General features: G+C 35.0%; 2 protein-coding genes and 2 pseudogenes across 2 annotated transcripts; 2 read left to right on the top strand and 2 right to left on the bottom strand.

Annotated features, from left to right (window-relative positions):
* Positions 1–20,094: 20,094 nt before the first annotated feature.
* LOC131078169 (small ribosomal subunit protein uS2c-like) lies at positions 20,095–21,052 on the bottom strand (annotated as a pseudogene).
* Positions 21,053–30,140: 9,088 nt separating this feature from the next.
* LOC131078170 (NAD(P)H-quinone oxidoreductase subunit 5, chloroplastic-like) lies at positions 30,141–32,364 on the top strand (annotated as a pseudogene).
* Positions 32,365–34,010: 1,646 nt separating this feature from the next.
* Positions 34,011–34,334, top strand: LOC131078172 (ATP synthase subunit alpha, chloroplastic-like). The gene has a single exon (XM_058015841.2). It carries the CDS (start codon positions 34,011–34,013, stop codon positions 34,332–34,334), a length of 324 nt encoding a protein of 107 aa, XP_057871824.2.
* Positions 34,335–46,763: 12,429 nt separating this feature from the next.
* LOC131078173 (uncharacterized) lies at positions 46,764–47,796 on the bottom strand. Its single transcript, XM_058015842.2, has 2 exons — positions 47,359–47,796; positions 46,764–46,904 (listed from the first exon to the last, which is right to left on the bottom strand). Exons 1-2 carry the CDS (start codon positions 47,794–47,796, stop codon positions 46,764–46,766), a joined length of 579 nt encoding a protein of 192 aa, XP_057871825.2.
* Positions 47,797–72,089: the final 24,293 nt, after the last annotated feature.

The following is a 72,089-nucleotide window of genomic DNA, read 5'->3' as shown; positions in this document are numbered from 1 at the left end:
TTAAAGAAGCTCATCGTAATGGAGATTCCAATGTTACACAAAGGGAAATTGATTTAGCATATGGTTTAAGAGATCAACAGGTACGTATAATTTTATTAATCACCCGTATGTTTATCAACTCATGATGCAATAATTTTAATATGTTAGACATATTGCAGGTCAAACACCACAAGGCTATGTGCTGTAATGGTCATAAATTTCACATCAAACAGTTGGATGACACGAAGAAAACTTGTGATTCTGGGATAACTGCAGTCTTTGAGGTGACCAATATTTCATCTAGAAACGACATACATCCTCAAGTGTCTCAAAATCGATACTATGGCATTTTGGATGATATACTTGAGTGTGACTTTAATTCCTTCAAATTAGTTCTGTTTGTCGTCAAATGGTATAGGCTACGACTAAATATAAATGATCCTGATAGAACTGTTATCGAACATGATAATGGATTTACAATGGTTAATACAAGGTCATTTAAACGAGTTGGGGATGAGCCCTATGTTCTTCCAAGTCAATGTGAGCAGGTATTTTACTTCGAGGTTCCACATAAACCGGGTTGGTCATTTGTTGTTAGACATGATCCAAGAGGAAGGCCAATAATGTATAATGTGATGGAAGAAGAAGATACTGAAGAAGTAGAAGATGATATAGATGATCACGATCAATAGTTACTCGATGATGTTCCTGACAGAAATGTACACGAAGAAGAAGCCGATGATGATGATGGTGCTGCTACTAATGATGATGGTGATGGTGTTGGTGATGGTGATGATGATGATGATGATGAACACAATGACGACGACGACGACGACGACGACGACGACGACGATGACGACGACGACGATGACGACGATGACGACGACGACGATGACGACGACGACGACGATGACGACGACGACGACGACGACGACGACGACGACGACGACGACGACGATGATGATGATGATGATGATGATGATGATGATGATGATGATGATGATGATGATGATGATGATGATGATGATGATGATGATGATGATGATGAGTTGGATGAAGAAGAAGATCAATGACATGAATGAAATGTATGAGATGCGATTATTATATTATCTATTTAATACTGATATCTTGATAGAAATTGATTTGACTTATATGGTTACATAAATAATTCACATGTTTTGAATTCTAATGCCATTACTTAATTAATTCATGATGCACCTCTAGCTATGTGATAGATGGTGATTTAAAATACATATGTGATGGATTACATGCTTATGATGATACATGTGACATTTTTTGAACTTTGTGTTTATTTATGGAATGTGGACTACTTATTAGCTATGTGATGGATGGTGATTTATGATACGTATGTGATGGATTACATGTTTATGATGATACATATGTGATTCTTATGATGCTCAATTACATATATGATGATACATATGTGATGCTTATGATGCTTATGATACTGCAGTATTTATTGTTTATCAAATTACAAATGTAATGCTTATGATGCTCAATTATTGGTGCAGGAACCTGAACCCCTTTGACGAGGATCCTGCATAGTCTCATGGATCGACAGGTATAAGTCAATACACCTTATAGAAATAATATATTTTTTAAAAATTACAAGAAAAACAAACTTCCTCAGTTTTTCAAACCTCAACATTGGCAGAAAATCTAATATAGTTATCAACACTTGAGGCCCCAGTTGGACTTACTCAAATTTTAATCTCAACATCAACTTTATGGCCGACTTCTTCATCAATATTACCCTCATTTGCAAAATATCTCTCTCATTACCAACTAACTCTCTCATTTGATGGTGCACAGGTATCACCAAATAGGTATTTGTCAGATGTGTCTTCCTCGAGTGAGGGAAATGCAGGAATAGAAGAGGAAAGTGAGACATGTAGTAGATCTCAAATAGGGAGATCAACTAGAGGTCAAAAGATTAGAAGAAAATTCAATAAACGCATGGAATTTTTTCTTGCTCAAGGGGGGTCATGTTCTTATGATGATGAGACCAAAGGCAACATTGAGGTGCCCTTGAGGTACAAACATCTACTGAAACAATGTGTACCCAAGGAACTTCCTCCAATAAACACTGATTTTTGTGTTAATGAGAGGATATATCGCATAGCACCTTCGTCGTTACATGGTTTGGGCCTATTTTCCATGGACAACATAAAGGTCTATTACAACAAAGTTGCTGAATTGATGGAGTTTGTTGGACCTTGTTACAATTATAATGATTGGATGCAGATTGTTCGATATAAAAAAAGAATGCGTAGGTATGCATTGTCAGCCAATTATATACAACAAAAAGATAATGATCAAAGTAAACGAGTGGCTATATACATTGATGGAAGGCCAAAAGCAACAGGGAATATTGCAGGTTTTATAAATAGTACACGACCTGGGTCAACTAATAAGCAACCCAATTGCATATTTGAGGCACGTGAGGGAAATTGTGTGTTTGTATGTGCAATAAAATCAATAAGTGCAAGGGAAGAGCTGCTAATCGATTACAATTTGAATTGTATAGATACAAACAAAGTTACTATCATGGGGGTGGTACGTACTATATATATACCATTTAAGCCAACTTCCAATTAATGAATCCAATAAACCATTGTATTATTAAGTTTTTTTGCTAAGTCTATTGGTTTCATTTCGCTAACGTTTTTATATTTTTTCTTTTTCACAGGGCCACATGGATCCACCACATAGCACAGATAGGGGTGTGGGTCCCGACACTTCTACGGAGCACGTAAACCTCATTGTAATTGTACAAATTAGATAGAATCAAACTATTACATTATGATCTTTTCTTGAGTGTTTTGAAGTAATTTTGATAGTGTTAATTATATTCTTGTCACAGACGGATGTTTGGGATAAGGGAAAGGAACCTGCAGTACCTCAGCACCTCCATAGGGATGTGGGGCGCTCGATAGTGTTATGCGCTGATGACATCACACTTAGCGCAAACTCTATGCAATTTGTACAAAAGAATATTAGAAAAATTAGGCAAGAGATTGTTGATTTGGCAACCATAAGTCCTCAGACTAATGAGATAACAAAGAGGGTGCAACTATTGTTGACGACAATGGAAAACTTTCAAGTAAGCAGTAATGAAAGCTTTAATCATAACAAAAGTTCAATAATGGTTTATATTTTTATCTCTTTTATGTCATTAACTAAAATATGTATGTGTTGTTTTTACAGAAATTTATAGGGCCTCATCATCCTGGTAGCAATGATCAGGGTATTGCGAGTAGTTCAGGTGATGACCATGTTCTATATATTAAAACCACTCCTTTGGACTTGTGAACTTGCTTTTTTAATGTTTTACATATTTAATATATTACTCTTTGGGTGTTGACATGGGTCCGAGGTCGAGCCCAACAGTATTGCCGACTGCAATGTCGGCAACACGTAGCATGCAGACATCGTCTGTTGCACCGGCTCGTGTTGACCCGCCCACTAGTGGTAGATCCCTCTTTTTCTCTCTCTTTCGTTATGTGTTTATTACCCTTGAAGTGTTCTTTCTTCGAGGCATTTCATAGTGGATTCATTTACTATGGCAGGAGATGCACATGAGGATGCGCTAGAGGCGAGTACTGCTGATAACATACCATCATTTCCTGGATCTTCCCGTATTGCTAGTACGGGAACGTTGCAGGCCACATTGGTGGTGAGCGACAAAGAATTGATTCCCTTGAAGATACAAAAGGTTCCAGGTACTTTAAAAATATTATTATATATAGTCTAATTGTAATTTACTTACTGATCACTCATTTTGGACTAATGATCCGATGTTTTTTTTGCAGGAAATGATATTTTTTATAAAAATCTTAATGACATTTCATTGCAGATATTTGGGCCCACCATATGTAAAAGGTGGAACATCATACGTGAACTAACCCTTATCCACTATTTTGATTTCATATCATTGCTAGAATAGTTTTCCTTTTATCCATTTCTTGAACTATATCACAGGTAGCTTCAGTTTCTTTCTAAATCTAACAGGTTTGTTTTTGCTTTAAAGGTGGAATGACCAAGAAAAAAAGTTAAAAGATGAACTCACAAACCATATGGTAGGGTTGTTTGGAAATGACACATTCGACAAGACTAAGCTCCTGGAAAAAGCTGGCACATATCTAAAGTATGTGAGGGACCAATACAAGACACATTTAGAGAAGAACGTAAAGTATGAGCATCCCCCCATGATTCCAGAGAGGGAGTGGAAGGACCTGATTGGATGCAAAGGAGAGAATTGAAAGGAAAAAAAGAAATACACCACCAGACGCCAGAAGAAGGCATGCGATACTATTAAGAATGTGAATATGTACTAATTATTCATTATATTTATATAATCTAACATATTTCAAACTTTTCATAGATTGAGTGACACGTCAAAGGCAACCAAGGCAAGACAAGAAAAGCATGGGCAACACAAACTCGACTCTGGTGGTTATATGAAACTTGCTGCACGAATTGTAAGAATCAGTAAATTAAGTATCACATCAAAATATTTATAAATTGTAAACAATTTTTTTTTGATCAAACAATACAAGCAAAATTCACAATACTAAGCAAAAATGCAGGGCTCTGAATTCAATAGAGCGCCCACGGAAGATGACAAGAGAATTAGCTACCAGCAAGGCTATATAGCCGTGGCTAAACGGCTATGAGAATTGAGTGGGCAAACAAGAGATTCTGATGCATCTGTCACAATGGTAATAAAGCTAAATGAAAAGTATTTCAAATTGAATACTTAACCAATAATCTATTTGATGTTAAGTTTCAACATAAAGTGACTATATTTTTTTTAAATAAGCAAGCAATGATAACACTGCGCGTGACATTGGAATGCAACATGATAATCGTGGAACAAAACCTGTACATGAAGGTCCAGATGTGCATCCTACTAGTGGAGGTATTCATTTGCTATTCAATTTTTTTTATGTAATTATTAATACAATTAAACATCTTAAATTGAAAATTAGTGTAGTAATTAATGTAACCTTTATTGTTAATATTTTAGAGCATGTAGTTGGTGGTGACCAAGTGGAGCATGATCTGGGTAGACAACATTAGGAACGTGATGTTCCCCAATCAGGTAAAGAGGACCACTGTTATTCCTTTAAACAAATTTAATTACAATTGGTGTATTGATTAATGTAACGTTTCGTATTTCAACTCTAGAGGATCTAGAGGGTGCTCAGCATGTCGAGGTTGAGGCTAGACAAAATGATGTGTCCCCATCAGGTAAAGAGTGTAACAGTTGTGTTCTTTAAATTAATGAAATACTTGTAACAATAATAAAAAAATGTTTTGAATTTAACCCAATTCTTTGTTATTGCAGAGGACCCCCCTTTGGTTCAGCATCCTCGTCCTTTGTATAGGACTAGGCATACATCAAGAGCATGAGAAGAGGGCATAACATCCGTAGATGGGGGAAATGATGAAGAAACCGATGTTCCACTTAGTCTTTTCATAGCTTCAAAGAAAAAACAAAGAAAGAAATGATTGTAATCTACCTTATTTGATAATGACTGATTTTTATGTGTAATGAATGTTCATGAATGATATGTGTTGATGATTATTGATGAATGTTGCGTTTTAATGAAGGTTAATGAATTTTATGTGTTAATGAACGTTATGTGATAATGAATGAATGTTATATTTTAATAATGGATGAAAGAATGAATGAAAGAATGAATGAATGTTAGATGTTAACGGGGAATTTAGAGTGATGTTAGGAAGGGGGGGGAGGGGCCAAATGAGCTTCCACCTTCATGTGGTTGGCCCTATTAAGTAGAGAATATTGAACTATTCTCGAAACAAAGTGAAGCTAAATTATAAGATGTGAAATTTTTGAAAGGTGAGAGTCCACAAATAGATGTGAAATGTTTAAGTAGGCCTCCCAATGAAGTGGATCTCATAGACACGAAGAATCCTATATAGAGAATCATTGAGAGCCCTTGAAGAAGCAAATTTGAACTTCGATGAAGCAATACATGATGGAGGAATATCTTGCAAGAGGAAATCAAAGTCATTATGGTGTCATCTAGATCTGAAATGTGGTCTACTTTTCAATAAAGTAAAGATGCTTGATATGAATGTGTCCTAGTGGGGTGAATCTAGAAGAAATATAATCCTATTGCAAAGAATCATGGAAAGTTCTAGAAGAAGCAACTTTTAATTCTGAAGTAGCAACGTGTACAAGAGATGTTCTCATTTGTAGATGGAGTATCAAGAGGAGGATCACTAGTCCATGGACCATGTGATTGTTGTTAAATACCTATGCTTTTGTTCATAGTCACTTGGTGTAGGAATGAATTCAACGAGATAGGGTAGGAGATCCTACATAATGTAATTGTGGTTTCCCCATCAACCTTTACCATTGTGATTAAAGGGGTCTCAATCATAGAAGGGTGGATAAGGTAGCATGGATATGGAGGGCAGGTACAAGTTTATCCACTAAGCACACCACCTCATATGGATGGCGGACTGCCACATGGGGCCAAGAGGGATGGTATATCCACTCTTGGGCTTAGCATGTGGACAGCTTCGGGTGCCCTATCATGTTTCTCATCCAAGCCCTATTATGGTTTAACTCCAATTATGCATTATAGATATTGTGTAGTTCACATAAAATTGAAATAGTTATGAATATATGCTATCTAAACCTAGTTGAAATGGTTTCTCTATGAATTATACTTTCAATACTTGTCTAACATGATTGCAGGTTTTATCTAACATGATTGTAGGTTTCAAAAATTATTCTAATACTCTGATGGTATTGTTTCTTCATTGGGACTACTCACATGCATTCGAGGACTGCTAAACTATCATATTCACATAATATTGTCTCAATAATAAAAAGAGAACCCTAGGTCATCTTTACCATTATATGCTTTTGATCTTGCAACTCTGTGACTGCAAATAAGATTTTAGTGGGAATCTAGGACTTCTCCTATGTTTTGATTTTTGCTTTCTCCATTGGGGCTATATTGTTCTAGGGTCTTAAACTAAGACAATGATTGTCTCCTGTAGCTTCATCCCTAGTTGTCATTTGTATAATTTGATGCCAATAAGGACTGATATGCTGCTCCTTTCAGTGAAGTGTCATAGTTCTTTGGATTGCTCATACCATATTCTAAAATTTTATGAAAAACCTACAATGAATGACTCCTTGACTATCATCGTTGTTTGTATCTTACCATTGTGGATTTGAGTCTTGATTTGACTATATGGCTTCTCTCAATAGAAAAATGTTTAAGGCATTTGTAACTTCTAATCCATGACTTCTCATCAAGCTTTGGCACATTGAGATTGGAACAGGGATCCTATACACCATCACTAGAGATTATCAACAAGACAAGATTCACCTATTGATCCTTTGAATTGATAATTCTTGATTGCCTTTTTGACTCATCGTGCTTTGTAATGGTGATTATCTTATTTATGGCTTGATGGATATTGATCTCTCTCTCACAAGTGTTTCAACTAATCTTTGATGAATACAAACCCTTCTCTTTTGTTGAGTGCAAATATCATGAATGCATTTATTTTTCTTAACTATCCATAATGACATTTTAAAATATCTGAGACTACACTTAGGCCTGTTGTCTCTTGATTCTTCATTGGATTGTGGTTTCTTTGATAGTTCTTTGTAGCTTTATCTTTGAATGGTCACTATCTTATTTGTAGCTTTGTATTTCCTTTATGGTGGTAGACCTCATGCAATGTTTTCACCTTTAAAACCAACACTAAACCTTTCAACAACCATCTTCATAGACAGTTTGATATCAAATTGTGATACAACATTAATCATTTCACCACTGTTATCAATTATATTTTTGCATGCTTAGTGTCCATGCCTTCATTATGCTTGAGTTGATGACTACTGCAACTTTATTATTGTCAAATCTGCTTCATGATGTCTTGTATGCATATGACATAATGCTAACCTATTTATCAGTGCTATAGACTTTTCACTTTGTGTCATGGCATCCTTTTATCTCATCAAGATTTGGGGGTGAAGAAAATAATTATGACACTAAATACCTATGACCTTGCACTATGAACTGCCCTTGCACATCTTCTAGAACTTCATGGGCTATGGAAATACTGTGATTTTGACCTTTCACAGCCTTTTGATTCTTTTTTGGGCTGCTAGATGGTTGTCTCTGATCTGACTGTAGACCTTGGTGCTTCATATTTATTGTTCTCTCTTGAAAAGACTCAGATTAGGACCTCTATTCATGCTTTGACAGTGATACTTGACACTGTCATCTCCATATCATGGCCACTGCCATTCATCAAATCTCATATATTGCTGCTCTTAGTGTTATACCTATCAGTTATCCATGTTGAAGACTCTCACACACCTTCTAACACTATCTTAGACTTGGATTTTGCTATTTAATACAACATAAGACTATAATGAGGTTGCTATGTGTCATTGATTTGACAATTTCTAATGTCTGGTAGATGACTTTGATGCTCTCAAATTGTTCTTGAAGCTTATATGGCTTGGTTCTGATCCTTATAAGCTTTTAGACTGATTTAGGCACTATGATCTCACTGCAAATTTATCATTTATTGGTTGTTCTTTTGTTGATAGTGACATTTATCACTACTTTCATCTGAGGCAATCACTTCTTGACAGTCAAAAGGTTGCCCATCAATTAGTTTTCATTATCTTTAGCTTCTTGAGACTCTTATTTATTGATAGAGAAACACAATAAATTCTTCAATAATCAATCAAACCTACTCAAATAAAGAAGGAGCATCTTCTAAAGTTGACAATGATCCCATACTTTAAGAAGAGGATTTCCATTTCTTATCCATGTTGATTGTTACAAGTCCTATGAGCTATTCACGCGGCTATAATAGTGAATGTTACTACAAAAATTCTAAAATCCACCTTTCTATTTCAATGTAACCCTATAACTTGTAATTTTCTGTTGTGATTATCTTTGTGTTTTGAACCGTAAAAAAACTCTTATCATTGTCTTTTTAATTCAAAACCCTTGTTCATTACAAGCTCTAAGTAATCTATTCCTTGCTATACTTATGATTATCTATTAATGCTATTCAAGAATTGGGGAAAACCTAGACACTATTATCAATGTCTAAACCTTCTAACAGACTACTCTACTAGTCCTTACTGTCATTGTTATTTTGGTGGAGGTTGGACTATACTTCATTTGAAACAAACAAACCATCCATACAAATCATGCTTTCTCAAAAATGTGAAATCCTAGACTAGAGTAAAGAAGATAGCTAGCCCAGACATGAAATGCTTTGAATGTTCCAGACACATAGGTACTCTTTGTTAGAATTTCCCTTCTAATTTTGCAACATGTCATGGTTCTCCTTCTACGTGGCTGTCATACTGCACCTTCGACTAGAGCTTACCAAACTGAATACTAGGGTTTTCTCCCATCAAAAGTGGAGTCCTCTACCAATGAACTTGAGATCCTCATCTTTACCACAAGTTTATCTTGAATTTTGATTGACCTTAATTAGAATGGGCATTGAATAGTCTAAGAAAATTACCTCCAAAATGTTAAACTCAAACTTCAACTCATGAATTATAAGGCCACGCAAGTTTTTATTTCTCTTTTGATGAAAGTTTAGCTCCCCACTTTAAAGATTTTGACATTATTACCATAAAACAAATGTGACACCTTTGAATAAATTAAGGCTTTAAAAACCTTAATAAAAATTGGAATGAGCCTGAAGCTTAGAATATGAAAAAGAACTCTAACAAAGAAGCCTATAGAAAATGTGTTCCACAACAGAAAGGAAGATTCAAATTCAATTTTGACATTGCTCCAAAGGACAACCCAGGTATTGCAGGAAGTGGAGGACTCATTATGGATAGTGAATGTAAAGCCCTTCACATTATTAAGCTTTAGCCCTCCACTTTGGCATTAGGGGACTAGAGATAGAAGAACACTCACTCCTTGTGATCAAAGGAATGCAAAAGAAGGGAGTGACCAGTAGGAGGTTATATAATATTAGAACAGTATCAGTGCTAAGCATAGACATAACTTTTGCACATTGTTATGAATAGGAAAAGTTGGCAAACAAACCAACAGAACTCCTTGTCTCTAGAGGAACCCTTCAAAGCAATCAAATAATTTACTAACGTCATTACAAAACTATCCAAAAGCAAACACTGGATTTCACTTATAAGACGAATAATTTCAATAATTTGAGCGAACAACTGTCTATGAGTTCATCGCCTTCATTCTTCATCATTTTGATGTCTTTTGTACATTGGAAGGTAATTCTTGACCACCATACCTCAATCTTGACCTATGCTACCATAAAACTCTACAACCTAGTCATGTTTACAATTGAGATCTTGGTGACTTGATCACTTAATACAACTTAATCATGCAAGTCTCATCTAACTCCGACTCCAACACTTAAGCAAATCAACCCTAGCAACCAAGTACTTTGGGAAATATCTTGCAACTTGACAACATGGGTAATGATTGAGGAATGGAAGGTGAGACCTATAGAGGTGAGAGAGAGAGAGAGGGTGAGAGGAAGAGATAATGACCTGGAGAGGGTAGAGAAAGATAAGTAGAGAGGGATGGAGAAAGAGACCTAGAGAGGGGAGAGAGAAGAGAGATAGTAGAGAAGGATAGAGAAGAGAGATAGAAGAGAGATACCAATGTCAATCTTTTTCTATAAATTTTTTTTTTTCCGAAAAATCGGCCTACCGTCGGAATTCCGATATCAAAGGGTAAAAATTCCGACAGAGGAGTCGGATGCATAGAATCCTCATTGGATTTCTCCTGGAGGCCGTCGTAATTCTGACACAAAAGGGTTAAAATTACGATGGCCTCCAGGAAAGTTCCGACGAGGATGCTGTGCATCCGACGACACTCCTCTGTCGGAATTTTTACCCTTTGATGTCGGAATTCCGATGGTAGGCTGAGATCGCGATGTTATTCTTTCTGGGTATGAGCATCCATGGCGGCCGTCGAAAAGGTTGGAGCTGATGTCGGAATTGTGATGACCACAAGGATAGTCGGAACTTCTGACAAAAAGTTTTCGACGGCTTTTTTTGTCGGTAGTGCGATGAAATTACGTCCGAATGCTGACGATTTGCCGTCGAAATTTCGACCCGAATGTAATAGTGAGTTATATCCATAATCATCAACAACCTTCTCAATATCCTTATTGAAATGTCAACAATCTCCCTTGTCTGTTATAATGCCAACAATCTCCCCCTTTGGCATTGATGGCAAAACCAATTGATTTGACCTAATTGATTCGGATTGCTGTGAGATTCTGAAATGCTGAAATGCTCTCCTCCTGTCATCAGTCTTCTCCCCCATACATTATTCTTCTCCCCTTTTCTTCAGCCTTCTCCCCCTTTGACAACAATGCCAAAAAGTAAAGAATTAAAACATAATTTCTTCCTATATGAAGTGATTTGTTGCTGTTATGTGTCAACTTAGTCTCGGTTAGAGCATTTTGTCTTCAATTCCTGTTCCCTGTATTTGTTTCCTGTACACCTTTAGAAAACATCCTAAAGTGTGTAAATCGACATCAACTCTTAAAAGATATTCTGTAGAGTCATCGAATTGATGCTTTCACCGAACTCGGTCAGTGAATGGAAGATAGGGGTAGGACCCCTAACTTACTTCTGAGATACTCAAAAGTGTCCCTTGGTAGTGGCTTGGTGAAGATATCTGCTATTTGTTCCTTTGTGCTAACATACTCCAACACCACTTTCTTCTCTTGAGCTTCTTCTCTAAGATAATGATATTTGATAGAGATGTGCTTTGTCTTAGAGTGCATAACAAGATTCTTTGAAATGTTTATGGCACTAGTATTGTCACAAAATATAGTTACTGACTCGGTAACTTGCTCATTTATACCTTCCAACAGTTGTTTGATCCATGCTATGTTGGTACAATTCAATGCTGCAACAACATATTCAGCTTCTGCTATTGACTGTGAAACACATCCTTGTTTCTTGGTAAGCCAGCTCACTAGTCTTTCTCCTAAAAAGAAAGATCCTCCACTTGTGCTTTTTCTATCATCAATGTTGCCTGCCCAATCAGCATCAGTATAAACTTTTAAATCAAAAACATTTCCTTTCTGATATACTAAGCCATAATCTTCAATGCCTTTCAAGTATCTGAAAATTCTCTTGATTGCTGTCATGTGTGTTTCCTTGGGATATGTAGAAAATCTTGCAACTATACCTACTGCATGTGCTATATCTGGCCTGCTGTGAACAACATATTGTAGCTTTCCAATCATGGATCGGTAAAGTATCTCATCAACAGATGCAAATTCATCATTCTTTGATAATTTACAGTTGGTAGTCATAGGAGTACTTACTGGTTTTGAATCTTCCATTCCAAATTTCTTCAAGATTTCCTTTATGTACTTGGATTGAGTAATGAAAATCTCATCTTTCATTTGTAGTATTTGTAAACCTATAAAATACTTTATCTCACCGATGAATGACATCTCAAATTCTTTGCTCATTTCATTTCCAAAGTTCTTGCATAGAGAGTCATTTCACAAAAGATAATATCATCAACAAATATGGCTGAGATCAGTATTCCATTTTCATCATTCTTCATGTACATGTTACTGTTTTCACTTGTTCTTATAAAACCAATCTTGATTAAATAAGAGTGCAATCTTTCATACCATGCTCTAGGTGCTTGTTTCAAACCATATAAAGCTTTGTTCAATTTACATACCTGATCTTTATTCTTGTCTTCAATAAATCTTTTAGGTTGTTCAATAAAAACTTCTTCTTCTAATATACCATTCAGAAATGCAGATTTGACATCCATTTGATATACCTTGAAATTCTTGTAAGCAACATATGCCAACAATGTTCTTACTCCTTCAAGTCTTGCCACAGGTGCAAAAGTCTCACCATAATCAATTCCTTCTTCTTGGGCATAACCTTTGCAAGCTAGTCTTGCTTTATTTCGAATGACCTCACCTTTTTCATTCAGCTTGTTTATGAAAATCCACTTTGTACCGATTACATTTTTGTCCTTCGATCTTGGGACCAGTGTCCATGTGTCATTCTTCTTGATTTGATCAATCTCTTCTGTCATAGCATTTATCCAATTTTCACTGTTAAATGCCTCTTTCACTATCCTCGGTTCAAATTCAGATATTAGACATGTGTTTTGTCTCAGTTTGTTCCTTGTCATCACTGGATCATCCTTATCTCCTATAATCTGACTTGATGCATGATGTCTTCTAACATACTTGGCTAATACAGGCTCGGTAGGTTCTGTATGATCTTCTTCATCACTCAGTAACTGGATATTCTCTTCATTTTCTTCAACAGTTCTCTCGGTAAGACTTGTCGGTTGAACATAGACAAATTCATCATAATCTTCTGGTTCCTTGGAATTTCCTTCATCATTTCTTTCTGCAAATTCATCAATTTTCACATTTTCACTTTCTACTATTTTGTTAGATGATTTGATCAGACATTTAAATACTTTACTTCTAGAAGAATAACCAAGAAATGTTCCTTCTTCACTTTTCTAATCAAACTTGCCATTTCTATCATCTTTGTGAACATAGCATCTACTTCCAAAGATTTTGAAGTAATTTACATTAGGTTTCTTGTCATACCAGATCTCATATGGTGTCTTTAAAGTTCCTTTCTTCAGTTGTACTTGGTTCAGGGTGTAAACTGCTGTGCTTATTGATCCCTCTCCAAAATGTTTGTGACACTTTCTTTTCAATCATCAGGGTTCTAGAACAATCCACAATAGATCTGTTTCTTCTCTCAGCTATCCCATTTTGTTGTGGAGTTCTCAGTGCAGAGATTTGTCTTTTTATACCACGATCATTGTAGAATAAGTTGAACTCGTCAGATGTGAATTCTCCTCCTTTGTCTGATCTAAGACATTTCAGTTGTCTTCCTGTTTCATTTTCAACTCTTGCCTTGTACCATTTAAACATTTGAAAAGCTTCTATTTTTTCTTTTAAAAACATTACTGACATCATCCTTGAGTAATCATCCACAAATAATATGAAATATTTATCACCATAATAACTTTGAACTTTCATAGGACCACAAAGATCAGTGTGCACAAGATCTAAAATTCCCTTAGAAGTGTAGGACCTACTTGTAAAGCTTGATCTTGTCATTTTACCCATCTGACATCCTCAGCACATAGCATTCTCAGGTTTTTCAAGACTCGGTAGACCTCTTACTCGATGCTTCTTGCTTATTTTGATCAGATTATCAAAATTTACATGACAAAACATTTTATGCCATAACCAGGTATCATCTACCTTTGTATACAAACACTTGTTCTGAGTTGAGTCAAGGTGAAATGTGTTACCTTTTGTTTGTGTCCCGGTGGCAGCTAACTTTCCATGCTTGTCATGAACTTTGACAATTCCTTTCTGAAATTCTATTTGGTAGCCTACATTGTTTAGCTGTGCTACACTCAACAAATTGTATTTCAAACCTTCAACCCAATAAACATCATTGCATCTTGCATTGTCAAGAAGTGTTATGGATCCTTTACCTTTTACCGGACATGGTGCATCATTACCAAATCTTACATAGCCTCCATCATAATCTTCTAATGTAACAAATTTGTGTTTATCACCTGTCATGTGATGTGAGCATCCACTATCTATGATCCAAGAATCATTAGTATTTATGTGAGATATTAGGGATTTTCTTCATACCTTTCTTCATCTGATCCATCTTTGATAGCCACATAAACTACTTCCTCTGTATCAGTTTCATCTGATTTATCATCATTTGATTCCTCATCAGCTATTAGGCATGACTTTCTATCTCTTCTTCTGAAGTCTCGGTGTCCTCTGTAATGATTATCTTTCTGTTTGTCATCTCGGTAATCTCTCTTTTTAGTAGAATCTTTGTCAGGACAGTTAGAAGCCATATGTCCTATCTTATCACAATTGAAACATTTCAAAGGTAGTTTTCCTTTATACTTACCTTTGCCTCTCGGTAACCTTCTGGCTAATAGTGCTTCAAACTCTTCTTGCTTTCTGATTTCCTTATACAGTTTGTGCACTTTTTCCATGTTCTTGCAAAATCTTTCACTTGCTCCACTGTGATCCCCTTCAGTGTACTTACTCATTCTATCATTGTAATCATCAGATTCACCAATATGAAAAGAACTAAATGCAGATTCAACTTTATTTACTGAAGACCCACTGTTATCAAAATTACTTAACTCAAATGCATGTAGCTTACCAATAGTAGCATCTAAAGAGACTGGCATATTGGGTACAAAGCTCAATTCATTGATTGCAGAGACTCAGATTGCATAAGCTAGTAGAAGGGTTCTTAACAACTTACTTGTTATTTCCTTTTCTTCAATAGTTCCACCTGCTCCTTTGATTTGATTGACAATCTCCTTTAGTCTTGTACTGTACTGGGTTATGTTCTCACCTTCATTCATTCTCATAGATTCAAGTTGTCCTCTTAGACTATCCACTTTTTCTCTTTGAACATGTTCATCTCCACCATACACAGATATGAGCCTGTCCCACATTGCCTTTGCATCATTGCAACCTTCTAGATCATTAAACTCTGAGTCTGTCAATGCAGATGTTATTTCAATCATTGCTTGAATATGTTCTTGCTTTGCCTTTATCTCTTCCATTGTCAATGGATAGGTGCTTGGTGTAATGAAATCATTCTCTAGATAATATACAACATATTCTCCAACTTCTGATAGGTGCATCTTCATCCTTTTCTGCCATGTAGAGAAACTTGACTTGTTCAGCTTTGGTGCATCTCTCTTATACATCTTTGGATCTTTGCCTCAAGTACCTTTAAACTTTTCTTTTGGAGTCCGGAGCTCTGATACCAATTGATAGTTCTGATACTTAATGTTAAGTACAGATGCCAAGCTAATAAGATGAGAGGGGGGGGGGGTAAATCATACAAACTTAATCTTCCATAAAAACAACAGATTCAACCTCGGTAACATATACTTCAGCAATGTAACCAAAATTGCTAAACATGCAAACTCATAAGCACATAAACATCATAACACTTATAACACCAGATTTAACTTGGAAACCCAAATAGGGAAAAACCACTGTGGGATTTCAGACCCACTAAGAAATATACTCTGCTAGAGTATGCTCGGTTAAAAGAAAATCCTATTAAAGATTACAAACACATTGCTAGATGTGACCCGGTTAAGGGATTTCCCTCAGATCTGTTAGGATCTTCACCTTGTTAGAAGTGACCTTGTTAAAGGATTTCAAACACTCAATCAGAATGTCACCTTGCTAGAGGGTTTTACAAATAAGACTATTAAGTCCACTCGGTTAAGAGATTTTCTGTCACTTTACAAAATAACAGTAATAAAAATCTATCTGCAACTTCACATCTAAAATGCTAAAGTAGATTCTTATTTGCTCAATACAATTTAGTCATAGGACTTATCTTGTCCATCTGCTGGGCTCTATACTCTGTTATTCAAACAGGTCTTCAAGCTTCTGTGCTCGGTAATCACTATGTAGCATCCCTGTGCACACACTTGCTCGCATACATTGTTTATCAATAGTTCCTTATTTATAAACAATTTGCCAACCGCTTAATCTCCTTGATCACATATCCCATGATCAATCATAGCCATCAGATCTTCAAACTTGACCAGGTTCAATGTATCCTTCAATCTGAAAATGTTTTACCCCGCCTTGGAACTTGTGCTAGGGTATTGCAGTTCAATGTGAGCTGTAGATCTTCCTGTCGATTTTCCTTTGCAAAAACTTCATTCACAACATACCAATCATTTAGTCATAACCAGCTCATCAACTTCCTTCATTAAATAATGCTTTTATTCATTCAAGCAACTTGGTAAATACTGAACTTCACTCGGTAGACATACCGCCTTCATTAAACGATAGCGATAACTTTAGGGTTTACCGACTAGGTTCTTTTCTCGGTAACATAGTATAGTATTAACCTTACAATCAATAACATATGTAGGATATCAAAACAATCTAAACATCATGATCTCATCATTATCTAACTCGGTAATAGTTGCCCATTGAATAACTTATTCCTCCCCTTATTCATCACATTCTTTCTGTGTCTTTTACTGACACCTTTGTACTCACCAATTCATACTTCTCAAGATATGGCAACATCATACTGAATTAGAAAATCAATTTCTTGGCATCAATGACAAAATAATAATATTAAGACAGTAAACATCCTTTAGCAGTTATATCCATAATCATCAACAACCTTCTCAATATCCTTATTGAAATGTCAACAATCTCCTTTGTTTGTTATAATGCCAACAGTATTCGGTTCATTGTGTAAACAGCTACGCTGACAACTTCTCTCCAGAATGTCTTAGCTACACCTACTTGTATTAGCATAGTCCTAGAAGCTTCAACAACTGATCGGTTGTTTCTTTCTGCAATACCGTTCTGCTGTGGTGTCCTAGGTGTAGAAAGTTGCCTCTTAATTCCATTGTCTACACAGTAACTAGTGAATTCCTCTGAAGTAAATTCACCACCTTGATGAGTTCTTAAGCACTTTATCTTCTTCCCACTCTCATTCTCAATTAAGGCTCTGAATTCCTTAAACTTGCTAAAATATTCTATATTGTCTTTCAAGAATGCGACCCACATCATCCTTGAGCAATCATCAGTAAAAATCATGAAATACCGATCACCTTGAATACTCCTAGTCCTCATTGGTCCACATAGGTTGGTATAAACCAAATCTAGCAAATGTTCTGCTGAGAAAGATTTTCTCTTGAAGGTTGAGGATGTCATCTTCCCTAATTGACATTCCTTGCACAAAGCATTCACCGGTTTGTCCAACTGTGGAAAACCTCTTACTAATTTGGACTTACCGACTCTTACAATGTTATCAAAATTTACATGACAAAATCTCTAATGCCAAAGCCAACTATCTTCTACTTTTGAAATTAAACAATTGTTGAGTTTAGAACTTAAATGAAACAAGCCACCTCTAGTCTGTTGCTGGTTGTAATCAGTTCACCTTTGCTTCCATAAATCTTGTAGACTCCATTCTTGAATTCCAGTGGGTAGCCTTTGTTATTGAGTTGAGCAACACTCAAAAGATTATGTTTCAGTCCTTCAACCCAGTAGACATCATCTGCATTTCTTTTACCATTCAGAGAGATGGATCCTTTTCCTTTCACCATGCAGTGTGAGTCATTCCCAAATCTCACAACACCTCCATTAAACTCTCTCAAATTAAGAATCTTACTCCGGTCATCGGTCATGTGGTGTGAACAACCACTATCTATAATCCAGTCATCAGAACTATCCATGTGAGAGAATAATGCCTTTTGATTTGATGTTTCTTCTTTAATAGCAACAAAAACAATGTGAGTAATTACAGATGAGGAATCTAAAGAAGATGCAAATGAGACAATCTATTTTACCTTTGCCTTTATACTTCTTATACTTCTCTCATTTCTCCTCATTATCTCCATTAGGACAGTTAGCAGCAATATGTCCAATTTGGTTACATGCAAAACACTTTAAAGGTAATTTACCTCTGTACTTACTGGTACCTCTGGGTAACTGCTTGGCCAACAATGCTTCAAGCTCAATCAGACCGTCTTCATCACCAACCTCTTTGCTGGATCTAGACTCATGACTGTAGCTCACTTCTCTACTTTTCCTTACCGGTGGGTTTGAAATTGAGGCTCTAAATGTAGATTCTGATCTTTGAACACTTCCATCAAAACCATTTAATTCAAATGTAGTTAATTTACCAATGATGGAGTTAAGAGTTACCTTTGTTTTATCAATAAACTTGAGTTCCTGAATGGCTGCAACTTGGATAGCGTAGACTGGTAGAAGGGTTCTCAACACCTTGCTAACCATTGTGGTATCCTCCACTATACCTCCAACACTTTTGATCTCTTCGACTATCTCCTTGATCCTCTAACCATACTGTTGAATTATTTCACCTTCAGCCATCCACATATCATCAAATTTACCTCTCAAACTCTCTTCTTTGGCAATCCTAACATGCTCATCACCGCTATAGATATCTTCTAGTTTCTTCCATACCTCATATGCAATCTCCAATCCATGAACATCAACATACTTTGAATCGGACAAGGAACTGATAATGGCCTCCAATGCTTGATTGTTCTCCTGTTTGATCATCTGACAAAATCCCACTAGGTAAGTTATATTTAGTAACAACATGTTCCCAATATTGACTTCCTAAGCTCTTGATATAGATATTCATCCTATCACTCTAGATTCTATAGTTTTCCCTATTGAATTTTAGACCTTCTTTCTTCATCAAGTTCTCCTAGATCTTTTCCTCAAGCTATTAGGCTTAAACACAAGAGGACCTGAAATGCTCTGATACTAATTGATAATATGATGAAACAATAAAGATCCAGTCAACTAATGAGGGGGGGGGGGTGAATTAGTAGATAGAAAACAAACTAAATTTTACCAAACTTAATCCCAACTTAGAAACAACTTGCTAAACTAATTGGTTTACTCACTGTATCCAAAACTGCAACTGCATTGTCAAACTTTACCAGTTGACCAAAACATCAATGATACAATGTAACATATCTAAAACTCACATACCATTTAACCAAAACATTAAACCACTTTACTAACATTTTAAATAGCTCATTTCAAATCACTTTCAGTCATCTAAACATATCTAAGTGGCTTTACCAGTTAATCATATCAACCATATCAAAACATATCCACAAAATCATTCACCACTTGACACAATGATTTTTCATGTGGAAACCCAAATGGGAAAAACCACAGTGGGGATGAATAACCACAAGTATTTTGAACTCTTCTAAAGTTCACCCTATTAGGAGCCAAGCCTTGTTAGAAGCTTATACAATAATGTCATGTTAAAGTGTAGATCAGGTTAGGGACCATCCGGTTAAGGGATTGACTACAATACCTTGTTAAAGGCAACACCCTGTTAAGAGTAACCTTGATAGAGGATTTCAAATCCAAGCTAATGGACCACCTGGTTAGAGGATCTAGACAACACCAAGCCTGTTAAAGCTTACTCGGTTAAAGGATTTAACTGTTGTTAATTCACTTTTTATAGTACAATTCTCTACCCGCGCGAATTGCTAAACTTAATTTATTTAGGATCAGGCGAATTGGTCCTCTACCATCATCATTTGCTGGGATTGGGATATCCACAAGATCTGGGTCACAATTTGTATCAACTAAGCAAATTGTTGGAATACCCAAAGTTCTACATTCCCGAATAACAGTATATTCTCCTTTTTGATCAAGAATTATTACAATATCAGGCAATTTTGTCATGTATCTAATACCCCCTAGATCTTCCTACTATTTGTTCAATTCTCTCTTGAGTATTGTTGCTTCTTTTTTCGTAAATCCATCAAATCCTCCCGTATTTTTTTTTTTTTTGTTAAATTTTTGAATTTTTCAAGTCTTGCTTCTGTAGTAAACCAATTAGTTAACATACCCGCGAGCCATTTTTTATTTACATAATGACATCAAGTTGCTAAAGCAGCTAATTTAGCAGCATCAACTGTTTGATGTTTTGTAGCAACTATCATAAATTGTTTTCCTCTTTGTCTATATAAGCTTGATAAAAAGACCAATTATATATAATATTAATCGATTGGTCCATAATAATCCTCATATGAGGATTTGTTTTATGATATACATCTCGTGATAAGAAGTAAATAGGTCTATATAGAATACAGGCAATCGATATACCAAGAAATGCTATACCAACTGAGGGGATTGCGTCTATGAAAAATTCAGACCAATTCTTCAGATGTTTCTTATCAAAAAGGGCCGTCGATGAAGAAAACCATTGAGATAATATGTCATACCTCATTCCGCTTCGAAAAAAAGGAACTCCTATTAATCCAACAAACAGAGTAAATATTCCCAATACAACTAAAGGAAATAGCATTGCCTTGCCCAATTCTTTCGGATATGCAAAAGATCCTTTATAAAAGAAAGGATAAGTGACAACCAAACCTTTGTTCTTTTTGTACAATCCTTCCATCTTATTCGAAATTTGAAATGATTCTTTGGAAAAGGAATTATTCCTTCCTATAATTTGATTCGACATAGAATCTGCTCTCATTCTATTTAATTAACAACCTTCCAAATAGGAACTGGCCAATCCATGAGTATACCACGAAGTCACAAAAGTTGTACCCATGAACCATCCACCTAGCGCAAAATAAGCAAAAGGAAAAAGCAATAGACCGGACCAACCCACAAAAACAAAACGGTCTCTACGTAGCCAGTCATCCATAATATCAAATAAAGTTTGTTCCTCTTTGGAAGACTTTCCAAGGGCTATAGTCATAGTAATCCTCCTATTTAACTATTCCAACCTTTTCCGAGCACCCTATCTGATAGAATCAAAGGGTATATGCTGTTTTGTATATTTATGAACAATTTTTCATCCATCACCCTTTCAATAAATCGGGTTTCGAAGATTCCTTATTGGCATAGATTTTATTTAGTTAAACCGAACTAATACAATATAAGTAAATGCATGATAATTTGAAGTTGTTTCTATTCCCTTTTTTTATTTTCCAAAAATTATCTTCTGAATGTAATAAATATCAATAGAATGCCGGAAAAGAAAGTTAGCTTTTCTTCCTCCCTGCTCTTCACTAGAGATTATTCACAATATCTATTCTATTGAATATTATTACGTCTTGAATCTTAGTCATAGTAACATTTCTAAATACTTTATGAATCTCTATGTTTTAAACTACTACATTATTTCTATGAATAAATAGGAATAGATATTATTTCTAACTCATAGAGCTAGAGGAAAGAACTCTATTCATTCATTTCCCTTTATTCAATTCATAAGTGAAAAAAGGGATACTATTTGAGTATAATGAAAAATGAATAGTTCCTTTGTTTACCATTTACCTTTTCTTATCTTTTTTTATATCTCAATTCCAATCTATTTTCCACCGATAGAATGACCAAAGTAAAATATCTAGTACATTAATATAAGAATGTTTGGTACATCATAATCAAATTATGCTATTAAAGAGAACAGGAAAATAATTCCATCTAGAATTTAGACTTACATATCCATTTTTTCGGAAAGAAAAAAATCATTCAACAAAATATCCAATTAACAACCAAATATGAAAATTTTGAATAATTTCAAGTGATTGAGAAAGGTTCACTTTCAAAATCTACCTTAATTTTCAATATCAGAATAACTTATATATTAATCAGTTAATGGGTTAGGTTCAATTACTTCTCATTTTTATTGACTTTATTTTAATGCGAAATAATTAAGAGAAAAAAGTAAGAATATTCTAGTAATTGAAATTGAAATTAAGTATTAATAATTTCAATTATTATTCTTAAATCAAAATTACGAAAGTGAACTAGATTATGCCTAATCTTGTACTATTCCTTGTTTTATCAGCAACAAGATAAAGGAAATAAAAAGCTCTAGTAGATGAAGAAGGAATTGTGAAAGCCGATGTTCCTTTTAGGAGAGCAGAATCAAAATATAGTGTTGAACAAGTAGGTGTAACTGTTGAGTTCTATGGTGGTAAACTTGATGGAGTTAGTTTTGGTGATCCTGCTATAGTCAAAAAATATGCTAGACGCGCACAATTAGGTGAAATTCTTAAGTTAGATCGTGCTACTTTGAAATCGGATGTTGTTTTTCGGAGTAGCCCAAGGGGTTGGTTTACTTTTGGGCATGCTACATTTGCTCTTCTTTTCTTTTTTGGACATATTTGGCATGGTGCTAGAACTCTATTCAGAGATGTTTTTGCTGGTATTGATCCGGATTTGGATGCTCAAGTAGAATTTGGGGCATTCCAAAAACTGGGAGATCCAACTACTAAAAGACAAGTGGTATAATATGGTATTGCTCCATTCGTTAATGCAATAGTGAGAAATGGCATCTCAGGAATCAAAATCTTTTGATTCCACTTTTTTTAATGGAAAATGTTGTAATTAGTACGAAATCTATCTCTATTAATTATAAACTATGATCGAATCTATGGAAGCATTGGTTTATACATTCCTTTTGGTTTTGACCTTAGGGATAATTTTTTTCTCTATTTTCTTCCGAGAACCCCCCAAAGTTCCGGATAGAGGGGGGAAATAATTTTCTATTTTTCTAATCCTCCTTCTTACTTATATTAAAAAAAGAGAAAATGACCTTCCCGATCGGGAAGGTCTTTTTTTTTCAACTAGTCCTCGTGCTCTTCAAAAGGATCTTGAAGTTGTTCAAAAGGTTGCCCAAAGGCGGTGTATAGGGCATAACGAGTAAAGCTAACAAGTAAACAAGATATGGAGATAGCAACTAAGGTTGCAGTTTCCATTGGTAGGTAATCCTATGTATGTATATATACATAATAGTATAAAAAGTTAATTAGATCTCAACCAATACTATTATTTTTATGGCTACACAGACCATTGATGATACTTCCAAAACTAGACCAATACGAACTACTGTAGGAGATTATTTAAAACCACTTAATACAAAATCTGGTAAAGTTGCTCCCAGATGGGGAACTACTCCTTTTATGGGCATTGCAATGGCCCTATTTGCAGTATTCTTATGTATTATCTTGGAGATTTATAATTCTTCCATTTTATTAGACGGAATTCCAGTTACTTGGGTCTAGAAAAACTAGAGAATCCACCTGGATCCCAAGTTCATCCAAAAGAAAAATAACTAAGGAAGGCAGAATTTTGAATAGCTTTCATTTTTAGGTTATTACGTTCTGGTAGTTTGATCATGTAATTACTTTATCTAAGGATTTTTGGAATTATGGGTGTGCGACTTGTTAAAATTGATCTCTATTCTAGTACAGAAAACCGATCTGTTGTCTTTATAAAATAAAGATGGTCCTCCTATCTCGTTAGATATTGCTCTAATAGTTAATATCCAGAGCACGAGGTATATAATATATTCAAGAAAATTTGAACTATGGTTTATGCCTGTTTTTAAGACCTCATGACCAAGCTTCTCATCAATAATTTGAAAGAACTATGAAAATAAATTGATAAAAATTCTTGTTGAAATCGAGCTGGAGTAAATTGTTCCTCTGGAACCCCTTGATTTAATGCCCGAGAATTTCCTGTAGCTATCCGGTAGTATTCATCTTCTCTCGATAATAGATAAACCATTTGTTCTTTGTTTGATCTCTCAGATAGCCTATAGAATAGACTTTGTAAAGAGCCGTAATGACCAAGCGTTGCATAAATAGATAACGATCCAATAGGCCCAACATTTATTCCTTCAGATGTCGTAATCAGACAAATACGTTCATAATGAGATAAAACTATCATATTATCCTTATTCTGTTCTGGATTATAATCTCTAATGAGAAATATAGCTCCATGAGCAAATGCCCTTGTCATAATGAATCTGGCAATGTATTGATGATGAGTATATAATGCAGCTTGGGTAGTAAAATCTTGTGCTATGAATGCATAGGTAGGTAAAGAATACATGTGTTGAGCTACCAAGGAAGTAACAACTCCCAAAGAAGCTAGAGCAAGACCTAACTGAAAGTGAAGAGAATTATTGATTGTGTTGTAAAGACCCTTATGCCCGCATCCTAACAAGCCTTTCAGAGGAACATGTGCTTCTAAAATATCTTTTATACTGTGTCCAATCCCAAAGTGGTTCTATACATATGACCAGCAATGAAAAACACAAATGCAATAGCTAAATGATGATGCGCGATATCAGTTAGCCACAAACTTTGTGTTTGTAGGTGAAATCCCTCGAGAAGAGTTAGAATAGCAGTTCTCACCCCTTTAGTAGTACCAAATAAATGACTACTGGAATCAGGATTTTGAGCATAAAGATTCCACTGACCTGTAAAAAGTGGTTCCAACCCTTCAGGATTCGGTAACACATCTAAAAAATTATCCCATCTTATGTGTTCTCCTCTTGATTCAGGAATAGCGACATGAACTAAATGCCCTGTCCAAGCCAAAGAACTGACTCCGAAAATCCCTGACAAATGATGATTGAAACGAGATTCAACATTTTTAAACCATGAAACACTTGGTTTCCATTGAGGTGGTAGATGCAACCAACCCACTATTAAAAAGAGAGCAGAAAGAAATAGCAAGAAAAGAGCTCCAGTATAAAGATCTTCATTAGTGCGTAAACCAATTGTATACCACCAGTGATAAACACCGGAATAAGGAAGCCATAATTTCTAAATCTCTTTTTTAGAGATGTTTCTATTTATAAAAACTCTATAGACATGTGGAAAAAAGATTGTTATTCCCACTTGGGCTAAGACATCATTTTTACCAAAAATTAAATTTGATTCAATTAAGGTAAAGCAAAGTAAGAAACAAACTAAATTGTTTGATTGAATTAACAAATAGCTTTTACAAATTAGTTATTACGGTTTGTTTTTACAAAGGATCAAATTAATGGCATGTACAATATTTTTATTCTTTATGTAGATGCTACATAGTAAGTTTTCATTCTTCAAAAACAACGAGTATAAAAAAGAAGGCATTCATCGACAAAAAGATTACCCTAAGATGAGCATCTCATGACTATTCAGAATGATTTAAATCAGATGGTTTTATTTTTTATTTTTAATTCTTTCATAACTGCTAAACTTAAAAAAAAAAGGATTTACCATAATAACCATTGAGTAAGGATTCCTCGGAAAGTTAAGGATTAGCGATTCTATTCTATCAATTGAATAGATTCAATCTTATACATACACGAGGAAGGTAATAAAAAAGAGAGAATCCACTAATCTTTTTTATCACTTAGGAGCCATGCGAGAAGAAAGTCTCATGCATGGTTCTAAATGAGAGAAAGGAGGGGGAATTCCTCTTTTCGACTCTAACTCCCCCACTCCATTCATTGCTTTTATTTCTGTTATTCAAAAGTAGCTGCTTCAGCTTTAGCCACTAGAATTTTTTATATTATTTTTTATTTCTCATTGAACAAATGGCATCTTCTTTTGGAAATATTAGCTATTCTTAGCATGATATTAGAAAATTTAATTTCTATTACTCAAACAAGCATAAAACGTATGCTTGCATATTCATCGATAGGTCAAATTGGATATATCCTTATTGGAATAATTGATAGAAACTCAAATAATGGATATGCAAGTATGATAACTTAAATGCTGCTCTATATTTTTATAAATTTAGGAACTTTTGCTTGTATTGTATTATTCAGTCTACGTATAGGAACAAATAACATTCGGGATTACGCAGGATTATATATGAAAGACCCTTTTTCAGCTTTGTCTTTATCTTTATGTCTGCTATCTCTAGGAGGTATTCCTCCATTAGCAAGTTTTTTTGGAAAACTTTATCTATTCTGGTGTGGATGGCAAGCAGGTTCCTATTTATTAGTTTCGATAGGGCTCTTTATGAGTGTTATTTCAATATATTATTATTTGAAAATAATTAAGTTATTAATGACTGAAAGAAACAAATAAATAACTCCCTACGTGCAAAATTATAGATTATCTTCTTCAATCTCAAAAAATTCTATCGAATTTAGTATGATTGTATGTGTTCTAAATAGGGTCTAAAAATCCTATTTTATTTTTGGTATGTTTGGTTTCGTATAATAGATACCTATCTATTTTTTTCCCTTTTAAAAAAAGTATCCACAAAAAATCTTCCTCTCTTCTGTAGGTATTATTATTAATGTTTAAATATTGCATTGTTTACTAATTAAACTCTCTCTCTGTAAATAGGAGAGACAAATCATCTTCGCCTCTATCTATTCTATAAATAACAAGAACTTTTTTTGTACAAATTAATTGCACAGAGTTAGTTGAATAAGCTGCATTAACTGCGTCTTTCTTATTATAATTCAATTTGATTAGTAATAATCACATTCTATCATTTACAAAATTACATTATATTATTTACAACACAAAAAAACTCTATGAAAAAACATGGGGACCTGTGGTCTACGGACCCTAATGGAAAGAACCGAGAAATAGTTTGTTTCTTTAGCATTCAATCAAAATTTAAAGATAACATGATGGAAATATTCGTTCCATGGAACGAATCCAATTTGGTGAGATTGCTAAGTCAAATATTTTCTGGTCGAGAAAGTGTTGTTAAGCTTTTTGACTTTCGGATTCTTAGTACATTACTTATACGAGATATACGTATATTTATTTTAAAAGGGCAAGCAATAAAAGCTGTAATGGTAATAGTATTACCTTTACTTTTCTATTTTTTAAATACTCGAGCTTTAATTGAAAGAGACAAATCATCATATAATTTGATGAAGACATTTCCGTCTGTACAACATTTTGGAGCTAGAAAGAAAAATTTGTTGCTTGTTCTGCATCTTTTTATGTCTTTGCCAAAAGGCAAAAGGAGATATCAACATTGCTTGCTCAATCCAAAAGAACATGTTTGGATTTTATCAAGTTTTTACACAAATATGAATTAGATAGATGATAGAATATCTGAGAAGCAAGAAACAATAAGTTGGGAAAGTCCTTCGGAGAAGGAATCGAATGACATCGAATGGGAGATTGATTCATCTTTTAATTCGATTCCAAACGAATATTGGGAACCTGAAAAAGAATTGGTAAGAAATTTGTTTTTGAACTAGTTCAATTACTCTTTCTTTTTTCAAGTGAATGGTTTCATTCTTTAAATTTTCTAATTGTTTCAAATTAATAGAAGCAACATTGATAAGATCATTTTTTCTTGTATTTGAGAATATCTATTTACCTGAATTTCGCGTACCCACCTTTCTACTTCCTGTAAGCGAGCTCGAGCTTGCTCAAGTTGATTAGCAGCTCCTTTACATAGTTCTTCAGAACTCTAAATAGTACTCAATATTTTCTGTTTACGGTTATCTAATAGATTACTTAATGAAAGTAGATTATCTATTCATTAGTTGAATGAATGGATAATCTCTTCCCAAACCGAACACAAACCTTTTGATTCATTCGGCTCTCCTGCTCAACTTTTTTTTTACCAAGCCTGCCCTTTTCGTTCATATTATGTATAAAAATAAGATAAATCTATCAAAGACCAAAATCTACGAAGGGCTCTTTTGCCAAAAGGGATTTTTTATTATCAACAAAGTTGTTTTTTCTTTTTCTTTTTCTTTTTTTTTTCTTTTCATTCATATTTCCATAACCTAATATAGGTTCACATTCAATAACATCTTCACTATCTAGAGTAACAATCAGTCGAAGAACACCATGCATTGATGGATGATGAGGACCCATACTTACCATCATGAGGTCTTTCTCCCTAGCAACCATAATCATAACTCTTCCCCAGTTTTTTCAAAAATCAATGAGAACAAAAGAATGACTCATTAGGATCCAGAATTTAATAAACCATAATTGGATCTTAAAATTTTGTTCGAAATTAATGCAGTCCACGCATATCTAATTGACCGATTAAACTTTTGTAACGAAGTATGTCTTTCTTGAATAGATAAATCAGAAGGCGTTTACGTTTAGCCACAATTTTCCACAAACCTCTTTGGGAAGAGTAGTCTCTTCCATGTAGGTCCAAATGTTCAGTAAGTCTTTTAATTTGACTGGTTAAATAACATACTTGAGATTCAACAAATCCTCTTTGTTCTCTAGGAATCAAAGAGGGGCGAATGGACAAATTTTTGATCAAAAAAAATAAAATTCTGAAATTCATATTTATTTCATTTAGAGTAAGAAAAAAGAATGAGATCCATTTCTTTTTGTTCATGGTCCATATATTCCTACGTTTCGATCGAATTTATCTTCGGTATAAAAAAATAAAATGCAACTTTCATAGAATAAAGCAACCATACCAACAAGATTTAATGTGGGAGCTGAGATTATTAAAAGAATGATGCACTTTCCTTTTCTATTGGGAAAGAAAAAAAGATGACGGAATGATTCATAAATTTCCCATCTTGAAGGTCAGAGAGAAGGGCTGTAGTGGATTATAGAACCATGTCCCTTCTGCCCGACCATCTTTCCAAGTACCTCCAAGAGACCCTAGAGATTCCCATTGCTCCTCTTGGAGGGTGTACACCACTTCCTCTAATTTATTCATCATTTTCAGGATCTTCTTGTCTATCATTTTCAGAATCTTCTTTTTTGGGCACAATAAATTCGGGGGGTCAAAAATAGTGGTGAAAATTGGGTCGAGCTAGAGGACTTCTTCTCATCCTCTTTGTTCTCATTCCCTCTTATCCTCTTCCTCTGCTATGGAGGATGCTGTGGAAGAAAGAAAACCCTTGGGTTTTCTTCCCGGTGAATTAGCTGCAGGGAATATCTTCCAATCACCATCACCGTAAAGCTTAAGCTCAGAATAAATATACTCACTCTTAACATAAGAAAGAGCTTTTGCTGCGGCCCAATATGCTTTTTTCCTCCAAACATTGTTACGATTTTGTTTTTTTGATTTAGAGGTGCATTTTTTTGGTACAGCCATAAGAATAGTATCCATTTTTATACCTTGATTTTATTTAGAAAAGATATAATATTTTATATTATATACTATTTTTATTTTTATTTTGCAAACTTATTATATCTTTAAATTTATTTTTTAGAATATTATATCACATTTTTCTTGCATTTTGCAACCTTATTCATATAATATTGATTAGCAATAGGGGATCCACGATACAAATTGATAATAATTATCAATTCTTACATACGTATATACTCACGAATTTTGAGTAAATGAAAACCCACTATGTCATTTTAACAGATTCAATTATTTCTTATCTTAAGAATTCCAATTGGTTTCATTTTATATTAAGTTCCATTCTTAATACTACTATTCATCTACAATAGAAAATTTAATAAAATAAAAATGTGTGTGTACATGACTAATAATGCAGTACCTAGATTGAAAAAGAGTTCCTTCTTGCTCATCTTACAAATATTTGATTAGTATCAGTATTGATCGGTTCCAATCTGGTATTTGCAGAGAAAAGATGAAAAAAGGTCACAATCAATATGAAATCGATAGGATTACATCCCTCCCATCCCATATTCTGTCGTTCTTCTTTATTCATGATCTATCATTTTTATTTTGTTCTCTTTAGGATCTAGTGGATTGGAAACCAAGAATGTGGAATATAAAAATATTTAGAATAATCATTTAATCTTCCTATGGAATTTATATACAAATATGCTTGGATCGTGCCTTTCCTTCTGCTTTTAGCTTCTGTACCAATCAGATTAGGCTCCTTATTTTTTCCAGGAGCAACTAAGAGTGTTTGCCATACATGGGCTCTTATTAGCATTTTTCTGTTAAGCATAGCTATGTTTCTTTCTTTCAATTTGTTCTTGCAACAGATTACCGACGGTCCCATCTATCGATATTTCTGGTCCTGGTTTATCAATAATAAGTTTTCATTAGAGTTGGGCTATTTTATTGATCCACTTACTTCCATTATGTTAGTTTTAGTCACATCAGTTGGAACCATGGTTATGATCTATAGCAATAATTATATGTCTCATGATAAAAAATATGTGAGGTTTTTTGCTTACCTTAATTTTTTTAATGCTTCTATGTTGGGGCTAGTTATTAGCCCTAATTTATTATAAATATATATATTTTGGGAATTAGTAGGAATGTGTTCCTATTTATTGATAGGTTTTTGGTTTACGCAACCTAGTGCGGCTAATGCTTGTCAAAAAGCATTTATAACTAACTATGCAGGGGATTTTGGACTCTTATTAGGAATCCTAGGTATTTATTCGGTAACAGGTAGTTTCGAATTTCAATATTTGTCTGAAAAATTAAATGAATTGACTGTCATTGATGGGGTTGGTTCATTTTTTGTTACTTCATGTGCTTTTCTCTTATTTTTAGGTCCAGTAGCCAAATCTGCACAATTCCCACTTCATGTATGATTACCTGATGCTATGGAAGGGCCTACTCCTATTTCAGCTCTTATACATGCCACTACTATGGTAGCAGCAGGAATTTTTCTTGTAGCTCGATTGTTTCCTCTTTTTAAAGCTCTACCTTTAATAATGTATCTTATTACTTGGATAGGGGGAATAACAACTCTATTGGGAGCTACTATGGTTCTTGCTCAAAAAGATCTTAAAAGAGGCTTGGCTTATTCTACTATGTCTCAATTAGGTTACATGATGTTAGCTCTAGGGATAGATTCCTATCGAATTGCTCTATTCCATTTGATTACACATGCTTATTCCAAGGCATTATTATTCCTAGGATCCGGATCAGTGATCCATTCCATGGAACCCATTGTTGGATATTGCCCCCGTAAAAGTCAGAATATGGCTCTTATGGGTGGTTTGAGGAAATATATGCCAATTACAGGAATCACTTTTCTTTTAGGGACACTTTCTCTTCTCGGTATTCCACCTTTTCTTGTTTTTGGTCTAAAGACCAAATTCTTAGTGATAGTAAGTTATATTCTCCCATTTTCGGGGGGATAACTTGGTTCACAACAGGATTAACTGCCTTTTACATGTTTCGTATGTATTTACTCACTTTTGAAGGGGACTTCTGCGTAAATTTAGTTAATTGATATAACAACCATATTACATTATATTCAACTTCTATGTGGGGAGAGGAGGAATCCAGGATATTAAATAGAATGAGAGCAAATTCTATGTCGAATCAAATTATAGGAAGGAATAATTCCTTTTCCAAAGAAGCATTTCAAATTTTGAATAAGATGGAAGGATTGTACAAAAAGAACAGAGGTTTGGTTGTCACTTATCCTTTGTTTTATAAAGGATCTTTTGCATATTCGAAAGAATTAGGCAAGGCAATGCTATTTCCTTTAGTTGTATTGGGAATATTTACTCTGTTTGTTGGATTAATAGGAGTTCCTTTTTTTCGAAGCGGAATGAGGTATGACATATTATCTCAATGGTTTGCTTCATCGACGACCCCTTTTGATAAGAAACATCCAGAGAATTGGTCCGAATTTTTCATAGACGCAATCCCCTCAGTTGGTATAGCATTTCTCGGTTTATTGATTGCCTGTATTCTATATAGACCTATTTACTTCTTATCACAAGATGTATATCATAAAACAAATCCTCATATGAAGATTATTATGGACCAACCGATTAATATTATATATAATTGGTCTTTTTACCAAGCTTATATAGACATATATTATGACATAATCTTGATTAAAGGTATACGAGGATTAGCTGAAACAAGTCATTCATTTGATCAATGGGCAATTGATGGAATCCCAAATGGAGTAGTTTTTTAGGTCTTTTTGTAGGAGAGGGAATAAGATGCTTAGGAGGTGGATGTATATCTTCGTATATATTTTTGTCCTTATTTTGTATATTAATATCAATATTAATATATTACTATTCATTTTCATTCTATCCATAGAAAACTAGAATATATACATATATATCATGCTATTTATCAACATTGATGTCAATAACAACATCCTTTTTCAATATCGTTCCCTGGATTTATTTTTTAAATAATAAAATATTGTTAATTGATATTCTTTGTGAATGAATATGATTCAGTTATTTCATCAACACGGTCTAATAGATTGTTTTTAGTACAAGAACAAATCTCTTACTTTGAATCGAAGTTAACTCCCCTTATTGGTTTCTTTCATGAATATTTTGAAAAAAGAGAACAACCGGGACTTCTTTACTTTTGATATTTAGCTGAATTTATTCAGCTAGGCCTAACTCATAGAATAGGCCTAATGAACTCTGAATTAAATTCATTGTTTTTAGCAAAAATGCCGATCTTCGCTGCTTTTTATCAAAAGATTACTTCGATGCCAATTCACTCATCTTTATCTGACCAAGTGAGATTTTACCCACTCTACCTGGTATCGTCCCTTTCAAATTGAATTTTGTTGATAGGGCCTAAGGAAACTGGACGATCGTACTTGGCTAAAAGTTTAGCAGCAGATTCTTATTTATCTTTAATAAGAATATCTCCTAAAAGTTTTTTGAGGTAGCAGAAATTTCTATCTCGCTATGAACCCGAGTATACATCTTCAGCTAAAAAATCATACCTTGAGCATGAAAATATCCTTAGGTCTCTCGGCTGGTCAGGCAGGCCAAAAGACGTATATGAAAAAGAACATTATGATAGAAAACCCCATAAGTTTTTGTATGAGTGAGTAGAGGATCCTAACCCTCCAGAGTATTTTGCGAGAAGAGTAATCCAATTTGTGTTTGCACTCAAATTGGCAAAATTGATGTCTCCTTGCGTCATATGGATTCCAAGCATTCATGAACTGAATGATTATTTCTTCCTTATTGCATTATTGATAGAAATCCTCAGGGATCCATATAATGCGATTGATGGTGAAAAAGAAACCACCATCAAACAAAATATTGTTGTTATTACTTCAACTCATATTCCAAAAAAAATTGGTCCAGTTCTAATAACTCCTCCTCGTAGTAAACAAAGATTCGACATTTATTAACACTAAAAAAGTTGCCTGCCCCACATCGAGAAAAATCATTTCCTTTGCTTTTACATAACAAAGGGCTCTACTTGAAAAAAGAGTGGAACCACTATGATGAATTTGGATTAACTACCAAAGGCTTTACTACGCGAGATCTAGCAAAACTTGCTAATGAAATATTTCTAATTAGCAGGAGCCAAAATACTTCAGCTATTTGGGGTAGCTTTGTATAGATCAAATTGGGGTCCTTGCAATTATAATCTGAAATTCAGTGAATTTTTTAAAGGACTTCCCTATAAGATAGGGAAAGCTATTATACAAAATAAATTAACGTATTTAAAAAATTCCCTAAGGCTTACTCTAGATTTCTAGGGTCGAAGGGCAAACTATTTGCATCAATGGTATTTAGAACCTTCAATTGCCAGAATAGCTATGAAAGAGCGTATTTAGAACCTTCAATTTTCGGAATAGCGAGTTACATTTACGTACGATCGAGCATAATATCGACCTGCTCCTAGCCATGAAAAACATAACTGATTAACAGTATATATAATACAATAGGTCTTATTTTTCAAAAGAGAATTAACTAGTGTTAATGGTAACTATTCGACCTGATAAAATCAGTAGTATAATACGTAAACATATTGAACAGTATAATAACGAGGTCCAAGTTGTTAATATTGGTACTGCACTTTATGTAGGGAATGGCATTTCTCGTATTCATGGTCTTGATAAAGTAATGGTAGGGGAATTAGTAGAATTCGTAGATGATATAGTAGGTATTGCCCTAAATCTAGAATCAGATAATGTTGGAGCTGTATTAATGAGTGATGACTTGATGATACAAGAGGGTAGTTCTGTAAGAGCAATAGGAAAAATTGCTCAGATACCAGTAAGTGATGCTTATTTGGGAAAGTAATAATTCTAATATTAAAATAAGGGGGATTTAAAAAATGGTGGCTTTTCTATTGCCTTGGATACAAAGGAACATTCCGATTGTGCTTTTCGGGGTGTATTATGGGGTTTTATCAACATTGCCAATCGGTCTAGCTTAGATGTATTATCTTAGATCCTTGTTGATTAAGGATAAGATCTTAGATACAAATGGTGATAAAAGCATTCCTACAGGAAAATTGATTCTTAGCAGTTCATTTCTTGCTACAGACACTCCTTCTAGTTCGACAACAATCACACTACCACACTTAACCAAATTGCCAACACAATTACAAATAACTCATTGACCTTAAATACAAATACAATAGGTCGATAACACAACACAAAACCTACAAATATCATAGAGATTACAAACATATCGATTCAATCATAACCGTTGGATTACATAGCAATCAACTACGCATTGTTCTAGATAACTTCAACTGCTCCTGGATCACCGCACATCGAATCCTGTAGCTCATCACACAGTTATCACTTCATGTTATGCATTTGTTCATTCCCAAGATGAACGGTTATCTTCACGCGCAAAAATTACTTTTAAATTCATCATGTACATCATGCTTACATGGAATCTTCATCTTTGATCACCATTCAATCATAGATCATCATAACCGATTGACCAATCTCCATCGGTTAGGGTTCTGAATATCAACTGGTTAGGGTTATTGGTTGATCACTCTGCTTGAAATACCAATACCGGTTTCCATCACTGCTTTACTATCGGTTGCTTTACTGCATCACTACCAGTTGCAATACAACTCCATTACCGGTTACTATTGACATCAATGACAACACTGTACTTCATCAATGCAATCTTCATGCAATGCCAACAAAGCCTAAAGACTAGGCAAAACATAAGTAAACTATTTTCTTTACATTAAGATTATAACATTGAGTGCAACAAATACTTAAGTACATAACCAAAAGAATATTGATAAGTACTCTTGACATATGACCTCCACACAAGAACACCATGGGTGAGAACATCATCAGAGCACTTTATCACCCAACCCTGAAGTGTATGCTTTCCCTAAATCCTTCAAATGATAAATATCCAACCCTACAAAAGAATGCCTAGAAAATAGAGCCATCATACATAATGGAATCTAGTACAAAATGATATATTTACATTTTAAATGCTAATGCAACAATAACACATGTGATATGATAGATACAAAGAGAATAAACAATCAAATAGTAAGCATTTACTAATGACCAGGAGGCTTTGGCCAAAGAATAATTTTGGGCCAACTATTGACAATAGATTTGAAGTAGAAACCTACCCTTCTATTTTGTTTCATATTTAGCACTCGTCCAACAATGACTAAAATACTAAGTATATATAAACTCACAAATGCATACATAAGTATACAAAAGCATCAATCCATGCAATATCTACTTGATAAATTTTCAAATATTCGAATACGAATTCAATGATAATTATAATAAAAAGATATACATATAAAAATGTGACGATTTAATAATAAATGTTTGGAAGTGAACAAGAATAATGTCACATATTTCAATGCATTTGAGAATTTGAACTAAGATATGCTATAAATTGATGATGTTCAAATATTTGTGATCATTAATATAAAATAATCCAACCAATATTTTCCGTTCTAAAGATACCCCCACTCTTGAATGGTTGAAAAGTTTTATGTATGATTTCCTATCCCTAAATGTACCTTCACCCTTGGATTGGCGCTAAACATACATATAATAGCTCACACTAATTAGCTAAGCCTTTAAACATGAAATAATTCCCTTTTTGCAAATATCTATAAAAAATGGTACCATCTAGCTTCACTATCTTTTTACCTACATGACTCTATTAATTGATAAGATATTTCCATCATTATTAACTGTTTATAGCCTTAGGGTCTTCAAGGAAGAACTATCTACAAGCATCTAAATAATCCAACATGATTATTTAATTACACAATAAATAATTGATAGTTCGGATGTATGCTATAACAATTTATTTGAGAATGAGAGCTATGTAAGAATACAATAATATCAACTAGTAATCAAATAACATCCAAATCTTATCAATAAAGAGTACAAAATTACCAAGATTTGTTTAGACAAGAATTCCTATAAGGTATTGATAGATAGGTATATGATTAACAAATCTCTCATATTATTTCAACTTATGTAACTACTCTGCATTCTTAACCCATGTGACTAGGCAATATTAATATGCATAACCCTTGTACAAATATTTAAGGTCTTGCACTTTTTGAAAGTTTTTCAATAACAAGGAAAATAATAATACTACAATTTGATTGAATTTATAGAAAAAGAATAAGTTGTAACCAAAATGTTGTGAACCTAAAAGGTTTAATACTATTTTCAATAGATTTCAGCTAGCGATATCTAATCATCTATGATCTTTGAGTAAATAAGAGTAAATTCTATAAATTGAGTATTTTACAATTAATTGCAATCTAACATGGATACTATTAAGGTGGAAGGTTATAACAATGGGCAAAGTCTTAACAAACTATACATGGTATTTCAACTATGAATTATTGTTATCTATACTAGCAATGTATGTATCAACTAATGATTTGACTCTTTCTATAGTTATCCTTAACCACAGATCAAGGTATTACATCTATTATGAAGAACCCTCAATTTTCCAAAAGAAGTAATTTTTCTCTATAAGATATTTCCACTAATCCAATTACTCTTTTTGAATATCGCAAATAAAGTGATTCATAACATTTTCGCTTCCAATCAAATAGCCATGAAAGCCAAAGCATGCTTATTATTAAAACATTAATTTTATTCTTTTCATCCTAAGAATTAATGGTGCTAAACAAATCTACTCTCCATCCATGCTATATATTTAATCACAACACAAATCATGCATTTAGGAGGGAACAAGACTTAAGTATCTAAACATTATTATTAAATGGATAATATTAGGAGTATCATCTATTGTTATTCTATTAGATTAGAATATGGTTTTACATTATAAACATAAGTCATTTGGTTTTCTTAATGGAAAAACTGCCAAAGTGTTATGCTTAATAAGATTATGCTGATGAAATTAATTATTAGTTTAGTATCTATATTACCTTAGATTATCAATAGACTAAATAAAGGTTTTTTAAATATTCTTCTCACTAGACCACACTAAAAAGAAACTACCAAAAGCTTCTAGTGGGAACAACAATTAAATACAAGCAACTATGAAATGTTAAGATCATATAGAAGGGGGTGAGCATTGATGATGTCAATGGAATTTTTATTCACCCACTCCTTTAAATAATGTCTCATAGAATTAATACAATTTTATCAGGGTGAAAAAGAGATTGAATAACTCAAACAAGAAAAACTATTTAAAATAGACATGCATGCAAAGAGTGATAGCATTAAAAGTGTGAGAGTTTTATTTATTATGAGTTTTCTTATATTTTTTAGATTAAATTTTTTATCTCACGAGCGTGATAGTAAGCCATTCCCTATAATTTCATTCTTTCCTTTATTTCATTTAGATTTTTTAGTTTTATTTTACTTTTTTTTTCTGGTTTTTGTTTTATTTATATTCCAACTTTCTCAAGACATGTATCTTGAGGAAGAGATTTCAAGTTTTTTCTTATCTATATTTCAAAAGGGATTTCACCTTTTCTCTAAGGCTTGACCTACATCATCAACTATATATTTACAACTTTCTAATTTTTAAGCTCACAACTTACAACAAGAGCACCAAGATAAAGTGGTAGATATAGAGAAGTCTATAGAAGGATAGTCCTTAGCAAAGAAACAACAAGAAGTGATAATCAAAGAGAGTTAACAAGATTCTACTGTATTAGATAAAAAAAGATAAGAAAATAAAAAAAGAAGAAAAAGGAGAAAAGAAGGTTTCTAGATGAAGTAATATATTAGGAGATATCTTTAGGGTTTAAGAGTTTATATTCACAAAGGATTGCTACACACTTCTTGGTAAACATAATTATCATTGTAATATTTAATTATAAACAACTCAAAAAATACCAATGGGTTGTGACAAATGCTCCAAGAGTTGGATAGATTTCTATTGATTCAATGATATTTTTCTATATTTGGTAAGAGTAGCTCCCTTGTAGGATTTTAATTTGGGGTTTCTGGGGTATCCTATTAACCAAAATGTAGGAATGAAAATAAATAAAAACAAAAACAAAGAGAAACCCCAGATGGGAGGCATAATAAAATCACCTAGACTTCTCAAGAGCACATTGTGGCACAAGTTTGTGCTTACAAATGATAATTGATAAGATGGAAAATTACGCCTTTTTAACATGTAAGAAGAATGAGGAAATATTACACATTAGAGATAATAAGAATATGTAATCAAGGAAACGATATAGTAGCACAAAGTCTGATAATATTTTTTCAATTCCTATAGTCTCGATGCATCCATGCATAGTAGATAATAACCAAAAAATTATTACAAATTAACATAAGAAAAGATGTAATCCACGAGAGAAATTTAGACAAAAAATTTATAAAACATCCCTTCAATTCTTCAATGAAATGAGAACACAAAGTTTCCCTAGAAATCCTTGTATAATGAATGTGTTAAAAGGAAGCCAATTATCATTAGAAGTTCAACAATGTTAAAAAACTCTTATAATAAACTTTAGATGAGAGGTAGGCATATTTTGCAACATTTCATCATATAAAGTAATTTAGAAGAGCGAGATGGACAGGAGATCTAGTGCGAGTGCTAGGGTTTTGGGGTCGGATGCAGATGAGGAAGAAGATGATAGCGAGAGGGATGGAGGGGATTTGACTCCCATTTTGTCCTACTTTCGATGCCCTTTCTTTTGGGTCTTTCTCTGCTTGGTGTTTGCAACATTTCATTGTGGATGGGCATTCGTTGTGGGGGTGGCCCTGTTTGTTTGGTGGAAATGTGGAGGCACACACAACTTCTACGGGGTTTGGGATCTGTCGGGATGGCTATGCTCTTTTCTATCCCTGGTCTTTTTGGCATGCATATTGTTATCTTCGGTATCCAGACCCATTATTGGAAGTAGCTCTGCCCTCTATGCCCATTTGACTTCCCTGACCCTTGTGGGGTCTAGATCTGTCCTGTACCTGTTGTTCTTCCCTGGTAAATTTGGTGTCGTGGTTGGAGCTCCCTACGGTGTCGGGATGGAGCTATTCTGTAGGTGGCCTGGGGTTTGCTACAAGAGATGTATGAGAGGAGAGATCCTCTCTATTATCTCTCTTGTTGGTGCAGGGGGTTTGACTTGGAGTTGGGGGAGGATTTGGGATCCGGGTGGTATTTGTGATGGAAGGATTTTCTCTCTTCTTTTGGAGACTTGGTGGGTTCTTGTGGGCTTGGGGTTATCTGGTTTTCGAAGATATTTTTGCCTAGATTATGTGCTATACTCGTTGTTTTTTAGGGCTCTTCCTTCTATCTCCATTCATTCTCCCCCTGCTCCTTGGATCCGTGGTGGAGGACATTTCCTATTCGACTATGCCCTATTTATCTATCTTCAGTTCAAGCTAACAGTTCTATTTCTAGGGAGACTCTCTGTTAAGGGGGTTTTCTTGTTCATGGTTTCAAGATATGCCAGTGGTCCTCTTGAAGGGTGGAGGTTCCTTTTTGTTCTTATTCTTCTCAAGAGGATCACTTTCTGTTCAGGTTGAATCTCTCAGTTCCTCTCAATCTGCCCTATTGAGGTGGGTCATTCTTCTATAAAGGGGAAGAGTTGTTGGCTAGTTGCTGTTAGATGGAACTCGTTGGGAGTTGGTTGGTTGTTCAAAGCTCTCTCCATGATTTTGTGCTTTTGGCCTTTTTCTCCTATAGAGACATAGAGATTGTAGGTTCTCACCTACTTGGAGTTGATTCGGTTCAGGTATCTCATTCAACTTATGCTTCTGGGGTTTTCAGGTTATGGGAGCTTGTCAAAACCCATTTTTAAGGACCTCAAGATTTTGATGGTTGAGTATGTGTTATGTATTGTTCTTCCTCCTCTGATCCCTATTGAGGTGGTGATTATGGAGAGATTTCAATTTTCAGCCATGTTCTTGTTCCTCTTGTTTGAGGGAGCCAGAAAAACTCTCCTCCATTAGTTATTTTTTTTACTAATTGGGTGTTTGTTGCTAGTTTTAAAGGGCACACCTTGGTTTCTTCTGGTTCTTGTTTTTGGCTAAGGTGTACTAGGTTTGGGAGCCTAATATTAGGTTGTGGGAGCCTAGTTAAAACCCTGTTGTATGGTTGTGGGTGCTTGTCAAAACCCTCAGTGTCTTTCAGGTTGTGGGAGCCTATTTAAAACCCTCTTCTGTGGTTGTGGGAGCCAGTCAAAACCCTCAGATTCTTGTCTCTTTTCTTAGGTCTAGCCTGATATGTAATGTTTTCTGTTGTCCTTTGGTTGGCGTTTCATTGGAGGTTGGCTATATGGAATCTTTGTATATCTATTGATCAGCTATTTCTTGCTGGGTTTTGGATGCCAACTCATCCAGGGGGTTTCGAGTCCCCTTAAAACATGTTGTTCGGGGTTTCAAGTCCCCTCAAAACCTGCTTTTCCCTTAATCAAAAACTTTGGATGAGAGGTTTGAAAAATAATCCCCTCAGGTCTCTTTACCATATAAAATAGGATTTCATTCGTAACCATTGTTGGTGCGAATGAGGTATATTATCTAGCAAGCTAACATAGTAGGTCTTATTCACACATGTTTACATGCTAAGTTTACATAGGGGCCTCAAGAATAAATTTATATAAGTCTCTAGTATCATGTGATCTTATCTTATCTCTAGTTGTCTCATGTCATAGGATTAAGAAACTTGTCACAATATTGTCTAAGCCTATCTCAACCTTTCCTATATAAGAAAGGCATTGCTTACATTATGTAATGTAGGGGAAGTACTACCATTGATCCATTATTGGATACATAATCAAGGAAACTATTTTTTTACTTTGATTTCTTGTAGAAGACCATCTTTGATGTTGCAGGTGATCTTAGGGTATTAGAGCTCAATATCATTTGTTATGTTGTATTAAAGGTTCAAATATGTAAACTCCTTAGGTCTGAGGGTGAATCTGGCATGAATTTTTTTTGGATGTATTCTAGAGAAAAATGGTCTCACCATTGAGTCCAAAAGGCCAAGAAACTCCTATTTTCATATAAAACACTTCATATTTTGGCGATCGGACATTTTTTACCATTTTTTTGGGATTTCTAATTTTTGGCATCTATATATGAAATCTATACAATTTTACATATCTTTTTTGTATGGTGTCAATCATACATTGACAAGGTGAGCGATATAATTGACAAATTCTTCTAGAGCATGTATTATATAGATTATTTTGTGCAAGTGTGTGTAGGTTATAGCTCTATGTCGATTGGTGTCATCCACAGTCACAAGTACAAAATTTTTAATTTTTTATTAAAAAATTATTTAACAATAATTCAAGGCAAGTTTTAGTGCCTGATCATAGGTTAATTTGATGGTTTGTTTTTCCTAGATCATCGAGGCTTATATCCTTAGGTGATGTAGCCCTTTCCACCTATTAATAGTGCCACCATATAAGAGGATCCATATGCTTCTATTGTCATTGTAGCCAAAACTACTCACTCGTTACCAATTCCACCACTAGTGTTTGGTTGCACCAACATCCAACCATTAGGGGCCCTTTTTTTGCCATTCAAAGTAGTTATTTTTTCTAGGAGGCATAACTTTTCACCCAAGAGTTAAATTTTCAAAACCAAGATATAGTCAAAAAGTTGGTTTTAAGTACTTTCTAGCGGTGTAGGTCTCATTATTAGATATCACTATTAGTACATTTTATTTCTAACTGAAGTCATATTTCCCAGTTTGATATTTGAGATCATTACTTTTTACATATTTATTTAATTTTTATAATTCTTATGCCATTAGAAAGGTATTGAGGAGTTCTTTATGATCTATGCATACACTTTTTTAGATTTGTCCCTAATTATATTTATTTTGGTAAAAAAATAGGGTTTCACCATTACATGTAGTAAAACCACTATTTTTTTTTGCTCAAGGATGGAAACATCAGGAAAAGATGGAATTTGATAGATCTAGCCTTATGTAGCATCCTAAAATTGCACCCTTGTACAATTTTGACAACATTGGGTTCCTACATTAGAGTTTGTGCCCCTTGGCCTGATTGGGACTTGATTATGCTCATACCCCTCATAAATTGTACCATTTTTTACTTTTCCCATGCACATAGCACCTTATCCTATCCCTAAAAAGGGGTAAGACTAGAGCGACATGCCCTGGTCCCCCCTAATTTGGGCCCCATTTGACCCCCTGGTCCTATTTAAAAATTGAGCAGGATTTCTCTCTCTGTGTCCACTCATGTCGAGAAATTAGCAATTTATCCGACGGGCAAGTATAAAAGGAGGTTTCCCCCTATCATTTGACATCTATCAATTAATCTAATACATCTATCAAGCATCTGAGAATCACATGAGATCAAGCAATCAAGCATTAATCGGTCTTCTTTCAAGCCTTGGAGTAGCAATAAAGTCAAGATTCAAGCATTGAAGAAGACATCTACATCCTATTTTATTGAAGAGTTCATCAAGCCCTAATTCTGTGTGGAGACAAACAAAACTTCACAAGGTGGTATATCACTTAATTTTCAGTCATTATTCAACATCTCCCTCAAAAGGATAATCTTTCATTACATCAATTTCAATTATCTTCATCTCAATTTCATGGTTAATTCCAAAACTAGGGTTTGACCTAAGGTAAGCCCCATTGCCAATCTATTTCCCTTTCTTTTTGTGTACAAGAAATAGGTATGGAGTTGTACTCTTCAAAATAAGCATTATTTGCAGAGATGAATCAACCCTATTTGGCATGCAAAAAAGTAGGAGGACCAGGGTGACAGGCACATCAGTCTCGACATTTTTGGAGCTTTTTCAAGGATCAAATCTAAATATGCATATTCTGCTCAGATCTAGACATGTGCAAAAATCCCGCATCTGTAGCTCACTCTTTTCTCATTTTTACCTTCATTTTTCAGCTCTTTACCTTAATTCAGCATTTCAACTCATAAAAGAGGAAACCCCCAAGTCAATCCAATCATTATTCATTCTTAATCTTTGTTGATTTTTTACTGAATCTATTGTATTCTCCCTCTTTTGGATGTAATGGTCAACCCAAGCAAAAATTAGTGGTTTTCATACATCTAATGGTGGAAACCCTAATTTTTCATCATTACATTTTGGTGAACCCGACTCCTTACACCTTTAATTCTAATTTATGTTCTTTTGAATGTAATGGTCAACCCAAGCAAAAATTAGTGGTTTTCATAATCTAATGGTGGAAACCCTAATTTTTTACCATTACATTTTGGTGAACCCGACTCCTTATGCCTTTAATCTGATTTATGTTCTCACATTTGAATGCGTATGAAATTGACAATTCAAATTTTCATTTACAAGTTTAATTTCCTTGCATATTTTAAAAATTTAGAGGTTAATTTCATTAAAAACCCTAATTTTTAAATTTAAATTTTGAGCTTGTGAATTGCTTAATTTGGATTAATTATTTCAGATCTAAGTGTCTTTCAATTTCAAAAATTCAATTTTTCACTTGCAAGTTTCATTTCCAATTCAAATTTTAAATTTAAGTGGTTAATTTCAAAACCCTAATTTTTAAATTTAAAAAATTGAGCTTGCACGGGTTGTTTAAATTTTGAATTTATCATTTTAGAGTTGCCTCAAATTCAAAATTGCAATCTTCGATCAAATTTCAAATTTAAATTTTAAAATTAAGTGGTTAATTAAAAGAGCCCTAATTTTTAAATTTAAATTAATTATTTCAAATTCCAAAAACCTTAGATCTAATTTTATATTTAAATTTTAAAATTAAGAGGTTCTTTTTACAAGGCCCTAATTTTAAATTTAAATTTCTTGTGGATAATTTTAAACTTACATCTCCTAGTGGATAATTCAAAATTTAAATTAAGAGGTTATTTTAGCAAAGCCCTAATTTTTAAATTTAAATTTCCTAGGGGGTTGCATAAATTTTCACAATTATTCTTTGTATTTTCAATCAATTTGCTTATTTAATTGAATAATCATTTTTCTAAAAATTTTCATTACTCAATTATTTTGCGAATTTCAAATTTCAAATTTCAAGTTTCAAAATTCAAAATTTCAAATTTCCCTCCCTAAGTGCACAAGTTTTACTACTATTAGTCCAACCTATAATATGTTGGAATCAATGAACACTGAGAGGTAGGGGGGGTGGGGGTCAATTAGTGTTGTAAAGTTTATAACTTTCTTTAACTGATTCTTAAACCACCAGATGCAAAAGAATGAAAGTAAAATGCAAAAAATCAACACACACAAGCACAAAACCATAACACCAGAATTTTTATGTGGAAACCCAGAAAGGAAAAAACCACAGTGGGATTGAGACCCACAATATTATAATACTGTGATCAGGAGTATAATAATATTACAAGGGAATGCACATGCATTTAGGCACACCACCTAGAGCTCACTGTTAAATTACAATAGAGAGGATTGCAACCCTCGTAGGACTCACTGTCCTACAAATGATTACAAATGATAACTAATTACTTGAACTGATGGATATCATCTACAAATGCCAAAATGCAGTCCGGTTAAGCACAAAGTGTCTTCTTCCACTGTTCTGGCACACTACTGAGCATAAATCTAAGGATAACACACGTGAAACTGTGCACAGATGCTCATACAATCTTTGCACACTCACATCGATCACCAAAATGCTCATATAGATTGGTCTTATATATCTGCATCAATTGATTAGTTACTAACACGTCGGCTCCGAAAATATGAAACATGTAACAAGAAGTTGGCTCAATCTGATTACCAATACACATGCGGACCAAAACAAATTGATTTTACACTTCATATAAGTCGAAACAACAACCTTGAACATGGAACTAATCAACAAAATCATCCCAAAGATTCTGCATAACACACTATACCAAAATAACCCCGTTCTTCCTGAAATACTGGATCATCAAACCTACACTAGAATCAACATCAAAAGCTAGGATTATGGACTAAGCAATTCCAATCATTGAATAAACTACTTCTTCCACCACAAATAAAAATGTGCACCCAAAATTGAGTTCTATTCAATGTGCTCATACTGTGCTGAGCACTGTGTTCCACCTTCCAGACTTAAGCACAACTTCTGGTAGAATGAATTTGCATATACCGGATAACAAATTTGATCTGAGTTGCCATCAATGATAACCCCTAAACAATTATCAAGAACTTATCTCTTCCATAATATTGTCTCTTTCCAACAATCTCCCCCTTTGGCATTGATGGCAACACTTAGTAAAAAATGACTAAGTGTCAAACCAAAAATATCAAACATTGCAAAATTTCAAAGCTTCGATTCTAATAGATTCTAACAAGCTCCCCCTAAGAATATAAAACATTTTTCACTCTTCTCTCCCCCTTTGACATTAATGGAAAAGGCAAGTATCCGCTCAAAATTGTATGTACAAGGGTATACATAGTAACTTACAAAAATTTGAAAATGTTTGCAAAAATAGTCTTCAATGACTGCAAGTGGTCATACCATCCTTTCTTTAGCTTCTCCAAAATGTTTATCAGAGCACTAAAGATATAAGCATGCATTTCAGTTCCTCTGAGATCAGAAGGAACACTCTTATTCAGTGCATTCGAGGCATCCTGCTAACTGCTCAAAAGAGTATCCAATCGAGGAGTGATCAAGTTCCTTAGCTCTCCCACTCTACCAATTACTCTATCCTTCTATTGATTTAGGATCTTTATTTTATCAAGTAAAGACATCACCTGAGATTCATAATTACTTGCAAAAATGACCTGGAGTGAATAGGACTGAGATATACTGGCCAGTTGTCCTTCACATTCTTTGATTTTCTTATCTAGTTCTATAGTGAAATTTGGCAATAGAAGACATGACTTGTAGATTTTTTTTCCTTCATTCAATGCCTCCCGAATTCCCTTTACATCGATTATCAGACTGACCCTATCACCTTCAACCATTCTCAAAACTATTCTTAACCTCAACATTAAAATGGTTCAAAACTTTTACGTCTACAACTTTTTCAAGAGATTCAAAATGAGAGTCTACTACCTTAAGCACACTTCTTAGTTTATCGGAGGGCAAGTCAAGTGTATCTTGGTTGAATGTCGAAATTTTTTTCTCAAGAACACTTGTAGCCAAAGTTATAAGCTATTTGTCCTCAGAGTGGGACTTCAGCAAGTCTTCACTGGCTTTTGCTTGGGCTATAGTTGCAAACTTTAGGGCTTGCAGAGGAGATAATGAATTAAGATTGATAGGCCCTTGAATGAGATCAATGTCACCTATAATATGCTTGCCCTTGTCATATTTCAAAGTGTCTCTTGCCACCAAAACCTATTCAATCTTTCCTTCATCCTTCTCCTTCTCTCCCATTTCTGCATCCTCTACCTTCTCATCACCAACCTCCTCAATAATCTTCTTTGAATCAAAATTCATTACTGGAGGATCCTGAACTACTTCACCAGAGTTTGTAATCTACTGACCATCATCAATATCATTAGCACCAATAGGTTCAATTATCTGTACATCTGGTTTTGCAATTTTTGGTTCATTTCCTAGGGATGGCATCCCAAGGACTTCCAGAACAGACTTATGAACACTCTCCTGAGATCTTTGAGGAACTACATCATACTCATACTTCTTTATTATTTCCCTCAAAATTTCTTGAGTCTCCTTATGAGCTTTTCATTCTTACCAATTATTATTTTATTTACTGGGGTTTTGCTTTAAACCTTTCTTTATTTTCCTTAAGAATCCTATCAACTTCTATCTTAGCAATCACTAGACAAAGTTGCACTAATTCATACTCCCTAATTCTCTCCTCTTCTACTCTTGCTATTTCTTTTCTCATGTACAAGATATCATATAAACTCTTAGGGACTTCAAAAGCAATCTCAATAAGCGCCCATCTATACTTCTACAAATATACAATGGTAGCTTCTTCTAGAGATCTTTTTCCTTTTTCATCCAAACGATCATAAAATTGAGAAAGAAATTTAAGGTTGCCTTGCTCTGTTATTGTTTCCTTGACTTTCTTAAGAGTTATGCCAGATGGATCAGTTTCAACTTGTGGTTTCTTACTAGTTTGACCTTCACTAGAGGATTGCATCTTCACAAACCTAGCAGCAGAAGCACTCTTCTTCACTTCTCTCATGACTTCATCTGATTTAGTCTCCTCTTCCATAGTGGCTGCTGCATAAACTCTTTCAGGTTTCCCTTTCTTCCTCTTCTCAGCTCCACTAGATGGTTTTGATTGAGGCTTAGGTGGGGGGACATGCTTTTGAGCACCAAAGGAAGATGTTGCATTCCTTATTTTCCTAGGCTTTGGGGAAGGAGATTTTGGTTTGGTCTTCTTAGGTTTCACCATTTCCTCTTCCTTTAGGATGTTCCTCTCCCAGGCCCTTTAGACTTCCTCCTTTGTAATTCCCATGTCTTCTGCAAGCTTCTCTATTTCCTTCCTCACTCTCCTCTGCATTCTGGGTTTGGCGAGCTGAGAGTGCAGGTTTAAGCTTTTCTCCTTGTATGTCCCAAACCTTTCCTCATTAATGTCTACTGAATTGCTCAAGAGATGCTGAGCATATGCATTAAGAATATCACCACTAACCTTATACCCCATGGGTATAATCCAAACTGTCCTGGGTTTGACAACCTCCATCAAGCATTTATCAGTGTCCACCATGAAGCATATGGAGTCTTCATATTTTTCAACAATTTCCTTAGGGATCCTTTCCCCGGTTTGCATCATGCCTTGGAAAGTTTTGAAGTATCCCCACAAAGTAGCTCTCTGAGATTGTGCATCACCTAATCCATCAAGAGTTTCCTTTATCTGTACCACCACTGACCTATCATAGGCCCATTGAACTTTACCTACATCAAGGACCTCATTCATGAAATAGTACATGCAGATAATCAGGGTATCAAACTTGAATACATGCTTTTTTTCCTACTTAATTTTCTTTAGATTATTCAATAGCTCATTCTAGAGCACCTCACAGAAATCATATAATTTGTCTTCCTTTAGGATTTGAAAAGCAACATAAATGGTTGTATCGGATACTGAGTTATCTCTATTGTACTGATAGACCTTGTATCCCATCACCATGGATGCAAATCTAACATCAGGTTTAATAAAACCACTGATTGTCATCGATCTTCCATCATGTTTAGAATCGGTTGCGTCTATCATGGTCATGTTCTTTACATTCCTTAGGGCAGGAACTACATCGGTTGAATTCAAGCATGTTATGACTTTGATTTCTTTCTTTGTGATCTTGTGCGGCTTGTCCAATCATATAAACTCGCCATGAATTCTACTCAGAATGAATCTAATCCATTCGGGTTCATCAAAGATCTGAAAGTTCATGAATTGGATGAAACCCTTGTCCCAGAGTGATATGAATTTGGATTTAAGGTTACCCATGCCATCTACCATGTGCTTTATGTAAAGCTTGAACATTTCAACATTCCCAAGTTCTTCAAAATTGTAATGAATATATGCCCTAATGTCTTCAACATGCAAAACACCATACATAATGGACAAAAATGCCCCTTGCAGATCATCTTCCATCAATTTATATGGGTGTTTCTTGAATTTAGGTCTTTCCCTTTCAGTTATGTCAACAACTAATGTAGTCACCACACCAGATGATGCCATTGTCGAATATTAGGTTATGAATAGAGAAAGTTATCGAACTCTGAAAAATACCTTTTAATCTCCAACTGGATGTAAGAAGTCTTCGTTGAATCTCTTAAAGCTCAGGGTTCTTTTCACAATCTCTTCACCAAGCTCTCCTTCTCTTTCTCTTCGAACGCAATGTGAGAAATGAGAGTTAAATCACTTTTTTATCCACCACATACCTAACTTTTAGGTATAATAAATGCTCAACCCTAAGTCTACCAGATGCACTGTATCTCATGAATATTCTTCCAGAGTCATAATTCAGCATGAAGTCTTCCAAAGATCCTTCAGGATAGACTGCACAAACATTCACAACCATTGACAACCTCCTGCAACAAGTTACAGATCTTAGACATGTAGTTTTTAGGATCTGCATGAAAAACTTTCCCCTAAGGCCAAGTGCCTTAGTTATCGGATGAGGTTCCATCATAGGAATCAAGTGCAGACTCATTTGAATCACCCTTTTTGACCCATTTCTTCTTGTACTGCTCTCTGATTTCTTCCACCTTCGCTTTGACCTTATCATCAGATTTGTTCTTGTCTTCTGGAGCATTATTGTTCACATTCTTGCTTCTACAATACTTTGTAATATGACTGGATTTGTTGCAAGCATAGAAAACAATGTTGTTTCTCTTATTAGGCCTGAAATTACCTTGATTTCCTTTTGATATGCATTGGTTAGCAATATGTCCAAATCTTCCACAAGCATAGCATCTTATATTTCTCCTATTTACCATACTTCTGCATTCAATTGACTTATGACCATATTTATTGCAATTGAAACATTGTCCGGAGAATGATGAATTATTTTGATTTGCCCTACTTTTGCATTGACTTGCCATATGACCAAATTTATTGCAAAAAAAAAAATACCATTGAATTTATAAGCATTAGCTTGTCTTACTGGAGATCTTTTTTTTTTATGATTACTTTACTAGATCCAAAGATTTCTCCTTTCTCAAATCCAAGTTCTCTCATATCACCTTTATTCTTCTAACTTTGTAGCATTTCATCTAGCTTAGCTAAGCTAGCATTGAATTTTTCTTTGTACTCATTAGCAGTGGTAAGTTCATCTCTCAGAATTATGATTTGTCTTTCAAGCTCTTGCTCATTATTCTTGGATTGTATCAACTCAAGTTTCAGCAGGTCATTTTCATGATTTAGTGCAATATTAATCATATCTATCCTTTAGTGACTGAGTGAAGCTTTCCTTATTCTTCTTCCCATCTTCAATCTCCTTTGTCAGCTTCATCACAATGGATTATATTTCATTCTTCAAGGTTGCATTATCTCTAGTGAGTTTTTCACATTCATCTGTCTTGTTCTTTAAGGCTTGGTTATCAATGCTTTGGTCTTCTTTCTCCTTAAGTTTGTCCATAAGCTCCTTTCTCTTTTCTCTAGATGTGTTCAATTTCTCCTTCAAAGATTCAATAAATTCTTCAACATTGCTCAAATTTCTTCTTAGGCTATTTACTTCATTTCTTGCTGTATCTAGAGCTTCAAGTGCCACAGTGAGTTGTTTCTGTAAACTGGTTTCCATTACTTCACTTTCCCAGATCTTCCTCAAGCTTTTAGGCTTCCTTAGAGGAACTAGGCTCTGATACCAATTGTTGGAATCAATGAACATTGAGAGGGGGGCAAATTAGTTTTCTACAATTTATAACTTTCTTTAACTAATTCTTAAACCACCAGATGCAAAAGAATGAAAGTAAAATGTAGAAACTCAACACACATAAGAACAAAACCATAAAACTGGAATTTTTATGTGGAAACCCGGAAATGGAAAAACCACGATGGGATTGAGACCCACAATATTATAATAATGTGATCAAGAGTATATTAATATTACAAGGGAATGCACATGCATTCGGGAACACTGCCTCAAGCTTACTGCTCAATTACAATAGAGAGGGATACAACCCCTGGAGGACTCACTATCCTACAAATGATTACAAATGATAACTGATTTTTTGAACTAATGGATAGAATCTACAAATGCCAAAATGCAGTTTCAGTTAAGCACAAAGTGTCTTCTTCCATTGTTCTAGCACACTACTCTGTTCTACTTTGCTCTGTCATGTATCCCAGCATAAATCTAAGGATACCGCATGTGAAACTACGCACAAATTCTCATACAATCTTTGCACACTCACATCGATCACCAAAATGCTCATATAGATCGGTCTTATATATCTGCATCACTTGATTAGGTTACTAACATGTCGACTCCAAAAATCTGAAACGTGTAACAAGAAGTCGGGTCAATCCGATTACCAATACACATGCAAACCAAAACAAATTGATTTTACGCTTCATAAAAGTTAGCACAATAACCTCAAACACAACACCAATCAACAAAATCATCCATAAGATTCCACATAACATGATATACCAAAGTAAGCCTGTTCTTCCTGAAATACTGGATACTAGATCATCAAACTTACGCCAGAATCAACACCGAAAGCTAGGATTGTGGACTAAGAAATTCCAATCATTGAATCAACTACTTCTTCCACCATAAACAAAAGTGTGCACCCAAAATTGAGTTCTATTCAATGTGCTCATACTGTGTCAAACACTGTGTTCCACCTTCCAGACTTAAGCAAAACTTTCGGTAGAATGAATTTGCATATACCGAATAACACATCTGATCTGAGTTGCCATCAATGACAACCCCTAAACATTTCTCAAGCACTTATCTCTTTTGGAATAGTATCTCTTGCCAACATAATATTCCTGAGAGAAGAAGTTGTAGAATTAAGGCTTCCTAAGGTTAAATTACCGAGGAGATGGAGCCTAATTTGGATAACTTATTCCATGAGGATATTGGTGGTTCTTGCAATGATACGCATGATGTCATTTATCCTCATTTTTTACATAATTATCATAATGTGGATGAATCACTAACTAGGGTTTCTGTTGACCAATTGGAGAAGATTAATAATCAATTTGAAAATCTTCAACAATGGATGAGTCAACAATACCTGGAAAGTGAAGCTCTACCATTAATTGAAGGATTAAAAAGAATGGTTCAAAGTGATAAACTTAGTGTTGATGTGTTACATGGTATTTATCATATTGTTGTCACTAATATTATGCCTATGAAGAGTTGTGTTGAAGTCTGTGGTTACACACAACCTCCTAGACAAGTTAATCAATCCATTCCTATGACTATCCCTATGGCTAGTGTTCCCACTTTTACATCCAAAATCATGGCTACCTCTACACAAAATGTCATACCTACGAATGTTAGTTAAGTGGGAAAATCCTCTAATCATAATTTCTTCATATCTCCTCCTATGAGTCTTCCATTTGTTACCCAATCATCTTCAATACCTACCTACAATAGTGTTCCACCTCCTTATTCTCAACCCCCGCCTTCATATAACAATATCCCTCCTTATTCTCAACCCCTTCCTTCATTCAACAATTTTATCCCTCCTTCTCAATCGAACATGTCCAATTTCAATCCTTCCATTGAAGCTACCATCAATAATCTTGTCCAAGCAGTGTCTTCCTTACAACAACAAATTGCTTCTATGAATCAATCTAAGTATAATGTTCCCACATTTGATATAGCGAGCCTATTATGTAATGAAATTGTTTGAGTTGTCCCTCCTAAACATATAAAAGTTCCTCAATTGGAGCTTTATAATGGAAAAGGTGATCCCTTAACTCATGTTAAAACATTTCAAACTTTGTGTAGTGAATTTTCTCATGACCAAAGATTGTTGGCTAAATTGTTTACTTGAACATTAAGGGATAAAGCTTTGCAATGGTTTTGTTCTTTACTTGATTATTCTATTACTTAATTTCAACAATTGGCTAATGTTTTCATTCAACAATTTCACAAAAATATTTATCCTAAGATTACTATGACTAATTTGATGCATTGTAAGCAAGTTGTTAAATAAAAGTGACCAATTTTATTGGTAGATATAAGCATTTGTATTCTCAAATTTATTTTCCTATGCTTGATCAAGATATTCAAAGAATTTTCATTTCTAATTTGTAAAAATATATTAGGGATACACGTCTCTTTTCTGAGTTTACTTCCTTTATGTAGTTGTACGTAGTACTTCACAATTATCACCTTACTGTGAGTCAATTGGAACAATCATCTTCAATGAATCTAAATGATAAGAGTGAAAGTGCTCAACAACCTTTTGCAAAATTCAAACCAAATAAAGGATTCATCCAGTTGAATGACAACAACAACACTCAAGTAGTAGCCACAATAGGTGTTCCTCCTTTGTCCAAATACTTTAGAAAATAATTTACTCCTCTTAATGAATCTTTGTATAGTATTATGTCACAATTGTTACAAAGGAATTTGTTGAAAATTCTCCCTATTAAACCAATTGATATAACTAAGCCTTTTCCACCTTCTTATGATGCCAAATCCTTTTGCCAATACCATCATCAATTGGTCATGACACTGAAAAGTGAATTTCCTTTAGAACTAAGATTCAAGGCTTGATTGATAACAATACCATACTCATGGCTGGTGTGAATGATAAAGGAAACAAATCCATAGCTCCTCCTAATCAAAATCTTCAAATTTTCACAGATCATTTACCTTCCCATTCCACTAATGTGATTGAGACTGATCATCTTTCCTTCTCTCCCAATGGTCTTGGCCTTGAGTCTAATAATATGTTGAACCTTATTGATAAAAATGAACCTCCTAAGGACTTGTGCATTGCATTTGATGCTAGTGAGACTATTGAAGCACATGATGGCCCATTATATATCATTGTGAGAATCAAAGGCACACCCTCTTGAGGGGTTCTCATAGATCCAACTTGTATGGTTAATGTGTTAAATGAAGAATTTATTTATGCTTTACAATTGCATCAAGTAATATATGAGAAATCTGATGTGGTGATGAATATATTTGATGGTTTTTCTTGTCTCACTATTGGTTCTATTTCTCTTCCCATTGAATAAGTTGGTACTAAAGCTTTAGATGTTAACTTTGCTATAATTCCTACATCAAAACAATTTCATGTGAAGTTGGGACATCCTTGGCTCTCTTCCATGAAAGCGATCCCTTCTACTATTCATAAATGGTTAAAATTCCCTCTTGATAATAAGATCATAACTGTTTTGATCATAGCATGTACCAACCCATGATTAGGCAAAAAGATGTTTGCCTTGATTACTTTTGGTGCAAACAATTCCAACCTCTTAAACCTAGAAATGATCCTCTTTTTCAATCTTATAAAAAATGAAAGAATGAGATGATCTTATCTTTGAGTAAACCTATAAATCCAACACTTACTCTTCCTCCAACTAATGAGCATATGCCTCTTCTTATGGACAAGTCTATCCTTCCTCCTAAGGAAAGAGATATTCTTTCTCCTAAGGAAGAATCTGTTCCTTCTCCCAAGGATGAGTCTATTCATCCTCCCAAGGATATAAATTTTTTTCCTCCTAAGCATCAACCAATTCCTCCTTCTAAGGATAAACATATTATTCCTCCTAAGGATAGACCTATTCCTCCTCCTCACGATGGACCTGGTCTCCTTCCTACACCTTCTATTCCTCCTTTATATGGTGTAGTTCTGCCTCCTATGTCTTATAAAGGGAAGTAACTAACCTCTCCTATTGTTAAAGCTAAAATACCTTCCCCTATGCATCCTTCCTTTAAAGAAGAAAATAAGCCTACACCAGATGAACCTAAACTATCACAACCTTCAGCTAAAACTAAAAGAAACCATTGTGTGAGAGAAGGCTAATGGAGATGTCATGCAAGGCTTCGTGAATTTTATTCCCAAACCACTTCTTTCCTAAAGACATCAACTCTTGACATAATACCATCTATTCAACCTTCTACTAATGAACAAGTTCAACCTAAATCTCCAAGATGGAAAATGCTTAAGGCAAATGATGGTTCAAGTTCTATTACTATTAGAGCTCCTATTTTTGTTAATCTTGATGAAGAAATAGGTGGGAATGCTGTTAATGATGAAAATGTTGATCCTAAGATTTCGGATGATGAATATGAATATATTGATGTTGATAATGATTTATCTAAATGATTTTCAAAAGCATTAGTACTATCTCCAAGTAACAAACAAAGTGACTCATCATTAAAGCATGGTACTTGTTTGGAACTTGTGACAGCTCCATCTATTGTGTTTGATGTGGCTCCTCTTGCATGTTTTCCACCTTCCTGAAATAATGATGAGCAAGATCAAGAGGTAGATGATGTGCTTGATTAGCTTCATTAGCACCATAGATTCTCTCTCTCTCCTCCCTTTCTTATTTATGATCTTTTATTTGTCTCTCAATTCTTCTATTTGTTGTCCCTATTGTTGTCTACTTTTGGACAATGCAAGGCATTGAGATCTCGTTTGGTCTCTCCCATTTTGACTCAAAAGACACATGTGCCCTTCTTCCATGGTGTTTTTTCTTTCTTTGGGGGATGATGGCAATTCTATGCATATATATATATATATATATTAATATACATGATATATTATTTATCATAAAAAGTATACTGACCCCAAAGTTAAGTGAAACCACCTCATGTTTTATGTCTTGTGATCATTATCCTTTGATTTTCCCTTTCTTGGGGGCTTATTATTGTGATAACGTGCTTGTCTTTTTAGGGTGTATCCTACCTTAAATAAATTACTCTTGATAAGGCGTACACAATCGCTTTAATGTGGGGGCATAGACTCCTCTCAATGATTCTCTCTCTTGCATATCTCAATACTTAAAGTTACTTAGCGAACTTAATCGTTTGCTTTTTAATTTTGGTATTTTTCTTTTCATGACTCATAGTAAGAGAACCTTACTAGCTTTCAGTCATGGTTCTCTCTTTCTCTTTTGTTTATGATGTCTCTTTTATCTTGTTATAGAAGTTGTGAGATCCTAAAGTCCATAGGGGGCTCGGTGTATCTTGCCTCCTCGATGACTTGGTGAAAGTTTTTCAATGTGAACCCTTTGTACTTTACCGAGATTATTATTGAATTCATACTCCTACTAAAGCAGGGGCCAAATGTAGCATCCTAAAATTGAACCCTTATACAATTTCGATCGCATTGGGTTTCTACCTTAGCGTTTGCGCCCCTTGGCCTAATTGGGACTTGATTATTTTCATACCCCTCATGAAATATATCATTTTGGATATTTTACATGCACATAACACCTTATCCTAGCCCTAAAAAGGGGTAGGAATAGGGCACCATGCCCTAGTCCCCCCTAATTTGGGCCCCATTTGACCCCTTGGTCCTATTTCAAAATTGAGCGGGATTTCTCTTTGTGTTGGCTCATGTCGGGAAATTAGCAATTTATTTGATGGGAAAGTATAAAATGAGGTTTTACTCTCTCATTTGACATCCATCAATTAATCTAAGACATCTATCAAGCATCCGACAATCACATGAGATCAAGCATTCAAGTGTAATTGAGCATTAATCAGTCTTCCTTCAAGCCTTGGAGCAACAATAAAGTCAAGATTCAAGCATTGAAGTAGAAATCTATATCCTATTTTGTCGAAGACTTCATCAAGCCCTAATTCCAAGTGGAGACAAAAAAAACTTCACAAGGAGGTATATCAATTAATTTTCAGTCATTATTCAACATCTCCGACAAAAGGAGAATCTTCCATTACAATAGTTTCAATTATATTTGTCTTAATTTTATGGTTAATTCCAAAATCGAGGTTTGACCTAAGGAAAGCCCTATTCCCAACCTATTTCCCTTTCTTTCTGTGTGCAAGAAACAAGTACAAAGCTGTACTCTTCAGAGCAGGCATTATTTGTAGAGGTGAATCAACCCTCTTTGTCATGTGAAAAAGTAGGAGGACCAGGGCGACATGCACACCAGTCCTGACGTTTTTGGAGTTTTTTTTAGGATCAGATCCGAATCTGCATATTCTACTCAGATCCAGGTGCGTGCAAAAATCTCGTGTCTGTAGCTCATTGTTTTCTCAGTTTTACCTTCATTTTTCAACACTTTACCTTAATTTGGCATTTCAACTCACAAAAGAGGAAACCCCCAAGTCAATCCAATCAGTATTCAGTCTTAATCTTTGTTGATTTTTGACTAAATCTATTGGATTCTCCCTCTTTTAAATTTAATAGTCCACCCAAGCAAAAATTAGTGATTTTCATACATCTAATGGTGGAAACCCTAATTTTTCACCATTACCCCTTGATAGAACTAGATTTTGATCAAATTCTTAGTTTTCTAAGTGGAAACTCTTCTCTGGCTTAAATTAGGTTGAATTGATTAAAAATGTTGAAATTAGGGTAAATGTGTGGATATTGAAGCAATTATGCATCAATAGTGAGTTACAATCATCAAATGGAGCCACAAACCTAGATCTGAGTAGTAGATTAAGGTTCAGATCTGTTCCAAAAAATTCAGACTAGACTGTTGAGACTGTGGTGGTGGTCACCATGGCCCTTCAAACTTTTCACCATCCAAAAGAGAACCTATTCATCTTTGTGAATATTGATATTCCTCTGAAACACAACTCTGTACCTGTTCTTGCACATAGCGAAAAATGGGAAAATGGTTGGGAATAGGTGTTTTCCTTAGGTCAAACCCCATTTTTGGAATTAAAATATAATTGAAATGTAAATGAAACTTATTGTAATGGAAATGCTTTCCTTTTGAGGGAAATATTGAAGATATCTGAAACACTAATGATATACCTTTTAATGAAGTTTTATTTGTCTTCACAAGGAATTAGGGTTTCATGTAGATAGTCTTCATGAAACATAAAACATGTATGCCATCTCCAATGCTAGAATCTTGACTTTACTTCTGCTCCAATTCTTGAAAGAATATTTATTTCTTTCTAACTTGAATGTAGATCTCAATTTTGCTTGATGATGAATTCAAAATATGAATGTGCTCTATCAAAATGAGAGGGGTAGACCTCCTTTTATACTTGCTAGTAAAAAATTAAATTGAATTTTCGACACAGGCCTAGGTTCCTTCTCAAATTGAGTTACCATTATGAAGCCCCAAAATGGGCTCTTTTTTAGAGGGTCATGACGCCCAACATCATGGTACGGGAAACCAAAGATCCAGGATCTTGGGGGAGAGAAATGCAGATAGTGAAAATTTGAGTTTAATACATGGTGTGAGCAGAATCGGAGCTTCAATCAGGTGTTAGGGGATGAATGCCAAATTTAGGGCCCAAGTGAGGACAAAATTATAGATGAGTATAATTTAGGATGCTACATTTAGCCCCCACTTTAGCAGGAGTATGAGACTAAGCAATACTCACGATAAAGTACAAAGGTTTGCATTGAAAAGATTTCATCAAGACATCAAAGAGACATGATACACTAAGCCCCCAATGGAATTTAGGATCTTAATACTTCAATATCAAGATAAAAGAGACATCATAAGAGAGAAGAAAGAGAGAGATATTCATGACTACTAGCCTAGTAAGATTCACTTACTATGCTTTATGATAAATACAAATACCAAATTGCAAAGCAAAAGGCCTAGTTTGCAAAGTAGCTTGAGTATCAAGACATGTGATAGTATGTGCATAAAGTGAAACATCAACCAATTTTTGAAAAGAATCAGTAGAATACAAAGATAAAGAACAAAACCATTGTAAGGACTTCTCATGAAATGTCCTAGCTAACAATTTAGCCATCAATCTATGATCATTTGAGAAGTCACTACACAAGGTGCAAAATATTTTAACACGAGTCAAGGGATCACCTTTTCCATTGTACACCTCCAAATGGGGAATTTCAATATCTTTAGGGAGTGTGGTATGAACCACATATAAGGAAAGTGGGCTTGCAACATCATATGTAGGAACATTGAACTTAGATTGGGTCATGGAAGCAATTTTTTGTTGCAAGGAGGACATGATTTGGGCAAGACTATTAATGGTTTCTTCATTTGATAAGTTGGTATTGGACATGTTGGATAATAAGAAATGTGGAATGGTATGAGAAATGGATGGAGCTTTGGAATATGAAAATGGGGCATGGTGATAAATAGGTATAAGAGATGTTTGTGAAGGACATGGAAAAATCACCTAAGGTGGTATGATAGAGATTCCTCCAAGACTAGCATGTGTAGGATTGAGATTTTGTGTAGACATAGTCCTGATAGGTGGAATATAAGTAGGAACATTAGGTAATGATGTTGGAATAGAAATAGGAAGTTCAACATTACTACGAGAAGTAGAAAAGTGAAGAACCTCAACACAACTCATCATGGACATAAGATTTTTATTCACAATATGAGATATACCATGCAAAAAAATTACACCATGTTCATACCTTCATAGGATTTATTTGTGTTTAAATGATCATGAAGATGCTTGATGTTGACTTGTAATTGAATTAGAAAGAGGAGATCATGGAGGCCATCACAAATGCATAGATCTGCCACAAACTCCTAGTCTTAAATACCTTGATGCTTGATCTCTTGCCCTTGAAATATATTTTCATCCTTGTAGTTTATAGATTGATTCATGAATTATCTTAGATCTCAAAATGGGGGAGGATACCATGCTTATATACCTCTCCCAAGTATTTTTGGTGTAAAACATGGAGTAGGACGACACAAGAAATGATTTATCACTAAATTAAGATGACTATTGTGTGATTTCAATTTGGGGCCAAACTAAGAGGAGCATGGAACCCTAAGAACCATTCTCCTTCCAAAGTAGGTCCAAATTGGGACCTGAGGTCCTAAATGGGGTAAGGAAGCCAAAAAAATATATTGAATTGAGTTGGGTCAAGTATATCACATACTGAAGTCCAGGAATGCTAAAATATGGCCTAGATAAGCATAAATTTGCATAAGGGTGCAATTTTGTGACACTACAATACTAATCTAGATCTGGGTCCCTGAAACATTGCACATGGTCTTTGCCAACTTTCAATTAGAACTAGTGGGACAATGACACCCAAATTCCCTTGTCCAAATGATTTTGGATGAGCTTTTGAGGGGTATTCTATATTTGGATCCTGAGTGCTTTTCAATATTCTAACTATATCTTAAACTTGTATTTGAACTTGTAAATAGAGATTGTGGTTATATAGGGGCTTGGCATAGTCAACCCTCTATTTTGGAGATTTCCACCTCCACAAATAGTTAATATTGAAATTGCAATAATGTGTGTGCCCTTGAATCTTAAGAGTGTCTAAGATTTCTATGAGCTGAAATGCATAAAAGTAAACTAGAGACCTACTCAAGTGTGTTAGAGAAAAACCCTAAATGGTATGATTGAAAGTAAATTATAAACAAAATCAAGAATGCATGAATCACATAACTTGAAATGATAAAACTCAAATCTAAAGCTTAATTGAAAAACTATCAGAATAACATGAAATCATACCCAACCCCTTAGGGAGAGGTACAACCCAATCATTAGTCGATTATTCCCTATCATCATCCAACATCTCTTGAAGCTTCCATCATGGTAGATAAACTTGAATGAAGACTTGATATTTTTGGTTTGTCTTTGAATGATCTATAACTTCACGCTTTCACATCATAAGGATATCATAAAGTTGCACTCTTCAATTAATACCACAAATGAGGAACAAGACTTTCTTATATATGAGATTCTAACTTTGAATTGATAAAAGATGACTTAGATCATCATTTTTTGCATTTTGGATAGTTTTGGAGATGACAAGATTGTCATATTATCCTCCCAAATTTTTTGCCAAAAAGTGTTAAACAATGATGCTTTGGCACCATTTTTTATGAAAAATTAAGACTGGATTTTTTAGGGATGAGAGATAATAAGGTCCTCATACCAGAAATATAATTTTTATGAAAGATTATAATGTTTGTTTGTAAAAAACATGTTTTGATATTTCAAACAGGTTTATACTTATAATGAAATATAAAGGACACACTTAGAATTGAGGGCCCAAATGAGAGTGTGGTGATGTTTGAGTTAAGGAGCTCATTCTTGAATTAATCATTAATTAAGTTGATATGAAGGTCCTATGATGCATATTAGAATGAGGCACACTAAAATGAGTGCTAAGAGAGTGTGGAATTGGACACCCCAATTAAAGGTGTACAATTTATGATGCTACATACATAAATAAAATATTACATACATTTACCTGATACGTAATATTAACTAGAGAAACTGTTGTGCCTCTCACTAGTAGAATTTGGCAAATAAATGACTATGTAACTAAAAAATTTAGTCACAACAACTAAAAATGACATGATTCTAACAATTTATTACAACACGACTATAAATGACTAAATAAATGACTAATTTGGTCATCGGGTAAGAAATACAACTAAATAATTAGTCACACAAATGAAAATGACTAAATAAATGACCATTACTCCTCTATTATAATAAGGTGATATTCTATTTCTCCCTCTTCCCTTGATAACTCTTGTTTTTATAAAAAATAGTTCTTCAATAGTCTCAAATAAATGAAACTTAAATAATTTAGCACCCACTAATACATTTGGACTAGATTTTCGACTGAGGTTTCCGACAGAGAAGGTATATTGTGGCCAAATTTGATTTTTTTTTGAAAAAATGCCCACATTCATTGTAATTCCGATGGAAATTACCCATTTGGTTTCGACGAAGAAGGCATTAGCAATGAGAATTTTATTTTTTTCAAAAAAGTGCTCGAGTTCATCGTAATTCTGACGACAGCGGCCATTACAAAATAAAAAAAGAGGCGGGGAATTCATTTGTGAATTGCAATCCCGCGTAAGCGTCCATGGCGACTTCAACCCCCAAGAACATCAAACCCGCATCGAAGGCAATCCCACGCAGGAGGTAGATTCAAATTGCCCTAGTTTTTAATTTCATGTTGCAAAAAATATACATGTGGTCGTTAATTGTCCTAGTTTAATCTCGTAAAACCATAGAACTGTGATTGAGGAGTGAGCGTTCAATTTTGTATCAACAATCCCTTCCTCCCATATACGTGCATGTTGATTGTTCACATGAGATCACATCTCTTTGTGGCATCGTATCAAACAATTCATGAGCCTTGTCCATGTTTCCACATTTTGCATTCATGTCAAGCAGGGCATTTGCAAGTACAACACCTAACAAAATTCCTCTATCCATTATGCTTTGATGGATGTCCATACCCTATTCCAAAGCTCCCATTTTTGCATAGGCAGGGAGGATGCTGGCAAAGGTTGTGGAATTTGGCTTTATGCCTTCCAATTTCATTTGCTTGAAAGTGTCTAAAGCCTTTTCGACAAATCCATTTTGTGCATATCCAGCAATCATTGCAGTCCACGAGACAACATTTCTTTTAGGAATTCTATCAAATAGTTCACGTGCCTTGTCTATGCTTCCACATTTTGCATACATGTCTACCAAGGTAGTTACAACTACAACATCTGACAAAATTTCTCTTTCCTTTATGCTTCGATGAATGTCCATACCCTATTCCAAATCTCCCATTTTGGCATAGGCAGGGAGGATAGTAGCAATGGTCGTGGAATTTGGCTTTACACCTGCCGATTGCATTTGCTTGAAAGTTTCTAAAGCCTTCTCAACAAATCCATTTTGTGCAGTTGCAACTACATCTGACAAAATTCCTCTATCTTTTATGCTTTGATGGATGTCCATTCCCTATTCCAAAGCTCCCATTTTGGCACAGGCTGGGAGTAGGCTAGCAAACGTAACTAAAGAAATGCAATGATCAACTCCAAATACATCAAACCACTACTAACAAAATCGAGAGTCTAAAATATGATAGGGAATAGTGTGAGCTGTCTTGAAATAAAATATTTTATTTTCAATTTCAACTAAAACATAATTACTCAGCCATTTAATGTTATTAATAAGTGTTTAATTTATGAAAGAGATAAATGGTTGGCCACAAGTACACGAGTTACTAAATGCACACAAATAAGTGAATTTGATATTCAAAACTATCTACAATGAATTCAATTCTTGTCCATTAGTCATTTATGTTTGCAATAAGCATCTTTCTTTGTTTTTCTTAATCTTTATTCATAGTTATGTGCATATTTCACATTCTATAATTAGGATATCAATTGCTATGGCTGAACACTAGCATGATGTTTGTGTTGTGGTATAGATGCGTGGAAACATAATTATTGGATTGTTATATTATAGAGATCATAAATATATATATCATAAAGCCATTATTAGCAGATCTAACCATTTCTAGTAAAGATAATTGAGAAAGTCATTTTGATATTGAGAGTTTCTTATTTGTTTACCTATTGATCATTATTAAGCCATAATATTTAGGTCTATTTATCTCTCTTGCAAAACCTCTGTAAGTGTCCTAGATTGTCCCTACTACTCACTCTTTAATTTGGAAAAATGGAGTTCTAAAGATTTGTTGCACAAGATGGTGTTGAACGTATCAACAAGGCTAGCATGGAAGGCATGTTCAAGCTTCCACTTGTACAACTTACAACAAATGATTTGTTGATAGAAGAAATTCTTGAAATAGGGATACATTTGAAAGACAAGTAAGTACATACAAACCTCCTCAGTTGAAAGTAAAATCTGTGTATAAAAAGAATACATTGAATCCCAATCCATAAACACAATAGAGATACCGATGGAGACTTAATTGGATGTAGCATGTTGCACCAAAGTTGTTAGAGTATGCTAAGCTAGTACATAATGTTTTGTAAAGCCACATTAGTATTTTACCCAGATCATTATCTACCAAAACTAACTATAGTAATCCTTTTGAGGATTAATTTCATGGTGCTAGATCTTTATTTAGTTCCACTTCTTGTTGGAGATAAGAATAGTTATTTCTTGAGGTAGATGAATATCTCATCAACAAAGGACAAGACCCTTTCTAGAATATAACAAATTCTACTCCAACAAAAGATCATGGGGGTTTCACTAGAGATATTGAATAAGAAATAGACTTCTACTGCTGCATTAAAAGCATTGGCATGTTCTTGATTTATTGATGTAAACTCTCTGTGATGCCACCACAACCAACAAAGGTGTAAAAAGTTGTTTGCAATGCATGGATTTTTAGGATTGTCCTTTGAGAAAATAGAATTAAAGTATGGAAGCAAGATCTGCCAGCTCTTGAGGGAAAGACCATGTCAGACAATAATTTCTATTTTCTTGCCTGTGAAGAAAGACCATGTCAGACAATATCAACGAACAACAAAATAAGGAGACAATTGCTAGATTGTGGTCTAACTTGAAAAGAAAAGGTGATGGAAAATGTTATTGTCTGTGCAAAATTTGTAAGGCGTTAAAGACTAGAAGACTTCTAATCAAAACAATGAAGAAACATTGTAGGCTGCATGGTCACATTGAAGGTGGACATGATTATCATCCATTGGTAAGTTTTTCATTATATCGTTTTGACAATTTATATACATAATAAATCACATGATGATGAGATCATGATCACGGTTTATTTATGTATATCAATTTTATATAGGTCGAGCACCCCAGAGCACATGGTATGGATCAACACAACCCTGAGAATATGGTTTTCGAAGTGAACGAACATGGAGGTGTGAATATCGAAGCTGAAGATAATGATCCCATGGAAGATGACGATCATGAGCCAGAAAACACAATTGAAGATGATGGTACAAATACATTGATCCATGACTCATTTAGTACTCGCACAGCTGATCATGATTATGAAGATGACCTTGATGTTGTTCATGATGTCCCTCTACTTGAGAAGGCATCTAAGTCCCTTTATGAAGGCTCACAGGCAACTCTTCTCTCCGCTGTATTGTTGTTGGTGAACTTGAAGGTTATGAATGGTTTATCCAACATAACAATGTCACGTATGTTAAGGCATGTCATATATGTCATAATAAACTACGAATCATGTTGTACCATTAATATTTTTTATTATAACAAATTATATTTTGTTGCTATAAATTGATAGGTGAGTTTTTGTTACCACCATCAAATATTCTACCTCGCTCATACCGAGAATTATTCGTCGTTATGAAAGATATTGGAATTGAGTATCAAGCAATAGATGCTTGTCCCAATGATCATATTATATATCACAAACAACATGAATTTCAAACTGAATGCCCTAAATGTCATATCAGTAGATATCCAATATATAAAATAACAAAAAGGGTTCCTTGCAAGGTTCTTCGCTATATTCCCATTATTCCATGTATGCAATGATTATTCAAGTGCACTACCTTGGCACAATTTATGGATTACCATGCATGCAATAGAAGTTGAGATGACATTATTCAAATTCCTGTGGATGGTTCAACATTTATGGACATAGAGGAAAAGTGGCCACACTTTAAAGAAGAACCTCATAATCTCAGGCTTTCATTGGCAGTGGACGGTGTCAATCCATTTGGAGAGATGAGATTTGTTTACTCAGTGTGGCCTGTTTTTGTTATCAACAATAACATTCCTCCATGGATGTCAATAAAGAGGGAGCACTTAATGTTGGCAATGATTGTTCCAGGTATTTTATCATTTAAATATAGTCGTTTAAATTTAATTATAAATATTGCAGTAAAATGGTCATAATAATTATGTAATGTTTTTGTTCATTCGATTAGGCAAGTACCAAGTTAAAGATATGAATGTATATATTGAGCCTCTTATCGACGAGTTGCTGGGGTTATGGAATGGTGGCACTATGTATGATGTCTCTAGACCAATAGGACAAAGACAATTTCAATTCCATGCGATGCTTCTATGGACAATACATGATGCCCCGGGGCTAACACATTTTTGTGGTATGTTATAGTGTTTAAGTTGTGCATGAACATTATAATTCAAAAAATTATCATATTTAATCCAATTGTACATTATCTTGTAGGTCTTCAAACAAAGGGAAAATTTGCATGTCCCGTTTGTGGTCCAAAGATGAAATCTCGTCATTCAAAAAGTTTAGGAAAGTAGGTGTTTGATGAGTATAGGTACTTTCTCCACAAAAATCATAAGTATTGAAATACTGAAAAACATCTTTTCACTGAGAAAGAAGAGAATACATCAAAGCCATGAAGAATGACACCTCACCTATGGAAGTTGGAATATAATAGAATTAATCATCAAGGTACTGCCATTCCATCTATTAGTTTGTCATAAAACATCTTTTCTATTTTGTTTTGTTTACTGATGATGTGATTGATGATCAAGAAGGTCATGAAGGCATAAATGACCACCTTCCTAAGGGAATAAAAAGTTATCCCCGACAATTTAGTAGGTTGCCCTACTATGAGTAGTTACAAATTGTTCATTTGTTTGATAGTATGCATATTGGAAAGAATATAACAAAGACATTATGGAAAATATTGGATGGAAGGCGTGACAAAGAAAAAATTGTCAAAATATGTAGCGACATTTAGGATTCCAATCATGTAATGATAAATGTCATTCAATCAAATAGCCATGGAGACCATATTAATATAAGTGAGCTTCCTTGGTTATTAACGGACCAGCAAAGCAATGCTATAAAAGAAGTCATACGAAAAATTCGATTTCCCACAGGATTTACTGCGAACATAAACAATCTCATATCAAAGAAAAATGAATTTGGGCCAGGGATGAAAACGCATGATTGGCATACCTTATTTAAGGTAATTCATGTTCTTGTGTTTTTAGTATGTTAACAGGGAATTTAGAGTGATGTTAGGGGGGGGGGGGGGAGGGGCCAAATGAGCTTCCACCTTCACGTGGTTGGCCCTGTTAAGTAGAGAATATTAAACTATTCTTGAAACCAAGCGAAGCTCAACAAGGTAACACACTTTTCAATATTTCATTATGTTGCACATTTAATCTTATTGAATAATGTATATTGAATCTTAATTGCAGGGTCCAACAGAGCCAACACGAACAACAACACCACGAGTTGCTGGGTATAATGAACTCCCATATTGTCTTGTCTTTACACGAACAATATGAGTTGCTTCTAGTTGTTGGGAAAAATGGTGTCTCAACCTTGCATTTATGTGAGGTTACTATTTATAGTAAGTTTTCATTTGAGCACGAAATGGTGCGAAACTCTCCCTGAAGCTTCTGGTTGGCTAGATAAGCATTCCGGTAAAGTTGCGTTGCAAGGTCACAGCTAGTTTTGAAGATATTAAAGTTTTCGTCTTGGAGGGGTGCAATAAAATGTTTAAACTTAAATTTGGGGACTTTAGAGGCTCCGAAACGCCCTGAAAAGTGGCCGTAACCGGCGAAGCGGGTTATGAGGTGATAGAGCACTTCGCGAGCTTTCCGACGCTTCAAATGGTTCGTCAATCGAACACCCGGTTCTCAAGTTATGGCCTTCGGAAGTTTGTACTCTTGAAATAGGAAAAATAATTTGTATCGGATACATAAATGAGCTGTAAAAGGGAGCGACATGTGTTGATGTGTGCTTTAACATGTCATAGAAGGGAGATAAGGTCGGCTACACCTTATTGGGTGGTTTTAGCCCATGGTTTTGTAATACCGTTTGACGGTTTCTTGTATTGTATCTCCTATTTATGAGGTGTGTGAGATAGAGGTTGTGTGTAAGAGTCTTATGGCTATTGAGTTGCCTCTGAATCTCTGATTAGTGGTACTCCTGCGAAGAGCTTGCTCTGCAAGTATGTTGTAATCTATTTTTGATTGCTGAATAAAATATTGAGCTGCTTTTGGAGGTTGGGGTTTTTCTCCCGAAAGGGTTTTCCCCACGTAAATCACTGTGTTGTGGTATGAATGCTATTATATCTATTTCTATTTTCTGTAACTATTGTAATGATCTGAAAAAGTTTTGCATTACCCTCCTCTCAAGGTTAGTGTAGGAAGTTGTTTCCGCTACTTAACTTCCTTACAAGTGGTATCAGAGCCTGATCACCTTTGGTTTCAATTGTGGGCAGTTGGGTTTTTTGAACTAATCCAGATTTGAGTGGGAGCTTGTGCAGAAGACACTTTTTGATCTTGTTGCAGGAATATTCAGATGGCGAGTTTGTCAGGGAGAATAGAGGTGGATAAATTTAATGGAAGTAATTTTGAGATGTGGAAGCTGAAGATGGAAGATCTGCTAATAGATCGAGATCTTTGGGATGCTGTTGATGCGAATGTCCAAAGGCCCTCAGATCCTACTGCGGCAGCTCAGTATGATGTTATGGACCGAAAAGCCAAGGGTCTAATCAGACTGTGCCTGGCAGACTTTGTTCTAATCAATGTCCATGAAGAGAACTCTGCAAAGAAGCTATGGACTAAGCTTGGTGAGATGTATCAAGTGAAATCTTTATTAAATCAAATTTTCTTAAGAAAGAAATTGTATTCCTTGAAGATGGAAGAGGGTGGACGAATTGCAGACCACCTGGAAGCATTCAATATGTTGGTGGCTCAATTAGTATCCGTCGGTGTTAAGATGGACGAGGAGGAGAAATGTCAGATCTTGCTTTGTTCTTTGCCTGATTCGTGGGATTCTCTTGTTATGGCTATCGGTAGTACTTCTGTTGTTTTGAAATCTGAAGATGTGGTGGGTGCCCTACTCGGTGAAGAGATGCGAAGGAAGGTATCCATCAGTTCAAAGGAAGCCCTAACCGTTCGTGGAAGACCTAAAGAGAAAGGCAAGAAGAATGAGAAGCGTGGCAAGTCCAAATCCAAAGGGAGATCGGAATCTCCTGGAAAGTCCAAAGTCATTTGCTGGAATTGCGGTAAACTGGGTCACATCCGTAAGGACTGCAAAGAAGAAAAGAAGAAGAAAAAGAAAAAGTTCGATTCTGATTCTGAGTCCGACAAGGAAGATGGCGATGCCTTTATTGCGGCTTTGGCGACTCATGCAGGTAATGATGCTTGGCTAATTGACTCAGGTGCATCTTTTCATATGACTTCCAATAGAGATTGGTTTTCTGAATATGAAGGATTTAATGGAGGTAAGGTGTACTTGGGTGATGATTCACATCTAGACATTATTGGTCGAGGTAAAGTTAGAATCAGGTTTTCTGATGGTAGAATAAAAAGGATTAATGGTGTGCTGCATATCCCTGGATTAAAACGAAACTTGTTATCTGTGAGCAAACTGATAGATGCGGGTGTGCAGGTAGTCTTTTCTGAAGCAGGATGTAAGATGATTAAGGGTGCTATGGTAGTTGCTAGAGGTGTCAGGTTTGGCACTTTGTATAAGCTTGAAGCATACACTGTTGAGTGTAATAGCACTTCTGTAAAAAGTAAATCTGTGGATACTTCACTGGAAGATTTGAAGGTTTCACCTTCAGCAGATGGAAATGGTTTTTGGGTACCTAAGGGTGCTCTTTCATCTGAAACAAAGTTACCTGCAGAGAAGACTATGTTATGGCACCAGAGACTTGGCCACATTGGAGAAAAGGGTCTAAGGACCTTGAAAAATAAAAACCTTGTTGAAGGTTTGAATGACTGTAACCTTGACTTTGATTTCTGTGAGCATTGCATTTATGGAAAACAAAACCGCGTTTAGTTTTACTCGAGTTCTCATAAAACTTGTGGTGTTTTGGATCTTATCCATTCTGATGTGTTTGGTCCAGTAGATGTCTCTTCGATTGGAAAATCCACATATTATGTTTCATTTATTGATGATTTTAGTAGAAGGACATGGGTTTATTTTCTAAAGAGTAAATCTGAAGTTTTTAGTCATTTTAAAGAATTTAAAGCAATGGTTGAGTTGCAGACTGGAAAGAAAATAAAATGTTTGAGAACTGATAATGGCGGTGAGTTTTGCTCTAATGATTTTGATAGATTCTGTAAAGACTGTGGAATTAACAGGCAGAAGACAACTCCGTATTCTCCACAGCAGAATGGAGTTGCAGAAAGAATGAACAGGACACTGATGGAGAAGGCTAGGAGTATGTTGAGTGGTGCTGGTCTCGAACAAAAGTTTTGGCCTGAAGCTGTTGCCACTGCTTGCTACCTGATTAACAGGTCTCCTACATCAGCTCTTGTTGATAAAATGCCTATGGAAGCATGGTCAGGTCACAAGCCTTCATTGAGACATCTTAGAGTTTTTGGTTGCGAGGCATATGCACATGTGCCAAAGGAGAAGCGAACAAAGTTAGAGAACAAGGCTGTGAAATGTATCTTCATCGGGTATAGTTATGGTGTGAAAGGATACAAGCTTTGGGACCCCGTTGCACAAAAGGTAATTCACAGTAGAAGTGTTATTTTTAGAGAAATTAAGTCTCCTTCTGTTACATTGCAGCCAGAACGGACTAAAAAAGAAGATGTGATTCAACTTCCTTCTACACCTGAAAGAATTGAATCGAGACCCCTAGATAGGCAAGAATTTGAGGAGAGCTCGTCTAGCTCTAAATCTTCGGAAGAAGAGGAAGAACCTCCAACTCAGCTTGTTCGAAGGTTTACAAGACATAGACAACCACCTGAAAGGTATTCACCTGATGATTGGAGATGTATTTTTGCTCTGAATACTAGTGTGGATGAACCGAAATCTGTAGAAGAGACATTAGGTATGAATGATGCAGAATCCTGGAAGATTGCTATGGAGGAAGAAATGGCAGCTTTGAAAAAGAATGATACATGGGATCTTGTACCATTGCCTGAAGGACGAAAACCTGTTGGTTGTAAATGGGTGTTCAAGAAAAAGATTGGTTCAGATGGAAGCATTGAGAAGTATAAAGCAAGGTTGGTTGCAAAAGGCTACTCTCAGGTTGAGGGTGTTGATTACGGTGAGATATTTTCTCCTGTTGCAAAAATGACGTCCATTAGATTTTTGCTTTCTATTGCTACTGCTTATGATTTAGAGGTTGAGCAAATGGATGTGAAAACTGCTTTCCTTCATGGTGATTTGGAGGAAGATATTTATATGACACAGCCAGAGCACTATGTGGTGAAAGGCAAAAGTAATTTGGTCTGTAAATTGAAGAAATCTTTGTATGGCCTCAAACAAAGTCCTAGGATGTGGTACCAGAAATTTGATACATATGTGTTGAGTTTGGGATTTGAACGTTCTAAATCAGATCACTATGTTTATTATAAATCTTATGGTGATCATTTCTTATTCATTGCATTGTATGTTGATGATATGTTATTCATTGGCAAAGGGAAAGGTATGATTTCAGAACTGAAGTCTCAGCTCGCTGCTAAATTTGAAATGAAAGATCTTGGTGCAGCAAAGCACATTCTTGGGATGGAAATTAGAAGAGATAGGGTGAACAGAAAGCTATGGCTAGGCCAGAGTAAGTATGTGAATTCAGTGTTACAGAGGTTCAACATGCAGAATTGTAGACCATTGAGTGTTCCTTTTACAGTTGGAATGAAACTATCTATTTCAGATTGTCCTACATCCCCATTGGAGATGGAAGACATGAGCAGAGTGCCTTACCAGAGTGCGGTTGGAAGCTTGATGTATGCTATGGTCTGTACTAGACCAGATATTGCCCAAGCAGTGGGAGTACTTTCTAGATATATGTCTAATCCTGGTAGAGTTCATTGGGATGCAGCCAAAAGAGTCTTCAGATATTTGAAGGATACTTCAGAGTATTCTTTGTGTTATCATGGTAATTCAGTTGGAGACATGACTTCCCTTGATATCCATGGTTATGTGGATTCAGATTGGGCAGGTGATATTGATAGCAGAAGATCCACCAGTGCTTATGTGTTTACTTTGTTTGGTGGTGCAATTAGTTGGATGAGTAAGCGACAGGCTGTGGTTGCTTTATCCACTACTGAAGTAGAGTATATGGCAGCTACTCATGCTTGTAAAGAGGCCATTTGGCTTAAGAGACTGTGTTCGGATATTGGAATAAAACAAGGTACAGTGACAATTTACTGTGACAGTCAGAGTGCAATTAGCCTAGCTAAGAACCCGACATTTCATGCCCGGACCAAACATATTGATGTTCAGTATCATTTTGTTAGAGATATGGTCGAAGATGGTAGGGTGAAGCTGGTTAAGGTGGAAACTTTGATGAATGTTGCAGATGCTTTAACTAAGGCTGTGAGCACAGAGAAGTTCAGATGGTGTTCAGAGTCTATGGGCCTTATGGACCCTAGCAATTGATTCATTGTGTTGACATTCCCTTCCGCTCATGCAAGGTGTTCGACAAGTGGG

This window comes from Cryptomeria japonica, chromosome 1 (assembly GCF_030272615.1).
Source record: "Cryptomeria japonica chromosome 1, Sugi_1.0, whole genome shotgun sequence".
In the NCBI taxonomy this organism is placed as follows: Eukaryota; Viridiplantae; Streptophyta; class Pinopsida; order Cupressales; family Cupressaceae; genus Cryptomeria; species Cryptomeria japonica.
Note: the sequence above shows the minus strand (reverse complement) of the source record. Positions and strands in the feature narration are given on the sequence as shown.

What these genes read in the sequence shown, in the direction of transcription:
- LOC131078172 (XM_058015841.2), top strand. Translation starts at nt 34,011, where the DNA reads ATGGTAACTATTCGACCTGATAAAATCAGTAGTATAATACGTAAACAT.
- LOC131078173 (XM_058015842.2), bottom strand. Translation starts at nt 47,796, where the DNA reads ATGGTGAAACCTAAGAAGACCAAACCAAAATCTCCTTCCCCAAAGCCT. An exon ending in CTCTAGAAGAAGCTACCATT is followed by an intron (nt 46,905 to 47,358) that starts GTATATTTGTAG and finishes GATGGTCAGTAG; the next exon opens with ATTACAAACTCTGGTGAAGT.